Source organism: Entelurus aequoreus, linkage group LG25 (assembly GCF_033978785.1).
Source record: "Entelurus aequoreus isolate RoL-2023_Sb linkage group LG25, RoL_Eaeq_v1.1, whole genome shotgun sequence".
NCBI classification, from domain to species: Eukaryota; Metazoa; Chordata; class Actinopteri; order Syngnathiformes; family Syngnathidae; genus Entelurus; species Entelurus aequoreus.
This window is the reverse complement of record NC_084755.1, coordinates 9,029,393-9,101,481: the sequence shown is the minus strand read 5'-3', so window position 1 is coordinate 9,101,481 and position 72,089 is coordinate 9,029,393. Positions and strand designations below refer to the sequence as shown.

At 37.8% G+C, this 72,089-nt stretch overlaps 4 protein-coding genes and 1 long non-coding RNA gene across 6 annotated transcripts in view; 1 reads left to right on the top strand and 4 right to left on the bottom strand.

Annotated features, from left to right (window-relative positions):
• The window catches only part of cacng4b (calcium channel, voltage-dependent, gamma subunit 4b), a 54,975-nt gene extending 54,528 nt beyond the window's left edge, over positions 1-447 (bottom strand). Inside the window, exon 1 of the mRNA XM_062037326.1 lies at positions 1-447. This exon is cut by the window's left edge and continues 22 nt beyond it. Coding sequence (XP_061893310.1) covers positions 1-201 — 201 coding nt within the window. The 5' untranslated portion in view covers positions 202-447.
• A 9,888-nt stretch (positions 448-10,335) lies between these two features.
• On the top strand, positions 10,336-23,044 carry LOC133642899 (uncharacterized). Its single transcript, XM_062037314.1, has 2 exons — positions 10,336-10,675; positions 20,563-23,044. Exons 1-2 carry the CDS (start codon positions 10,484-10,486, stop codon positions 22,273-22,275), a joined length of 1,905 nt encoding a protein of 634 aa, XP_061893298.1. The 5' UTR covers positions 10,336-10,483; the 3' UTR covers positions 22,276-23,044.
• Positions 23,045-28,188: 5,144 nt separating this feature from the next.
• On the bottom strand, positions 28,189-35,977 carry aimp2 (aminoacyl tRNA synthetase complex interacting multifunctional protein 2). 2 transcript variants are annotated; one of them, XM_062037271.1, is made up of 4 exons: positions 35,731-35,977; positions 33,460-33,675; positions 29,701-29,935; positions 28,189-28,878 (listed from the first exon to the last, which is right to left on the bottom strand). In XM_062037271.1, exons 1-4 carry the CDS (start codon positions 35,851-35,853, stop codon positions 28,490-28,492), a joined length of 963 nt encoding a protein of 320 aa, XP_061893255.1. In that variant the 5' UTR covers positions 35,854-35,977; the 3' UTR covers positions 28,189-28,489. The 2 variants fall into 2 exon arrangements, with proteins under 2 accessions (XP_061893255.1, XP_061893256.1); XM_062037272.1 differs by having other exon boundaries at positions 35,845-35,953.
• Positions 35,978-37,288: 1,311 nt separating this feature from the next.
• LOC133642258 (uncharacterized) lies at positions 37,289-39,305 on the bottom strand. Its single transcript, XR_009824487.1, has 6 exons — positions 38,382-39,305; positions 38,034-38,104; positions 37,850-37,920; positions 37,696-37,766; positions 37,512-37,582; positions 37,289-37,424 (listed from the first exon to the last, which is right to left on the bottom strand). It is a non-coding gene; the product is annotated as an uncharacterized LOC133642258 (long non-coding RNA).
• A 19,418-nt stretch (positions 39,306-58,723) lies between these two features.
• pvalb8 (parvalbumin 8) lies at positions 58,724-59,997 on the bottom strand. The gene is made up of 5 exons (XM_062036863.1): positions 59,868-59,997; positions 59,602-59,672; positions 59,114-59,246; positions 58,926-59,035; positions 58,724-58,846 (listed from the first exon to the last, which is right to left on the bottom strand). Exons 2-5 carry the CDS (start codon positions 59,660-59,662, stop codon positions 58,821-58,823), a joined length of 330 nt encoding a protein of 109 aa, XP_061892847.1. The 5' UTR covers positions 59,663-59,672; positions 59,868-59,997; the 3' UTR covers positions 58,724-58,820.
• Between the last annotated feature and the right edge of the window lie 12,092 nt (positions 59,998-72,089).

Sequence of the window (72,089 nt, the reverse complement as noted above, 5' to 3'; positions counted from 1 at the left end):
CAGTCCGGAGTGCGTCAGGTCGCCCTTTTTGCTCCGCGGCTGCGGCTGCGTGTCGTCCGCGGTGCTGTTGGTGGCGTTGCAGATGTACGCCCGCGAGTAGAGCCAGTAGTCCGTCCCGATGGCGATGCTCATCAGGCTGAAGGCGGCGAAAGCCCCCACGGTGGCCAGCAGCGTCTGAACCCCACGCTCACACCAAGCCATGCTTCTTCATGCTCCACGCCGCCACTAAGTCCCCACGGGTCACACACACGCACACACACACACACACACACACTAATAACACCAAACCGTGCGCGTCAGGGCCATGCTGGTCCTACTTGTTGATGGCGCGCACTTTCATTAAACCACGGAGCTGCGCAAAGACTTCCATAAATTACGCGTGGGGTCTGTTCCTAACACGCACACACACACGCACGCGCACACACACACGCAAAACTAACTCCTAAAGCATCCTCAACACCTGGTGCTGCAAGAGTGGTCGTGCGCGCAGAGAGCCACGACTCCAGTGGGCTGAGAAACGAGACCCCACCCTCATCAAATCCACCCAATGGAGGCGAGGTGCCGCGTAAAGCAATCAGCGGCATCCACGGCCACGGAAAGTCTCTTTTGCAACAATCTTCCTGCTTTCTGCACCTTTAAGAAGTCTGCTGCAGTCTTGCATTGATTTTATAGGAATATAATTACATATTACATAGAAATTACTTATTGTTTTCTACATCAAAATGCATCTACTTATTGTGTGAATGCACCAAAACATTCACACATATAGTTTTCTACACCAAAATGTATCTATTTATTATTGTGTGAATGATCCAAAGCATTCACACATATGGTTTTCTACACCAAAATCAATCTATTTGTTGTGTGAATGCTCCAAAGCATTCACACAATAAACAATGGTTTTCTACACCAAAATTCATCTATTTATTATTATTGTGTGAATGCTCCAAAGCATTCACACAATCATATGGTTTTCTATACCAAAAATTAATCTATTTATTGTGTGAATGCTACAAAGCATTCACACAATAATATGGTTTTCTACACCAAAATTAATCTATTTATTGTGTGAATGCTCCAAAGCATTCACACATATGGTTTTCTACACCAAAATTAATCTATTTATTATTATTGTGTGAATGCTCCATATGGTATTCTACATTCACACATATGGTTTTCTACACCAAAATGCATCAATTTATTATTGTGTGAATGCTCCAAAGCATTCACACAATAATATGGTTTTCTAAACCAAAAATTAATGTATTTATTGTGTGAATGCTCCAAAGCATTCACACAATAATATGGTTTTATACATCAAAATTAATCTATTTATTTTGTGAATGCTCCAAAGCATTCACACATATGGTTTTCTACACCAAAATTAATCTATTTATTATTATGGTGTGAATGCTCCAAAGTATTCACACATATGGTTTTCTACACCAAAATTCATCTATTTATTATTATGGTGTGAATGCTCCAAAGCATTCACACAATAATATGGTTTTCTACACCAAAAATTAATCTATTTATTGTGTGAATGCTCCAAAGCATTCACACAATAATATGGTTTTATACAGCAAAATGAATCTATTTATTGTGTGAATGCTCTAAAACATTCACACATATGGTTTTCTACACCAAAATTAATGTATTTATTGTGTGAATGCTCCAAAGCATTCACACATATGGTTTTCTACACCAAAACTAATATATTTATTATTGTGTGAATGCTCCAAAGCATTCACACAATAAACAATTGTTTTCTACACCAAAATTCATCTATTTATTATTATGGTGTGAATGCTCCAAAGCATTCACACAATAATATGGTTTTCTACACCAAAAATTCATCTATTTATTGTGTGAATGCTCCAAAGCATTCACACAATAATATGGTTTTATACAGCAAAATTAATCTATTTATTATGTGAATGCTCCAAAGCATTCACAAATATGGTTTTCTACACCAAAATTAATTTATTAATTATTGTGTGAATGCTCCAAAGCATTCACACATATGGTTTTCTACACCAAAATTAATCTATTTATTATTATTGTGTGAATGCTCCATATGGTATTGTACATTCACACATATGGTTTTCTACACCAAAATTAATCAATTTATTATTGTGTGAATGCTCCAAAGCATTCATACATATGGTTTTCTACACCAAAATGCATCTATTTATTATTATTGTGTGAATGCTCTATGTGGTATTCTACATTCACACACATGGTTTTCTACACCAAAATGTATCTATTTATTATTGTGTGAATGCTCCAAAGCATTCACACAATAAACAATGGTTTTCTACACCAAAATTCATCTATTTATTATTATTGTGTGAATGCTTTGGAGCATTCACACAATAATTTGGTTTTCTACATCAAAAATTCATCTATTTATTGTGTGAATGCTCCAAAGCATTCACACAATAATATGGTTTTATACAGCAAAATTAATCTATTTATTATGTGAATGCTCCAAAGCCTTCACACATATGGTTTTCTACACCAAAATTAATTAATTTATTATTGTGTGAATGCTCCAAAGCATTCACACATATGGTTTTCTACACCAAAATTCATATATTTATTATTATTGTGTGAATGCTCCATATGGTATTCTACATTCACACATATGTTTTTTTACACCAAAATTAATCTGGTTATTGTGTGAATGTACCAAAGCATTCACACATATGGTTTTCTACACCAAAATGAATCTATTTATTATTATTGTGTGAATGCTCCATATGGTATTCTACATTCACACATATGGTTTTCTACACCAAAATTAATCAATGTATTATTGTGTGAATGCTCCAAAGCATTCACACAATAATATGGTTTTATACATCAAAATTAATCTATTTATTTTGTGAATGCTCCAAAGCATTCACACATATGGTTTTCTACACCAAAATTAATCTATTTATTATTATGGTGTGAATGCTCCAAAGTATTCACACATATGGTTTTCTACACCAAAATTCATCTATTTATTATTATGGTGTGAATGCTCCAAAGCATTCACACAATAATATGGTTTTCTACACCAAAAATTAATCTATTTATTGTGTGAATGCTCCAAAGCATTCACACAATAATATGGTTTTATACAGCAAAATGAATCTATTTATTGTGTGAATGCTCTAAAACATTCACACATATGGTTTTCTACACCAAAATTAATGTATTTATTGTGTGAATGCTCCAAAGCATTCACACATATGGTTTTCTACACCAAAACTAATATATTTATTATTGTGTGAATGCTCCAAAGCATTCACACAATAAACAATTGTTTTCTACACCAAAATTCATCTATTTATTATTATGGTGTGAATGCTCCAAAGCATTCACACAATAATATGGTTTTCTACACCAAAAATTAATCTATTTATTGTGTGAATGCTCCAAAGCATTCACACAATAATATGGTTTTATACAGCAAAATTAATCTATTTATTATGTGAATGCTCCAAAGCATTCACACATATGGTTTTCTACACCAAAATTAATGTATTTATTATTGTGTGAATGCTCCAAAGCATTCACACATATGGTTTTCTACACCAAAATTCATATATTTATTATTATTGTGTGAATGCTCCATATGGTATTCTACATTCACACATATGGTTTTCTACACCAAAATTAATCTATTTATTATTATTGTGTGAATGCTCCATATGGTATTCTACATTCACACATATGGTTTTCTACACCAAAATTAATCTATTTATTATTATTGTGTGAATGCTCCATATGGTATTCTACATTCACACATATGGTTTTCTAAACCAAAAATTAATGTATTTATTGTGTGAATGCTCCAAAGCATTCACACAATAATATGGTTTTCTACACCAAAATTAATCTATGTATTATTGTGTGAATGCTCCAAAGCATTCACACATATGGTTTTCTACACCAAAATTAATATATTTATTATTATTGTGTGAATGCTCCATATGGTATTCTACATTCACACATATGGTTTTCTACACCAAAATGCATCAATTTATAATTGTGTGAATGCTCCAAAGCATTCACACAATAATATGGTTTTCTACACCAAAAATTAATGTATTTATTGTGTGAATGCTCCAAAGCATTCACACAATAATATGGTTTTCTACACCAAAATTAATCTATGTATTATTGTGTGAATGCTCCAAAGCATTCACACATATGGTTTTCTACACCAAAATTAATATATTTATTATTATTGTGTGAATGCTCCATATGGTATTCTACATTCACACATATGGTTTTCTACACCAAAATGCATCAATTTATTATTGTGTGAATGCTCCAAAGCATTCACACAATAATATGGTTTTCTAAACCAAAAATTAATGTATTTATTGTGTGAATGCTCCAAAGCATTCACACAATAATATGGTTTTCTACACCAAAATTAATCTATGTATTATTATTGTGTGAATGCTCCATATGGTATTCTACATTCACACATATGGTTTTCTACACCAACATGCATCTATTTATTGTGTGAATGTACCAAAGCATTCACACATATGGTTTTCTACCATATGGAGCATTCACACAATGATAATAAAAATATTAATTTTGGTGTATTCTACATTCACACATATGGTTTTCTACACCAAAATGCATCTATTTATTGTGTGAATGTACCAAAGCATTCACACATATGGTTTTCTACACCAAAATTAATCTATTTATTATTATTGTGTGAATGCTCCATATGGTATTCTACATTCACACATATGGTTTTCTACACCAAAATGCATCTATTTATTGTGTGAATGTACCAAAGCATTCACACATATGGTTTTCTACACCAAAATGCATCTATTTATTATTATTGTGTGAATGCTCTATGTGGTATTCTACATCCACACATATGGTTTTCTACACCAAAATTAATTTATTTATTATTGTGTGAATGCTCTAAAGCATTCACACATATGGTTTTCTACAGCGAAATTAATCTATTTATTGTGTGAATGCTCCAAAGCATTCACACAATAAACAATGGTTTTCTACACCATAATTCATATATTTATTATTATTGTGTGAATGCTCCATATGATATTCTACATTCACACATATGGTTTTCTACACCAAAAGTCATCTATTTATTGTGTGAATGCTCCAAAACATTCACACATATGGTTTTCTACATAAAAATGCATCTATTTATTATTATTGTGTGAATGCTTGAAATCATTCACACGTATGTTTTTTCTACATTCACACATATGGTTTTCTACAACAAAATTCATCTATTTATTATTGTGTGAATGCTTCAAATCATTCACACGTATGGTTTTCTACAAAAAAATCCATCTATTTATTATTGTGTGAATGCTCCGAAGCATTCATATGGTTTTCTACATTCGCACATATGGTTTTCCACAACAAAATCCATCTATGTATTATTGTGTGAATGCCCCCAAAGCATGTTTCTTGCTTTAAATTGCTGTTTTTGGCCCGGGGCCCGGTGACATATCTTTACTTTGGCCCTTGGAGGCAAAACGTTTGGGCACACCTGCTTATTGGGTGTCATAATGTTGAAAAAAAAGAACTTATTTAGACCGTCGTAAACAATTTATTATGCTCTAACAATGATAATGTTTGATTTTTGATGAATGATTCCTACTTTTGCGGGAATTCATTTATTGCCATCATAATAATAATAATAGATTGTATGTGTAAAAAAGCACTTTACATTGAGCAAACAACCTCAAAGTGCTACAGTGTATTGAAAAAATAAAAATAAAAATAAAAATAAAATAAAATAAATAATAATAATAAAAAGATAATAAAAAATAAAAATTAAATAAAAAATAGAACAGCCTAATAGTATATAGTATTATGTATAATTATATTGCTTTTTATACACAGATCTATATGGAAATAATTGGAGATATACTTTTATATATTTATTACCTCATGATTGCATTAATCATGTACACACTTAGATTATTCATGCATTTTTATTTTATTTTTACCGTTAAGGCTCTTTTACCTTAACCGTTACACGTTCAGTGATCAGATCAATACTAAAACGAGTCAGGCGACTCCAACAGTGGAAAATGTTACTTTAAAATACAATCAGGAAGAACGTCAGATAAAAAACAATGACCAAGTTTTGTGCAAATAAAGGACATGCATTCAGGTAAAATGCTCAAACATGTTCCTGGATGAAATGCTGACAATAAAATGGCATTTGTTCACAAATATAGGCGTCTTTTCATAAGCTAATTTCAATTATGCAAGTGAGTAATTTACCTGTGATTAATCATAATTAACCCAAATACCAAAATGTGATTAATCTGATTAAAAATGTACCATTTGACAGCCCCAATTTTATTGTATTGTATTGTAGTACTTGCAATTTACAATTAATTATATTCATATTTTTAATAGTGTTATTGTTTACTAAGTACAGACAATGTTTTCCATCTCCTTTGATGTTAAGTATAGTCAATCAATTAATTTAAAGTTTATTTATATAGCCCTGAAACACAAGTGTCTCAAGGGCTGCACAAGCCACAACGACGTATGCGCACGAGATACATGTCTAAAAACAAAAACAAATAAAATTAATTACTTAATTAATTACTTTTTTTTTTTTTAATAACTTTATAAAAAGAGATACATGTCTAAAAAAAATTTTAAAAAAAATAAAAAAATTGTAATTTAAAAAACAATTTTTTCCCCCATGTCCCTTTAGGGGCTCCGTAGAAAACAATCTGAAGTTTTCTTTATTTTTTTTTGTTTTAATGCCATGATTTTTAATAGTCCAGTAAGACAAATAAAACAATCTGAAGTTGTCTTTATTTTTTAGTTTTAATGCCATGATTTTTAATAGTCCAGTAAAACAAAGAATTAATCTGAAGTTGTCTTTATTTTTTAGTTTTAATGCCATGATTTTTAATAGTCCAGTAAGACAAAAAAAAAACAATCTGAATTTTTCTTTACTTTTTAGTTTTTATGCCATGATTTTTAATAGTCCTGTAAGACAAAGAAAACAATCTGAATTTTTCTTTATTTTTTTAATTTAATGCCATGATTTTTAATAGTCCAGTAAGATAAAGAAAACTACGGAGCCCCTAAAGGGACATGGGGGGAAAAAAATGTTTATAATTTTTTTTTTTTTTTAGACTTAGAAAGTTTTTTGTGCGCACAAGAAACTTTTTATAAAGTTATAAAAATTAAAAATTAAAATTGTATAATTTGTTGTTTTGTTTTTTAGACATATATCTCGTGCGTTTTTGTTTTTTTATAACTTTATAAAAAGTTTCTCGTGCGCACGAGATACATGTCTAAAAAAATAAATTAAAAATTATAAAAACATTTTTTTTCCCCATGTCCCTTTAGGGGCTCTGTAGAAAACAATCTGAAGTTTTATTTATTTTTTTTTGTTTTAATGCCATGATTTTTAATAGTCCAGTAAGACAAATAAAACAATCTGAAGTTGTCTTTATTTTTTAGTTTTAATGCCATGATTTTTAATAGTCCAGTAAAACAAAGAATTAATCTGAAGTTGTCTTTATTTTTTAGTTTTAATGCCATGATTTTTAATAGTCCAGTAAGACAAAAAAAACAATCTGAATTTTTCTTTACTTTTTAGTTTTAATGCCATGATTTTTAATAGTCCAGTAAGACAAAGAAAACAATCTGAATTTTTCTTTATTTTTTTAATTTAATGCCATGATTTTTAATAGTCCAGTAAGACAAAGAAAACAATCTGAATTTTTCTTTATTTTTTTAATTTAATGCCATGATTTTTAATAGTCCAGTAAGATAAAGAAAACTACGGAGCCCCTAAACGTACATTATAATTTTTTATTTTTTTTAGACTTAGAAAGTTTTTCGTGCGCATGAGAAACTTTTTATAAAGTTATAAAAATTAAAAAATAAAATTTTATAATTTGTTGTTTTGTTTTTTAGACATGTATCTCGTGCGTTTTTGTTTTTTTATAACTTTATAAAAAGTTTATCGTGCGCACGAGATACATCTCTAAAAAAATGAATTAAAAATTATAAAAACAATTTTTTTCCCCCATGTCCCTTTAGGGGCTCCGTAGAAAACAATCTGAAGTTTTCTTTATTTTTTTTTGTTTTAATGCCATGATTTTTAATAGTCCAGTAAGACAAAGAAAACAATATGAAGTTGTCTTTATTTTTTAGTTTTAATGCCATGATTTTTAATAGTCCAGTAAGACAAAGAAAACAATCTGAATTTTTATTTTTTTTTTTAATTTAATGCCATGATTTTTAATAGTCCAGTAAGACAAAGAAAACAATCTGAATTTTTCTTTATTTTTTTAATTTAATGCCATGATTTTTAATAATCCAGTAAGATAAAGAAAACTACGGAGCCCCTAAAGGGACATGGGGGAAAAAAATGTTTATAATTTTTTTTTTTTTTTTAGACATAGAAAGTTTTTCGTGCGCACAAGAAACTTTTTATAAAGTTATAAAAATTAAAAAATTAAATTTTATAATTTGTTGTTTTGTTTTTTAGACATGTATCTCGTGCGTTTTTGTTTTTTTATAACTTTATAAAAAGTTTCTCGTGCGCACGAGCTACATGTCTAAAAAAATTAATTAAAAATTATAAAAACAATTTTTTTCCCCCATGTCCCTTTAGGGGCTCCGTAGAAAACAATCTGAAGTTTTCTTTATTTTTTTTTGTTTTAATGCCATGATTTTTAATAGTCCAGTAAGACAAAGAAAACAATCTGAAGTTGTCTTTATTTTTTTGTTTTAATGCCATGATTTTTAATAGTCCAGTAAGACAAAAAAAAACAATCTGAATTTTTCTTTACTTTTTAGTTTTAATGCCATGATTTTTAATAGTCCAGTAAGACAAAGAAAACAATCTGAATTTTTCTTTATTTTTTTAATTTAATGCCATGATTTTTAATAGTCCAGTAAGATAAAGAAAACTACGGAGCCCCTAAAGGGACATGGGGGGAAAAAAGTGTTTATAATTTTTTTTTTTTTTTAGACTTAGAAAGTTTTTCGTGCGCATGAGAAACTTTTTATAAAGTTATAAAAATTAAAAAATAAAATTTTATAATTTGTTGTTTTGTTTTTTAGACATGTATCTCGTGCGTTTTTGTTTTTTTATAACTTTATAAAAAGTTTCTCGTGCGCACGAGATACATGTCTAAAAAAATAATTTAAAAATTATAAAAACAATTTTTTCCCCCATGTCCCTTTAGGGGCTCCGTAGAAAACAATCTGAAGTTTTCTTTATTTTTTTTTGTTTTAATGCCATGATTTTTAATAGTCCAGTAAGACAAAGAAAACAATCTGAAGTTGTCTTTATTTTTTAGTTTTAATGCCATGATTTTTAATAGTCCAGTAAAACAAAGATATAATCTGAAGTTGTCTTTATTTTTTAGTTTTAATGCCATGATTTTTAATAGTCCAGTAAGACAAAAAAAAACAATCTGAATTTTTCTTTACTTTTTAGTTTTTATGCCATGATTTTTAATAGTCCAGTAAGACAAAGAAAACAATCTGAATTTTTCTTTATTTTTTTAATTTAATGCCATGATTTTTAATAGTCCAGTAAGACAAAGAAAACAATCTGAATTTTTCTTTATTTTTTTAATTTAATGCCATGATTTTTAATAGTCCAGTAAGATAAAGAAAACTACGGAGCCCCTAAAGGGACATGGGGGGAAAAAAATGTTTATAATTTTTTTTTTTTTTTAGACTTAGAAAGTTTTTCGTGCGCACAAGAAACTTTTTATAAAGTTATAAAAATTTAAAAATAAAATTTTATAATTTGTTGTTTAGTTTTTTAGACATGTATCTCGTGCGTTTTTGTTTTTTTATAACTTTATAAAAAGTTTCTCGTGCGCACGAGAGACATGTCTAAAAAAATAAATTAAAAATTAGAAAAACAATTTTTTCCCCCATGTCCCTTTAGGGGCTCCGTAGAAAACTATCTGAAGTTCTTTATTTTTTTTGTTTTAATGCCATGATTTTTAATAGTCCAGTAAGACAAAGAAAACAATCTGAATTTTGCTTTATTTTTTAGTTTTAATGCCATGATTTTTAATAGTCCGGCCCGCGTGTGCACACATTTTCCTCCATGAGCTAAAATGATTTTGACACTCCTGCTTTAAAATGTTTTGTTGAAATAAATTGGTACTCGTTTCCAAAAAAAAATCATAGAAAAGTGTGACAATTTGTTTGTCCAGCAGGTGTCGCCAACTCACTGCGGTGGCTTCGGAAAAGAACCGCGCCTGCGCAGTGGCGCCACATAGGTCTTTCAACGCGCGCATGCGCATTTCAATTCTGTGACGTCACCCAACAAAGGCCAGCCCCCTTTTTCTTCCTCCATGAGGATTTGGCCTCCACCGTCGTTACTTTTACGTGTAATCGCGATTACTTAAAATTGGATTACGACCCGCAGCGTCCTTCCAGGTCATTTTAGCGGATATTCAGGCTCCGTCCGATGGACGCCTCGCAAAATGAAAGCTGCGGGGAGACTAAGTCGGCCATGCACACTTGGCGTTATCGCCACCATTTCACGTACAAGGCAGATCAAGGGAAGAATATCATCGTGCAATGTAATCTGTGTCTGCCGCGGGTCAACCTGCTGTCCACCTCCAAGACGTCCACCTCCAACCTCAAGAAGCATTTGGACGTGAGTCAAAGTCCGTTTTTTTTTTGGTCAACTTTGCAACTCGGCGTGTGTTGAAGACGGACTATTGTAGGGCGTTGTGAGGAAACTACACGAATCTGCACGCAGAGGCGTAAACAATGAGGTTAACAAGGGGGTGGGGGCACATATGTATCTTTATATATATATAACTTTTTTTTTTTTTAAACAAAGTTCTGCTCCTGGAGTAATTTTTGTGTGTGTGGCACAACTTTTGCCACAATTTAAAATGTCTAATAGCTATTTACTTGTTTTTGTAGCCATTGACTTTACATTACAATTAGAGATGTCCGATAATGGCTTTTTTGCCGATATTGTCCAACTCTTAACTACCGATACCGATATATACAGTCGTGGAATTAACACATCAATATGCCTAATTTTGTTGTGATGCATTAAACATTGTTTAATGCATCACAACAATGTCCGATAATGGCTTTTTGCCGATATCCCGATATTGTCCAACTCTTTAATTACCGATACCGATATACAGGGGCGCCGCTAGGGATTTTGGGCCCCCTGAAAAGAATCTTTACAGGGCCCCCAACACAGCGGCAACATTATAATTTCATCATCATTAGGGGCCTCTCTGGGCCCCCCTCCATCATGGGCCCCTAGAATCCGTCTCCTTTACCCCCCCCTTTTCGGCACCCCTGCCGATATATTATATATAGATTTAGGGGCGGCATGGCGTAGTGCAGGGGTCACCAACGCGGTGCCCGCGGGCACCAGGTAGCCCGTAAGGACCAGATGAGTAGCCCGCTGGCCTGTTCTAAAAATAGCTCAAATAGCAGCACTTACCAGTGAGCTGCCTCTATTTTTTAAATTTTATTTATTTACTAGCAAGCAGGTCTCGCTTTGCTCGACATTTTTAATTATAAGAGAGACAAAACTCAATAGAATTTGAAAATCCAAGAAAATATTTTAAAGACTTGGTCTTCACTTGTTTAAATAAATTCATTCATTTTTTTACTTTGCTTCTTATAACTTTCAGAAAGACAATTTTAGAGAAAAAAATACAACCTTAAAAATGATTTTAGGATTTTTAAACACATATACCTTTTTACCTTTTAGATTCCTTCCTCTTCTTTCCTGACAATTTAAATCAATGTTCAAGTAAAAAAAATTGTTTTATTGTAAAGAATAATAAATACATTTTAATTTAATTCTTCATTTTAGTTTCTGTTTTTTCGACGAAGAATATTTATGAAATGTTTTTCAAAAAGATTCAAATAAGCTAGTTTTTCTCTTTTTTTTTTCGGTTGAATTTTAAAGAGTCGAAATTGAAGATAAACTATGTTTCAAAATGTAATTGTCATTTTTTTGTGTGTTTTCTCCTCTTTTAAACCGTTCAATTAAGTGTAAATATCATTAATTATTAATAATAACATAGAGTTAAAGGTAAATTGAGCAAATTGGCCATTTCTGGCAATTTATTTAAGTGTGTATCAAACTGGTAGCCCTTCGCATTAATCAGTACCCAAGAAGTAGCTCTTGGTTTCAAAAAGGTTGGTGACCCCTGGCGTAATGGGTAGAGTGCCCGTGTCAGAAACCTGAGGGTTGCAGGTTCGCTCCCCGCCTCTTACCATGCCGTTGTGTCCTTGGGCAGGACACTTCACCCTTGCCCCCGGTGCCACTCACACCGGTGAATGAATGTTGAATGAATGATAGGTGGTGGTCGGAGGGGCCGTAGGCGCAAATTGGCAGCCTCGCTTCCGTCAGTCTACCCCAGGGCAGCTGTGGCTACGAAAGTAGCTTACCACCACCAGGTGTGAATGAATGATGGGTTTTTAACATGTAAAGCGACTTTGGGTACTTAGAAAAGCGCTATATAAATCCCAGGTATTATTATTATATATACAGTCGTGGAATTAACACATTATTATGCCTAATTTGGACAACCAGGTATGGTGAAGATGAGGTACTTTTAAAAGAAAATTAATAAAATAAGATAAATAAATTAAAAACATTTTCTTGAATAAAAAGAAAGTAAAACAATATAAAAACAGTTACATAGAAACTAGTAATTAATGAAAATGAGTACAATTAACTGTTAAAGGTTAGTACTATTAGTGGACCAGCAGCACGCACAATCATGTGTGCTTACGGACTGTATCCCTTGCAGACTGTATTGATATATATTGATATATAATGTAGGAACCAGAATATTAATAACAACCCTTTTGTGTGAATGAGTGTAAATGGGGGGAGGGAGGTTTTTTGGTTTGGTGCACTAACTGTAAGTGTATCTTGTGTTTTTTATGTTGATTTAGTTAAAAAACGATACCGATAAAAAACAAAACGATACCGATAATTTCCGATATTACATTTTAAAGCATTTATCGGCCAATATTATCGGACATATCTATTATTTACTTATTTTGTAGCCATTGACTTTACATCACAATCTTAATTTTAGCATGAATACCGTATTTTCCGCACCATAAGCCGCCCCGTGTTGTAAGCCGCACCTTCAATGAATGGCATATTTCAAAACTTTGTTTACCTATTAGCCGCCCCGTGTTATTAGCCGCACCTACGCTACGCTAAAGGGAATGTCAACAAAAACAGTCAGATAGGTCAGTCAAACTTTAATAATATATCACAAACCAGCGTTCTAACAACGCTGTTCACTCCCAAAATGTAATGTGCAAATGTGCAATCACAAAAATAGTAACACTCAAAATAGTGCAGAGCAATAGCAACATCAATAACTCAACGTTGCTCATACGTTAGTGTCACACAACACACAAAATAAACATTTAAAGCTCACTTTCTGAAGTTATTACTCATCCACAAATCCCTCGAATTCTTCTTCTTCGGTGTGCTTCACTTGTTTTTTGACACCATCTGTGATGTGGACGCACATGCAGTCATAGTCATAACTTCCTCATTCCCTGTGGTGCGAATATTCACCGTACGTGTTCCCGTTGTATCCACAGTGCGGTTCACATGAAGATCAAAAGTCAGTGGAACCTTGTACGCGTGTCTCTTAGTAGGAGACATTTTGTGGTCTTTACAGAAACACACAAATGAAATGAAACGTAATATCCGCGCGCTTCTTCTTCTACGGGGGCGGGTGCTCACCTTGGCGGTTGCTTACAGTAGAAGAAGAAGCGCTTCCTCTTCTATGGAGGCGGTTGCTTACCGTAGAAGAAGAAGCGCTTCCTCTTCTACGGGGAAAAAAGATGGCGGCTGTTTACCGTAGTTGCGAGACCTAAACTTTATGAAAATAAATATGAATATTAATCCATATATAAGGCGCACCGGGTTATTAGCCGCACTGTCAGCGTTTGAGAAAAATTTTGTTTTTTAGGTGCGGCTTATGGTGCGGAAAATACGGTAATTATATTTTGTCTTATTTTTTATTTAAACATGATACAATTGTGAAAATAAATAGTCATGTGGCGGTAAAATTACACTCTGCATTTGACCCACCCACACCCTAGTAGATGAGGAGAGCAGTGGCGGTGACGCTCGGGGAATTTAGTTTTTGGTGGTTCAACCCCCAATTCCGACCCCTTGGCGCGGCGTGCCAAGCAAAGGGTGGCTATTTTGAAGAAACTAGAATATAAAACAGGCCCGGCCCTAACCAATCTGGCGCTCTAGGCAAGATTTTAGGTGCCCCCCCCCACATCGGCAGTGAAGTGTATATACTCACAAGAAGCCGAATAGCTTTGTCTTTGACCTTTTTTTTTACTTAAAGAAAGCAAATTAACAATCAGAATAGTTAACAAGATACAAAAAATATGAATGAATAAATGAATACAAAAAATAAAAAATGAATATATGAAATACAATACTTTTTACATACATAAACAAAATAAAACGTGTCAACAAGTTGCTTAAAATAAATTAAAAATACAATATAAATAAGGCACTGCACAAAACAAGATATCAAACCAACGAATCATGTAACATTAGCTTAATGCTAAAAAGCCAGGTTACTATCACATTCTGTAACAAACCAATCAATCAATCAAACGAGTATGACTTTAACAACTATATTACAAAAAAAGGGGATCCTACAGAGTTCTCTATTTGTGCTTTTTAATATTGCATTAACTATAATGACTTACAAATTACTGTACACCAGGGAGTACTGTAATTACCTAACGTTACATTCTTATTTTCCATAACAACTTAGCCCCCTCCACAATATTAACCCGACGTTAAAACAGAACTAGCTATTTGTTGATTAGCAATTGCCGAATCATGTAACATTAGCTTAATGCTAAAAAGCCAAGTTACTATCACATTCTGTAACAGACAAATAATTTCATGTAGGCTAACGTTACCTACCTGCTACCTCTGTCTTTTTCTCGTTTCTCCTCTTCTTTTCTCTTTTTTCTTCCCTGGGCACCTGACAGTTTTGGCCGTTTTGACATCTTGTGTTGATTTTTTGATGTGGTGACGTCCAAAAGGAGTCATGATACGGGAAGGGAGGGGGCCTACCGTGCGGGGGGAGGGGGGTGGGCGTAAGGTTGTAACAAATAATATTTCTATTAAATAGGCTTTACTTTGCATTTAAATTAACGTGGGATTATTTTTTGTATTTAAAAATAATAGTACCAACTTTTTTTTTTTTTTTTTCCCTCCAACATTAGTGGCACTGGTGTGGCGCCTCCTGATGGGCGGCGCCCTTAGCATTTGCCTATACGGCCTATGCCACGGGACGGCCCTGATATAAAACATGTTTTCAGTTATTTCACCTTTTTTTTTTGTTAACTACCGTATTTTTCGGACTATAAGTCGCAGTTTTTTTTCATAGTTTGGCCGGGGGTGCGACTTATACTCAGGAGCGACTTATGTGTGAAATTATTAACACATAAGCGTAAAATATCGAATAATATTATTTAGCTCATTCCCGAAAGAGACTAGACGTATAAGATTTCATGGGATTTAGCGATTAGGAGTGACAGATTGTTTGGTAAACGTATAGCATGTTCTATATGTTATAGTTATTTGAATGACTCTTACCATAATATGTTACGTTAACATACCAGGCACGTTCTCAGTTGGTTATTTATGCCTCATATAACGTACACTTATTCAGCCTGTTGTTCACTATTCTTTATTTATTTTAAATTGCCTTTCTAATGTTTATTCTTGGTGTTGGGTTTTATCAAATACATTTCCCCAAAAAATGCGACTTATACTCCAGTGCGACTTATATATGTTTTTTTCCTTCTTTATAATGCATTTTCGGCCGGTGCGACTTATACTCCAGTGCGACTTATACTCCGAAAAATACGGTACATAACTCCACGTGTGTTCAGTCATAGTTGTGATGCCTTCAGGGACAATCTACAATGTAAATAGTCATGAAAATAAAGAAATAGGTGTCCAAACGTTTGGCCTTTACTGTACATACCTTAGTTTAGGACAGGTCTGGGCAATTATTTTGACTTGGGGGGGCCACATTTAGAGAAAAAAATGTGTCTAGGGGCCGGTATATCTATTTTTAGGAACACTAATACAAAACCTCACAATAATGTCTGATTGAATGCTAAAAACGTTATGACAGACCGCCTTAAAAAACGTAATGGAATTTTACATTTTTCTATGAAGGATAAAACACTGAATATTGACAACATATGAACGTCACACCCCCTTTCGATCGACATATTTTACAATCAACTGAAACGCAACAAAAATGCAAGAAACAGTGAAATATGAACGCGAAGGGTACAAAACAAACCCACCTACAATCTGATACGTCTGATATATCACTAAGCTTTAGAACTTTGTTGTGAAAATCTCCTTCCGCGTCTGTGGAAACGCTTCCCGCCCACACTGCTTGGTGCCTCGTCTGAGCTGCTGTGACGTCGATTACCATAGTAACTAATTAGATTACCATAGTAACTAATTAGATTATCATAGTAACTAATTAGATTACCATAGTAACTAATTAGATTTTCATAGTAACTAATTAGATTACCATAGTAATGGGTATATCAGCCATAAGTGCAGATTCCAAGCATTGAAAGACTTAGTATAGTTGAAGACTTCCGGTCATTAGAAAACATGACTGCACATCATAATGGCAGCTACACTTTCCATCTTAAACATCTAAAAAAATATATTTGGGAATGTCCGGCGGGCCAGATTGAAAAGCTTAACGGGCCGCATGTGGCCCCCGGGCCTTAATTTGCCCAGGTCTGGTTTAGGATGTCTTATCAAGTCAAATTAACTAGCTGCATGGACAGATAATTTAACTTTTTTTTTTTTTTTTCATTTTATTCATTTATTTCAGGCAATGACAAAAGGTACAAAGTTGACAACGCATAATATACATTAATATAGTGCAAAATAAAATAATTAAATTAAAATAAAATACCCCTAAAATTACTAGTTTAGTATTTTTACCTAAAATCTCATCTTTTATATCACTTTGACATCTCTTTTTATTTTGCAGTGCGCTTCCTGTAATGGGAAGACTAAATAATTCATCGTACTGGTTTTTGGCAAACTATTGCATATGCGCAGACTTAATTCCAAAAGCCAGACCAAATCCAAATATTTGGTGCGTATGTGAGTTTTTTTAAATAAAAATGAAGCAGAGTTATCTTGCGAGAGGACAGTTTTTATTAAAACTACCCAAAAGGGTGGACTTTTTCCCTCTGTGACATGAAAGGTATGTGATCAACAGAGTAAAGAGCTACTATCAGTGTAGAGTGATGCTTCTCATCCCAAATTGTAAACTATTGTAACCGAGGGTCTGGTAAGATGAGGCAGAAACTCTCTTTTTCCTACCATTCACCTTTCCGCCTTTGAACAATAACAGCGCTGTGCGTCACATCCAAAATAATTATCTCAGAAAAATGGCTTACACTTGTGTTAAACGTTGAATAATGTTCCTATTAATTACAGTAAAAGTATTGGGATCAGTGGTAATTACTGCACGCCTCGCCAAGATTTAATGTGTCTAACAGGGGTGTCAAACGTACGGCCCGCGGGTCACAAAAAATAATTCATGAAGTTTGGTTCTTTTATGAATTTATTATGGGTCTACTGAAAATGTGAGCAAATGTGCTGGGTCAAAAGTATACATACAGCAATGTTAATATTTGCTTACATGTCCCTTGGCAAGTTTCACTGCAAGAAGGCGCTTTTGGTAGCCATCCACAAGCTTCTGCTTGAATTTTGGACCACTCCTCTTGACAAAATTGGTGCAGTTCAGCTAAATTTGTTGGGTTTTCTGACATGGACTTGTTTCTTCAGCATTGTCCACACATATAAGTCAGGACTTTGAGAGGGCCATTCTAAAACCTTAATTGTAGCCTGATTTAGCCATTCCTTTACCACAGGGGTGTCCAACCAGGGTCATTTTTTAACAGCCCCACGGCACATTTTAAAAATACGATTGGAAAAAAACAAAAAACATTAAAAGTGGTATTTAAAGAGCAAACAAGTGAAATGTAAGAAGAACATATAGCAATGTTTACTGTAATCACACTAAGCTGCCATGCAGGCTGTTTCTTTCTTTAAAAAATAATAATGAATTAAAATCAAAGTCATTATGAATTATTGACCTATTCAAGGCTCCAATTACGTCACATTAAATATTTTTGAGATATTTTTTTGGGGAAAATGTTGCATATTTTGCGTTTGCCATGTAAAAAAACATGATGTTTTTTTTAAAGAAGGGCCTAAAACGAACAAACAAAAAACATCAACAATAAAACTTATAATTGACTGATAGATCTGAAGTTGATCTCGAGATTATTGTGTTAAAACAGTGTAAACAGTAAAAAAAAAATGTATAATTTATTTTTTAACACTTTAATGAGTAAGACCCTTTTGGATCCCCTACAATTTTAGTGTGATTAGTTTTTAAGTGTCATTGCTCAAAAAATAATAATGAATTAAAATCAATGGTGTTATGAGTTATTGACCTTTTTAAGGCTCCAATTATTATATAATCTCAAATATCCCACTTAAAAATTTTATTGGGTGAAAATATAGGATATTTTGTGTTTTTTTCATTAAAAAAAGGGTTTTCTTTGACAAAAAGAGCATACAGTTTAAATCTTTAAAAAATGTTGTATTGACAGATGGACCTAATGTTGATCTAGAGCAGGGGTCACCAACCTTTTTGAAACCAAGAGCTACTTCTTGGGTACTGATTAATGCGAAGGGCTACCAGTTTGATACACACTTAAATAAATTGCCAGAAATAGCCAATTTTGCTTAATTTACCTTTAACTCTGTTATTATTAATAATTAATGATATTTGCACTTAATTGAACGGTTTAAAAGAGGAGAAAACACGAAAAAATGACAATTGAATTTTGAAACATAGTTTATCTTCAATTTCGACTCTTTAAAATTCAAAATTCAACCGAAAAAAAGAAGAGAAAAACTAGCTAATTCGAATCTTTTTGAAAAAATTTAAAAAATAATTTATGGAACATTATTAGTAATTTTTCCTGATTAAGATTAATTTTAGAATTTTGATGACATGTTTTAAATGGGTTAAAATCCAATCTACACTTTTTTAGAATATATAACAAATTGGACCAAGCTATATTTCTAACAAAGACAAATCATTATTTCTTCTAGATTTTCCAGAACAAAAATTTTAAAATAAATTCAAAAGACTTTGAAATAAGATTTAAATTTGATTCTACAGATTTTCTAGATTTGCCAGAATAATTTTTTTGAATTTTAATCATAATAAGTTTGAAGAAATATTTCACAAATATTATTCGTCAAAAAAACAGAAGCTAAAATGAAGAATTAAATTAAAATTCATGTATTATTCTTTACAATAAAAAAAATAAATTTACTTGAACATTGATTTAAATTGTCAGGAAAAAAGAGGAAGGAATTTAAAAGGTAAAAAGGTATATGTGTTTAAAAATCCTAAAATCATTTTTAAGGTTGTATTTTTCTCTAAAATTGTCTTTCTGAATGTTATAAGAAGCAAAATAAAAAAATGAATGAATTTATTTAAACAAGTGAAGACCAAGTCTTTAAAATATTTTCTTGGATTTTCAAATTCTATTTGAGTTTTGTCTCTCTTAGAATTAAAAATGTCGGGCAAAGCGAGACCAGCTTGCTAGTAAATAAATACAATTTAAAAAATAGAGGCAGCTCACTGGTGAGCTATTTTCAGAACAGGCCAGCGGGCTACTCATCTGGTCCTTACGGGCTACCTGGTGCCCGCGGGCACCGCGTTGGTGACCCCTGATCTAGAGATTTAAAAACTTGAATAGTAACACAAATAATAATACTGAATAATGACACATTGGGGTCCCCGGGATCAAGCCTGAGTGGAAGCCTAAATGTATATTTTTTATACATATATTGTATTGGTTTTTAAAATAAAAATATCAAAATGGCCCCTACTAGCTTTGATTTTTCAATGTGCGGCCCTCAGTGGAAAAAGTTTGGACACCCCTGCTTTACCACTTTTGATGTGTGTTTGGAGTCATTGTCCTGTTGGAACACCCAATTGCGCCCAAGACCCAACCTCCGGGCTGATGATTTTAGCTTGTCCTGAAGAATTTGGAGGTAATCCTCCTTTTTCATTGTCCCATTTACTCTCTGTAAAGCACCAGTTCCATTGGCAGCAAAACAGGCCAAGAGCATAATACTACCACCACCATGCTTGACAGTAGGGTGGTGTTCCTGGGATTAAAGGCCTCACCTTTTCTCCTCTAAACATATTGCTGGGTATTGTGGCCAAACAGCAACATTGTTTCATCTGACATCACATGGACAAAGATAAGACCTTCTGGAGGAAAGTTCTGTGGTCGGATGAAACAAAAAGTTTGCTGTTTGGCCACAATACCCAGTATGTAGTCACGTTGGTGTACAAAATGTTACTATGTCAACAAATAGTAAAAAGGCTGCATGTTTTTCAGAGGACGCATTTAGGCTGTGAGGCCAGGCCAGATGCCAAAAGAGGACGGAGGCGGGAGGAGTACAACGGCGAGGACAGTCGACAGGGTCAACTGAAACGGCTCAAAGCGGAGATCATCTCCAATTGCATGAACCAAGCCAAGATCGACCAGCTCATCTTCAACTACATCGTGGAGGACTGTCAGTCATTTCACGTGCTGGAGCAGCCGGGTTTCCAGAAGCTCATCGCCGGCTTAACCGAGGGTCTCAGGTCCATGGACAGGATCACGTTGTTCGCCAAGGTGGACCTGAGTTTCTCCAAGATGCGCGTGGAGCTGATGGCCAAACTGGCCACAGTCCAGTACGTGTGCACGACGGCGGACGTGTGGAGCGCCAACAACGGCAGCTTCTTCGGCATGACGTGCCACTGGATCGACAGAGACTCGCTGGAGAGGAAGTCTGCGGCTCTGGGCTTCGCCAGACTGCAGGGTAGGTTGACGCACGACAGCCTGGCGGGGAAGATCCACGACATCCACTCGGCGTACAACGTTGAAAGTAAAGTCCAGACCACCGTGACCGACAACGCCAGCCCCTTCGTCAACGTCTTCAAGGAGTTTGCGGTGGACAGCACGGACAGCGACGACGACATCGGCATGTTTGACAACGTGAGCGCCGTCTTGGAAGCGGAGCCGGAGCAGGATATGCTCCTGTTCCTGCCCACGGTGCAACGCTGCGCGTCACACACTTTGGAGCAGATAGTCACCGAGGACTTTTGGCAGGCCGTGTCACAAGGACCCATGTGCCATCTTTACTACAGCACCATGTCCAAGGCCTACTCCATTTGGAGACAATGCCACCATCTCCAAGTCGGCATGGAGGCGGCGGAGGAGATCAAGAAGATGCCGCTGTTCGTTCCGTCGGTCGTACGCTGGAACGTGGAGTACTCCGCCCTGCAGAAGATCGTCTCCCTCACAGAGCGAGAGCTGACGGAGCTCTCGGCGCGCTTGGACGTCACGCGGCTGCAGCCCGAGGAGATGGACTTCCTCAAAGAGTACGTCACCGTCTTCCACCCGCTGGCGTTTGCGCTGGAGCTTTTCCAGGCGGAGCAGAAGTGCTACTTGGGCCTCGTCATCCCGACCGTGCTCAGTCTGAAGAACAAGCTCAACGAGCACAAGGACGCCGCAAAGTACTTTGGCGACGTCATCGGCGCCATGGTGACCGCCATCAACGTGAGGTTCAGGGAGTTGTTCTCCAGCAGCGAGGCCAAGTTTGCCACGGCGACCACCCCTCAGTTCCGCCTGTGGTGGCTGGCCGCCTCCGAGAGGGAGGAGATGTGCTCCCAGCTCGCCACGATGGCGTCCCTGGTGGAGCCCGCCGACGTGGCCGAGACCAACCCCTGCCGCAACGTGTCCACCATCGAAACGGAGGACGATTTTTTCAGCTACGGCTCGGCGAAAAATTCCTCGCACAACCAGGAACGGGGCGTTACGGAGGAGATCCGCTCGTACGTGGAAGGAACGGGGAAGAGCTTGGAGTGCCTGCAAGACTTCCCAAGGGTGAAGCAGCTCTTCCTCAAGTACAACACCACGCTGCCGTCCACGGCGCCCGTCCAGAGGCTCTTCAGCCAGAAAGGCAACCTGGTTACCCTGCAAAGGAACTTTTTAACCGACGACTACTTTGAACGCATCCAGCTGCTCAGATACAACATTAACCTGTGCCCTTTGCTCAATGAATGATAGTAACCTTACTTCCATGTTTAACTGACAATCAGGGCAAATGTGACTTTATAAGGACTCTTTTTGGTAGCTACCAGGTTTTGTCTTTTGAGTTAATTAATTTTTTTCTACAACTGTAGAATCAGAATTCACCTCATGTATGTCTTTTGTATAATGCATTAAGAGTTTGAAAAGAGCTTTTATGTTTGTTTTGTTTTACCCATTTGGGAAGTACTACTGCTGGTGCACACATCTTGCCACTCCCTCATTCATTTTTAGATCAAACTACACGGAATATATACATTGAGTATGTAAGAAATAACCATACAAACACAACAGGTATTTACCATAAACTGAATTCAAATTAAATGTCCCTGTGCGGTATTTATCCATTTACTACCGCTTATCCGAGATCTCCCGAGCCACTTCGTCCAGCTCCTCCCGGGGGATCCAGAGGTGTTCCCAAACCAGCCGGGAGACAGTCTTCCCAACGTGTCCTGGGTCTTCCCCGTGGCCTCCTACAGGTCAGACGTGACCTAAACACCTCCAGAGGGAGGCGTTCGGGTGGCATTTTGACCAGATGCCCGAACCACCTCATCTGGCTCCTCTCCATGTGGAGGAGCAGCGGCTTTACTTTGAGCTTCTCACCCTATCTCTAAGGGAGAGCCCCGCCACCCGGCGGAGGAAACTCATTTCGGCCGTTTGTACCCGTGATCTTGTCCTTTCGGTCATAACCCAAAGCTCATGACCATAGGTGAGGATGGGAACGTAGATCGACCGGTAAATTGAGAGCTTTGCCTTCCGGCTCAGCTCCTTCTTCACCACAAAGGATCGATACAGCGTCCGCATTACTGAAGACGCCGCACCGATCCGCCTGTCAATCTCACGATCCACTCTTCCGAACAAGACTCCGAGGTACTGACCCAAAGCTTATGACCGTAGGTGAGGATGGGAACGTAGATCGACCGGTAAATTGAGAGCTTTGCCTTCCGGCTCAGCTCCTTCTTCACCACAACGGATCGATACAGCGCCCGCATTACTGAAGACGCCGCACCGATCTGCCTGTCGATCTCACGATCCACTCTTCCCTCACTTGTGAACAAGACTCCGAGGTACTGACCCAAAGCTTGACCGTAGGTGAGGATGGGAACGTAGATCGACCGGTAAATTGAGAGCTTAGCCTTCCGGCTTAGCTCCTTCTTCACCACAACGGAACGATACAGCGTCCGCATTACTGAAGACACCGCACCGATCCGCCTGTCGATCTCACCATCCACTCTTCCCTCACTCGTGAACAAGACTCCGAGGTACTGACCCAAAGCTCATGACCGTAGGTGAGGATGGGAACGTAGATCGACCGGTAAATTGAGAGCTTTGCCTTCCGGCTCAGCTCCTTCTTCACCACAACGGATCGATACAGCGTCCGCATTACTGAAGACGCCGCACCGATCCGCCTGTCGATCTCACGATCCACTCTTCCCCCACTCGTGAACAAGACTCCGAGGTACTGACCCAAAGCTTATGACCGTAGGTGAGGATAGGAACGTAGATCGACCGGTAAATTGAGAGCTTTGCCTTCCGGCTCAGCTCATTCTTCACCACAACGGATCGATACAACGTTCGCATTACTGAAGACGCCGCACCGATCCGCCTGTCGATCTCACGATCCACTCTTCCCTCACTTGTGAACAAGACTCCGAGGTACTGACCCAAAGCTTGACCGTAGGTGAGGATGGGAACGTAGATCGACCGGTAAATTGAGAGCTTAGCCTTCCGGCTTAGCTCCTTCTTCACCACAACGGATCGATACAGCGTCCGCATTACTGAAGACACCGCACCGATCCGCCTGTCGATCTCACCATCCACTCTTCCCTCACTCGTGAACAAGACTCCGAGGTACTGACCCAAAGCTCATGACCGTAGGTGAGGATGGGAACGTAGATCGACCGGTAAATTGAGAGCTTTGCCTTCCGGCTCAGCTCCTTCTTCACCACAACGGATCGATACAGCGTCCGCATTACTGAAGACGCCGCACCGATCCGCCTGTCGATCTCACGATCCACTCTTCCCCCACTCGTGAACAAGACTCCGAGGTACTGACCCAAAGCTTATGACCGTAGGTGAGATAGGAACGTAGATCGACCGGTAAATTGAGAGCTTTGCCTTCCGGCTCAGCTCCTTCTTCACCACAAAGGATCGATACAGCGTCCGCATTACTGAAGACGCCGCACCGATCCGCCTGTCGATCTCACGATCCACTCTTCCCTCACTCGTGAACAAAACTCTGAGGTACTTGAACTCCTCCACATGGGGCAAGATCTCTTCCCCAACTCGGAGATGGGACTCCACCCTTTTCCGGGCGAGAACCATGGACTCGGACTTGGAGGCGCTGATTGTCATCCCGGTCGCTTCACACTCTGCTGCGAACCGATCCAGTGAGAGATGAAGGTCCTGACCAGATGAAGCCATCAGGACCACATCATCAGCAAAAAGCAGAGACCTAATCCTGCAGCCACCAAACCGGATCCCCTCAACGCCCTGACTGCACCTAGAAATTCTGTCCATAAAAGTTATGAACAGAATCTGTGACAAAGGGCAACCTTGGCGGAGTCCAACCCTCACTGGAAACGTGTCATTTAGAGATGTCTCAATCCCGATCACAGGAGTGTATTATTATATATATATATATAGGGTTGCGTATCGAGTATCGATTGGAACCGGGACTAACTTTCCGATTCTCCCGGAATCGTTCAAAAGTTTAAATTTCGATTCCTAGTTTCGATACCCAGTCCGCCGACCGGAAAAAATAATTAAGTCCGCCGACCGGAAAAAGAAGCCGCTAAACACCAACGAAGAAGCGCCCACCGCCGGAAGTGTTAGCATAGCCGAGCCTATGTAGCCGAGCGAGTCAGTCAAGCATGGATAGCGGGCGTCGGCGGTCGAAGTGTGGCTTTATTTTACTAAAAAAAATGAAATATCGGCGAAATGTAACACGTGCGACAGGACTGTTTCGTGCTTAGGAGGGTGCACGTCGAACATGATGAAGCACCTCCGAGTACAAATAAATGCGTGTCCCGTCTTCGACGCGCTGCGCCGACCGTCCTCCTGTGCCTCTTCCTCTGGCTTTGACGCCCAGCCTGGCACCTCGGTGACTGCATTGCAGTCCGAATCCGGTAAGTAAAACAATATATATGCAATAAATAATGTGTTTTGCGCCAATGTCGAGGCAGCTAACAAATTAGCCCGCGTATTTTTTCATAGACAATTAACAACCTGCTAGCCAGGCTCCGCGATGTGCTCAGCGTACTCCGTTCACCGTAGCGGCAATGGGGAAGATGTCGGTGCCACAGACGGAAGAGTGCCACAGAAAGGTCACTGCACACATAGTCAAAAGACTGCATCCCTTTTCAGAGGTGGAATCTCCCAACATTTAGGTTAGTTAAGCAATAACGTTAGAGCTAAGCTAATTGATACTGGGCTAAACAGTAACAGCAACATTACATGTTTGTTTATGTTTGCAGGGATATGGTGAAAACTCTCAACCCAAAATACATACCACCTTCCAGGGACTACCTGTCAAACACATTGATCCCGGCATGGTACAAGAAGAATCGAGAATCGTCAGGAATCGGAATCGAAACAAAGAATCGGAATCGTTCGAATTCAAACGATACCCAACCCTATATATATATATACATGCCTTTTTTAACTCATCGCCAATAGGCTGTTGCGCCCAGCTGATTTTTACCGAAGCTGTGTCCCAGTGGCTTAAGATTGTACTATTCTGAAAAATTCCGCTCCGGGAAACAAAATTACATTCCTGGATTCCTTGTTACACACGTGCAGGAGTTGCATGAATTAAAGTTAAAGTACCACTGATTGTCACACACACACTAGGTGTGGTGAAATTACCCTCTGCATTTGACCCATCCCCTTGTTCCACCCCCTGGAAGGTGAGGGGAGCTGATATATCACTAAGTTTTAGAACTTTGTTGTAAAAATCTCCTTCCGCGTCTGTCCCTGACACCCACATTTCTGGCTGGCTGCTATGGAAACACTGTGGAAACGCTCCCCACCCACACTGCTTGGTGCCTCGTCTGAGCTGCTGTGACTTAGATCACCATAGTAACTAATTATAGATTACCATAGTAACTAGTATATCATGCAAAAGCGCAGATCCCAACCATTGAAATACTTTGTATAGTTCAAGACTTACGGTCATTTGAAAACATCATAATGGCAGCTACACTTTCCATCTTAAAGATCTAAAAAAAATTTGAGAATGTCTTAATTTGCCCAGGTCTGAGCTAAAGTGATAGTGAGCGCAGGTCGCAAAAACGGTGATACTTGCCAATTTTGAGTTGATACTTCAGTCTGAGAATCCTTTGATTAGATCACGCTATGAAAACGTATCATTACTGAGTTTTGTGAGGAAATAATTACCGTTGTTAAACTTATTTTGTTGTGTTATCTCACAGACTATCAAATCAAAATGTCCCAGTTCCAAAAGCAGGCATTTAAAACGTCTTCTGATTCACAATAATACTACCAAATTCTACAATTATTAAGATAAGCTTTATAAAAATGTATTATTGTGTTTACTGTAGTGCAGTGTTTCTTAACCTTGTTGGAGGTACCGAACCTCACCAGTTTCAAATACACACTCACCGAACCCTTCTTTAATGATAAATAAAATGTTTAGTTTTTTTTCAAATTCAAGACAAAGTTATGTTTTTTTTTACCGGTGCACAAAATGAAGCGTGCATGAACATCACCTCGTTCAAAGAACAAAACCACATGTTAGAACAGGGGTCGGGAACCTTTTTGGCTGAGAGCCATGAAAGCCAAATATTTTCAAATGTATTTCCGTGAGAACACTTCCTCTAACTCCCAGTACGAATAGCGTAGAGACATGAAACAAAAACCTGACTTAGAGCTAGATTTCATACACTGACATCCTTTAGCAAAAATCAACAGGAAGTTGGCAATCACCCCTTCAAAACAAAAGTTTCATAAAAACACTCATTTTTGCCTCTTTCAGCTGTAATTTGACCCCCTTAAAATACTTCAAAACTCACCAAACTTTTTACACACATCAGGACTGGCGGAAATTGCGATCTAATAAAAAAACCGAACCCCAAAACTCAAAATTGCGCTCTAGCGCCCCCTAGGAATAAAACACAGACAAAACTGCTCCTCGGAGGAAAACAGACAAAACTGCTTGTAACTTCCAGTAGGAACGTCTTAGAGACATGAAACAAAAACGTCTATGTAGGTCTCACTTAGACCTACATTTCATAGATTGACATCCTTCAGCAACTAGGACTAGCACCAGCCAAGATGCAGACCCGACCAATGCTGCTTGCAGCTTTAATTTAAAATGTATTTCCGTGAGAGCCATATAATATTTTTTAACACTGAATACAACTGAATGCGTGCATTTTTAATAAAGACCAACATGTTTAGAGTATGATAAGTCTCTTATTCTTTTTAATAACATTGTTATTCTGAAGATAACCAATAATAAATAAAATACTTCTTACCGTTAATGCAACTTCTGGTGCTGCATGGTTTTGCTGATGGCTTTGTAGTCTGGTTGATACGTGGTTATTTTTAACACTGTGATTACCAGCGTAATTATTCATTACTTATCAAATTCAGCAAATTTCAGCTATGATTTATCTGAGAGCCAGATGCAGTCATCAAAAGAGCCACAGGTTCCCTACCCCTGTGTTAGAAGCTAAACTGATAATGAGCGCAGGTCTCAAAAACGGTGATACTAGCCAATTTTGAGTTGATACTTCACTCTGAGAATCCTTTGATTAGATCACGCTATAAAAACTTATCATTACTGAGTTTTTTGAGGAAATAATTACCATTGCTAAACTTATTTTGTTGTGTTATCTCACAGACTATAACATCAAAATGTCCCAGTTCCAAAAGCTTGACCCCAAGTGGATGTTTTAATGATTTCCAAAAAAACACAGGTACAAAGTATTACTCCTGATAACTAGTAATACTGTGACCACAAACATTTCATAGGCACAAAGTGGGTGAAAGGTGTCCTCTCGTGCTTCCTCCTTTGGAGAATCTGGTGTGTAGAAAAGCAGCGTGGCAGAAGGTGAACCGCCTTAGAGTGACTATATGTTTAAGGAGGGAAGCACGGGAAGATGTCCCTGACACATCTGGCAGATTTCTACATCCTTTCTCACTTTGCTATCTTAGCCTACCGGGGTCACTGCAGGAGTACCTTAGCGGGGCCAAAGTAGCCCAGGTTCTCGCAAGACTTGAGCCACCGCTGGACGTTAGCGGGGGCCGAGGAAGCGGCGCCGCTGTGCAGCACGCAGCAGTAGCAGGCCATGTCGGCCAGGGAGACCTCCCGCCCCGCAAGCCACGGGCCGCGGCCCAGGGCGGAGTTGAGGGCGCGCAGGACGGCGGCGCGCTCCTTGGCGCTGCCTTCCGCCAGCTGCAGGAAGGCCGTGTCCACCCAGCTGTCCACCAGTGTGGCGAGGGCGGGATCGGCCGGGTGGGGAGTGAGCAGCTTGGAGAGGAAGCGCGCCACGTTGGCCTCGCCCTCGATGGGGCACATGTTCTGGATGCTGAACTTCATCTGCACTTTGGGCACTGGAAGAGAAACATCATGAATGGTCTTAACTAAAAAACTTCATTTTCATGACTAACTTGACCTTATTTTTGGAAAATGTGTATTTTGAAAAAGGTACTTTCTAATCCACAGGAGTCCAACTCAAGGCCCGGGATCGCCACATCATATTATTCGGCCCTCGAAAGCCTGGAAATAATATGAGTAATTAAAGTACACTATATTGCCAAAAGTATTTGGCCACCCATCCAAATGATCAGAATCAGGTGTCCTAATCACTTTAAAGCACTTAGGCATGAAGACTGATTCTACAAAAACTTGTGAAAGAATGGGCCGCTCTCTCAAGGTCCATTAAGACATGGAGTCTGGTGTGAATGAACTTGACTGGCCTGCACAGAGTCCTGACCTGAACACCTTTGGGATGAATTAGAACGGAGACTGAGAGCCAGGCCTTATCGACCAACATCAGTGTGTGACCTCACCAATGCGCTTTTGGAAGAATGGTGGAAAATTCCTATAAACACACTCCGCAACCTTGTGGACAGCCTTATCAGAAGAGTTGAACCTGCAATGGCTGCAAAAGGTGGACCCACATCATATTGAACCCTATGGGTTAGGAATGGGATGGCACTTCAAGTTCATATGTGAGTCAAGGTGGATGGCCAAATATAAGCAAATATAAACTATGGCAATATAGTGTGCATGCAGGACTCTGGTTACAAATAACTACCCCCCCTGCTGGCTACTACGTGCAGTGAAACCTGCTATACCTTTACTGCTTCAACACGCAGCTGCTGTACAATTAAACCTATGCTAGGAATATCATGTCTCCAACTGTGACGTACCGTCTTTCCAAATGAGGGTGAAGCCCAGCTGGAAGAGGCGGCGGGCGTAGCTGTCCGGATGACGCGGGCCGAGGCAGGACAAGAGCTGTGGCGGCACGCCGCTGACTGAAGAGTGGACGTGCACGGCGGACAGCACCCGATAACGCTTACACAGCAGGTTGTGCAGAACCAGGAGGGTCAGTGGGGGCTGTTCTGGGTTGGCGTTGATGACGATGTCGTGGAGAGCGCCAAGATCCTAGTGGGAATGATGGCGAGAGAAAATTTGGGGTAAGTACATAACCATTGTTTAAAAGCACAGGGGTCAAACTCAAGGCCCGCCATCTCATTTAAAGCGGCCCGCAAAAGCCTTCAAATAATACGAGTCAATAAAGCATTTTATAATTTACTACCGTATTTTTCGGAGTATAAGTCGCACCTGCCGAAAATGCACAATAAAGGAGGAAAAAATATATACAGTGTTTCCCACACATTCATTTATTTGTGGCGGCCCGCCGCGAAAGAATTACATCCGCCACGAATCAAATAAAATAAAAACTTTTTCTTTTTTTTGTCCTTTCCAGCTTCTCAGGCAAATCATATAGTTGATGTACCGTATTTTCCGCACCATAAGCCGCACCTAAAAACCACAATTTTTGTCAAAAGCAGACAGTGCGGCTAATAACCCGGTGCGCCTTATATATGGATTAATATTCATATTTATTTTCATAAGGTTTAGGTCTCGCAACTACGGTAAACAGCCGCCATCTTTTTTCCCCGAAAAAAGAGGAAGCGCTTCTTCTTCTACGGTAAGCAACCGCCCCCATAGAAGAGGAAGCGCTTCTTCTTCTACTGTAAGCAACCGCCAAGGTGAGCACCCGCCCCCGTAGAAGAAGAAGCTCGCGGATATTTAATTTCATTTGTGTGTTTCTGTAAAGACAAAAAAATGTCTCCTCCTAAGAGACACGCGTACAAGGTTCCACTGACTTTTGATATTCATGTGAACCGCACTGTGGATACAACGGGAACACGTACGGTGAATATTCGCACCACAGGGAATGAGAAGTCGTCCTACTGTGGTTCTAGCTTGCCATGCTAACGGCCAGAAACTTCCGCCCACGATGATATTCAAAAGGAAGACCTTGCCAAAAGAGAACTTTCCAGCCGGCGTCATCATAAAAGATAACTCGAAGGGATGGATGGATGAAGAAAAGATGAGCGAGTGGTTGATAGACGTTTACGCGAAGACACCGGGTGACTTTTTTCACGCAGCGCCGTCCCTGTTGATCTACAACTGCATGCGCGTCCACATCATCGATGGTGTCAAAAAACAAGTGAAGCACACCGAAGAAGAATAATTCGAGGGATTTGTGGATGAGTAATAACTTAAGAAAGTAAGCTTTAAATGTTTATTTTGTGTGTTGTGTGACACTAATGTATGAGCAACGTTGAGTTATTGATGTTGCTATTGCTCTGCACTATTTTGAGTGTTACTATTTTTGTGATTGCACATTTGCACATTACATTTTGGGAGTGAACGGAGTTGTTAGAACGCTGGTTTGTAATATATTATTAAAGTTTGACTGACCTATCTGACTGTTTTGTTGACATTCCCTTTAGCGTAGCGTAGGTGCGGCTAATAGCACGGGGCGGCTAATAGGTAAACAAAGTTTTGAAATATGCCGTTCATTAAACGTGCGGCTAATAACACGGGGCGCCTTATGGTGCGGAAAATACGGTAGATGCCCATATAGGCTGTTCACATTTACTTTACAAAAGAGAAGTGTAAGATACTTCTCTTGTTGCCTTATTTGTATTTGACCACTACTGTTTTCTGTTTATTTGTTACTGACTGTGGCAGGACACCTCTGCCTCTGTTTCACTTTATGTTGCTGGTAAATAATATGGTTGTAGTAGTAGGCTAAAGTTAAATGATTTAGTATGCACTAATTAAAGGGGCAGAGCTTTAAGAGACATTTTAGCTTTTATATTTTATAAGATAAATTTTTTGTAAGAACCACAATTAATAAATATATTTCAGTGAATAACTTATTGTTCAAATCTGTATATAAATATGTACATAAAGTGTTGTAATTATATTGTAAAATGGATGGACGTTTAAAACAAAACTGTTATTATTAATTAGTAAGTATACATTTTTTTAGCCTTTTTAGAGAAAATCATATCATTGTAGTACATTATGCAAATTACTCGATGATGTCATGGTGACCACGCCCATAGCCACGCCCCCACCGCCACAGGTGTCTTGGCAGTTTATGGGAAACACTGTTACCGCTTATTCCCTTTGGGGTCACGGGGGCGCTGGAGCCTATCTCAGCTACAATCGATTTCTGAAAAAATACCCGCTTTTCCCAATCTTTTCTGAAATTCCCCGTTGAAATCGATGGGACATTTTTCAAAGATCCACAATCCCCACATTTTTCATCTGATTCAAACCATTCCAACGTTCAAACTATTCTTACATTCACACTACATTCTGTCAGCGTTTCAGTTCAACTTCAGCATCGGAGCATTCACACACAATTCCTTTAGGAATGGCCTCATCTAGTAGAAATTAATACTCTAAATAATTATAAAGAAAACACAATTCCCCTCTAGAGATAATCCATAAAAACATAGATTTTGCCAATTTCCTATAAATATTATAAGTATCTTTTATAATTACTATTTTTTGTACCGTATTTTTCTGAGTATAAGTCGCACTGGCCGAAAATGCATAATAAAGAAGGAAAAAAACGTACATAAGTCGCACTGGAGTATAAGTCGCATTTTTGGGGGAAATGTATTTGATAAAAGCCAACACCAAGAATAGACATTTGAAAGGCAATTTAAAATGTCTAAAGAATAGTGAACAACAGGCTGAATAAGTGTACGTTATATGAGGCATAAATAACCAACTGAGAACGTGCCTGGTATGTTAACATAACATATTATGGTAAGAGTCATTCAAATAACTATAACATATAGAACATGCTATACGTTTACCAAACAATCTGTCACTCCTAATCGCTAAATCCCATGAAATCTTATACATCTAGTCTCTTACGTGAATGAGCTAAATAATATTATTTGATATTTTACGCTGATGTGTTAATAATTTCACACGTAAATCGCTCCTGAGTATAAGTCGCACCCCCGGCCAAACTATGAAAAAAAACTGCAACTTATAGTCCGAAAAATACGGTATGTATAATATGGCATATTTTATTATTTATGTTCACCTACCTACTGTAATGTACTTGTGTCTAGTTCATTTTGTGCCAATGACATGCGTATGAGTGCTTATTTTAAACATACTTTTAAAGATATTTCTACCCTATATTAAGTAATGAATGTGTCAAAGCAAAAACAAGCCCGTTTATGTTGCTTCCTTATTGGCTAAAAAGCGCTTGTCAACCAGCAAATGTGTTTACTGCAATGTTGTGGACTTACATTTTATTACATGAAATGCTGAAGTGAAAAAGCTACATTTTATTACACAAAATGCTGAAGTGGAAGGGGCACCTTTGAACAGCTACATGGTACAGTCCAGTAAATAGGCGAGGTATGTAATCAACAATAATGACTTAATTGTGCTGACGCTCGAAACTACCAGGAAGTGTGGAGCAATAAAAGTATGATACACACCTTCTTTTATATGCATCTACAATGTTTTAGTACACTTACGAATACTGTTATTGTGCTAATATGCATTAGTCAAAAAGCCGGAACAAAGCCATTCCGGTTACTATGACCTTTTCCAGACGCTAGCATTATTCCTACCTTCCCTAATAGCTTGTCCAGGTCAGCTGCCCCTTGGAAGGCTGTTGAGCTCTGGCAGGAGAGGCTGCTGCTGACTGTGAGGTCCATGTCAGCATCCGGCGTGGTCACGGTCTTCGCCAGGCCCTCTACGGCCGCCTTTAGTTCGTACAGTTTTCGCATGATCTCATCTTGTCGGGCCTCCAGAGCTTGGACTGCCGGATCTAGTATGTCCCCATTCTGCAAAGACAGTGATTGATCAGTGCGGTCATACAAAACCCAAAACCAGTGAAGTTGGCACGTCGTGTAAATGGTAAATAAAAACAGAATATAATGATTTGCAAATCCTTTTCAACTTATATTCAATTGAATAGACTGCAAAGACAAGATATTTAATGTTCGAACTTTGTTATTTTTTGCAAATATTAGCTCATTTGGAATTTCATGCCTGCAACAAGTTTCAAAAAAGCTGGCACAAGTGGCAAAAAAACGGAGAGAGTTGAGGAATGCTCATCAAACACTTATTTGGAGTATCCCACAGGTGAACAGGCTAATTGGGAACAGGTGGGTGCCATGATTGGGTATAAAAGGGGTGATGGACGGATGGGCAGCGCCTGGAGAGCTGCAGCCTGCCCCCGTGGCCCCCACTCCCTCCCCTCTGTTGCAAGTCTCAAGATGTTGTAATATGTATGTGTTTTTTCCCACTCCAGACTGGGCCCCCCGTAGGAGCCCATTCTAGATTGTAATATTTTTACTCATCCTCCCCCAGCGTTTACCTTTTTCCTATCTTCCTTGTGGCGACCCATCAGCGTTCCTGTTCTGTAACCCTGTACACTGTTTGTTTGTTTGTTTAATCTGTAAGTTTTGTTGTGGTTGTGGCTTCTCCGTGGTCGGTCCTAAGCTCTGGAACACACTGCGCCTCCATGTTCCAACTGCTACCGCAGCGCAGTGTTTTAAAGTCTCGTCTTAAGACCCACTCTTATCCTCTGGCTTCTAACACTACGTGAGTTGTGTGGTCCTCCGTGTTTTTACATTTTTTATTTCTATTTACCGTATTTTTCTGAGTATAAATCGCTCCGGAGTATAAGTCGCATCAGCCGAAAATGCATAATAAAGAAGGAAAAAAAACATATATAAGTCGCACTGGAGTATAAGTCGCATTTTTTGGGGAAATGTATTTGATAAAAGCCAACACCAAGAATAGACATTTGAAAGGCAATTTAAAAAAAAAAAGAATAGTGAACAACAGGCTGAATAAGTGTACGTTATATGAGGCATAAATAACCAACTGAGAACGTGCCTGGTATGTTAACGTAACATATTATGGTAAGAGTCATTCAAATAACTATAACATATAGAACATGCTATACGTTTACCAAACAATCTGTCACTCCTAATCGCTAAATCCCATGAAATCTTAAACGTCTAGTCTCTTACGTGAATGAGTTAAATAATATTATTTGATATTTTACGCTAATGTGTTAATAATTTCACACATAAGTCGCTCCTGAGTATAAGTTGCACCCCCGGCCAAACTATGAAAAAAACTGTGACTTATAGTCCGAAAAATAAGCTACTGTTTTAATTGGTTTTACCCTTTAAAATGGGTTTTAAATATTTATTTTTATTCAGTTATTGCCGGAGCTAAGGATAGTATTTGAATCTTGTTTTTAATATTTTAGTGCAGCACTTTGGAAACATTTTTTGATGTTTAAATGTGCTATATAAATAAAGTGGATTGGACTGTGTACTTGTGCAATGAACAACAATAAAGACCTACCTGAAGTATTTTTTAAAACTAGTCCTTGGTTTGTTTACTGGCATGCTCACTCGTCCTTTTTTATATATATATAATATGCTTTTTTTTAATATCCTTTATCAAACAGTTTCTCTTTCGTTTTTGACAAAGCATTGCGTCAGCACACAGTCAGTGAAACAGAGCTCACATGAATTGATTAACGTGGACCCCGACTTAAACAAGTTGAAAAACTTATTCGGGTGTTACCATTTAGTGGTCAATTGTACGGAATATGTACTGAACTGTGCAATCTACTAATACATTTTCAATAATAAAAAAAAAAAACAGAGCTCACAGGCTAGCTTAGCCTAGCTAGCTTAGCCTAGCTCGCTAGCTTGCTGATACCATCCACGTTGCGAGAAGTAGACATTTACTCCGCAATAAGTTCATATACAGTCGCCCTGACAGCACACATACAATGATATATTTAAAAAAAAAAAAATACTAAATTGAGGGTGAAATGTATTATCTGGTGAATGAATGACTAAACGTTTTACCTGCAGCGCGTGCTCGTGTGTGCAGCTGTTGCCCGGCCGCGCGTGCACGCTGGGTAAGGTGTACATGCAGGTGGGCAAATCGACCTTGGCGTCACCCCCGCAGATTGGCTTTACCTGGTACATGTTGCTGACTTTTTTTTTGCAACCTCCCCCCCCAAAAAATAAAATCCACGTCACAGGAATGGAGCAGCAGTTATGTTGACAGCCAGCAGCAGCCGACACACCGGAATGGACAGAGCGGCCCGCGTGACGTCATATCCGGTTAAAACAATAAAAGCAGCGTTTTGGAACGCAATTTTTTTGTTTTTGAAATACAATAAATATACGTCTATGATTATTTATTTGGATTGAATTCACTTAAATCAAATTAATACATTGTGGAAAAATATATTTTTAATTTTTCAGATTCGTCGTCATTTTATTGTGGGATTGTTTGAAAGAAATGAATACAAATACCACATGTCAAACGGCTGTAGTGTGTGTGAATAAAGGGAGGATAACATTAGTTTTTTGTGCATTTATGTACATGTTTTGGTCATTATTATTTATTTGATTATATGTAGATGTTGCATATTATAAATAAAGGTTTATTAAAAATAAAAATAAAATTATGTTGACAGCCAGAAGCAGCCGGAAAAGACGGAGCGGCGCACGTGACGTCATATCCGATTAAAACAATAAAAGCAGCGTTTTGAAACGCAATTTTTTTGTTTTTGAAATACAATAAATATAAGTGTATAATTTTTTTTACCAGCTTGAATTAGCGTAAATTAAATGTAAACATTGTGAAAAATATATACATTTTCAGATTTGTCGTCATTTTATTGTGTGATTGTCTGAAACAAATAAATACAAATACCACATGTCGAACGGCTGTAGTGTGTGTGAATAAAGGGAGGATAACATTTGGTTTTTTTGCCTTTAAAAAATAATTAGAACTTTACTTTAAAACGCTTTCTATCTGTAACAGCCAAAAAGCTGTGAAAACTATGATGCTGTGCTCCAAATGTGGATTATTCACGGAACATGTGTGAGCCTACAGCTTTACACTTTGTTACACACACACACACATATATATATATATATATATATATATATATATATATATATATATATATATATATATATATATATATATATATATATATATATATATATATATATATATATATATATATATATATATATATATATATATCAGTGGAGGCTGGTGACTTCCAGAATTGAGGAGGCCATTTTTTTCCGCTTGCTCACTTCACTCGCGATGGAATGTTCCCTGTTCTCTTATCTGTCTTTGTGCTGGCCAAAGGCATACTATTTGGAGTGTAAGCTACAGTCAGAAAGTTCTTGCTGATGCAATTCATTGTGCAGAGCTTAGCCTTGTGCCTTCCTGAAGAAATTACATTGCTGTAAGTCTATGAGCCTGCCTGATAATTAAGCTGAGAAATGACATTTGGATGTTATATAAACGCCAAGTGAACATGTGTAAAAGGCAGGAATTTTAATTATGTAGTTAAAAACAATTTTGTTTAGCTTACATTTTTCATTCTTCTACAGCTTCAACATGTAATCACCAATTTAATCAAGTTTAGCATATAAAAAAGATAAGATAACACTTTCTTTATCATATGTAGTTTTATTCAATATATTTAATATAAAATATGTAAAAATATGGTTCCAGTTGGCTTTATCTGCTGAGAAACACAGACAAAATGGAGTGTTATTACTACTGAGAACTAGTGGTGTAACACTGGTAGAGACATCTAATTAGTTCAACTCACATCTGGTTTAGCTGAGGGGCGGCATGCTCTCTCCTGGACTCCACTCCACAGGTTGGTGCTGGCTTCATTTACTGAGAAATACAGGACATGAAATTTTGTGTTATTACTACTGAGAACTAGTGGTGTAACACTGCTATTACTACTGAGAACTAGTGGTATAACACTGGTAGAGATTTCAACCCACCTCTGGTTTAGCTGAGGGGCGAGGGGCTCTCTCCACAACTCCACTCTACGGGTTGCAGCTGGCTTCATCTACTGAGAGACATGAAATGGAGTGTTATTACTACTGAGAACTAGTGGTGTAACACTGGTAGAGACATCTAATTAGTTCAACTCACATCTGGTTTAGCTGAGGGGCGGCATGCTCTCTCCTGGACTCCACTCCACAGGTTGGTGCTGGCTTCATTTACTGAGAAATACAGGACATGAAATTTTGTGTTATTACTACTGAGAACTAGTGGTGTAACACTGCTATTACTACTGAGAACTAGTGGTATAACACTGGTAGAGATTTCAACCCACCTCTGGTTTAGCTGAGGGGCGAGGGGCTCTCTCCACAACTCCACTCTACGGGTTGCAGCTGGCTTCATCTACTGAGAGACATGAAATGGAGTGTTATTACTACTGAGAACTAGTGGTGTAACACTGGTAGAGACATCTAATTAGTTCAACTCACATCTGGTTTAGCTGAGGGGCGGCATGCTCTCTCCTGGACTCCACTCCACAGGTTGGTGCTGGCTTCATTTACTGAGAAATACAGGACATGAAATTTTGTGTTATTACTACTGAGAACTAGTGGTGTAACACTGCTATTACTACTGAGAACTAGTGGTATAACACTGGTAGAGATTTCAACCGCTTACCGCTTACCGCCGGCTCGAGTCACACGACTCATCTTGACTTCTGGAGTTGGTCGGCCAGCAGATTTTATCTTCACTTTTGAAGCATGGTCTAAAGTATGGAATGGCTGGGACAACAAATAGTCGACTAGATTTTCTTTCCCATCCCATGGCCTGCATCTAGGTTGAACTCCATCCTCCTCTTCCACTGGATTCGGACCCAAGCCACCACCACAAGCACCTGTTCCATGTACATTTTCCTCTCTCACATCCATTTTGCCTGGCTAATCTAGGCTTGCTCGAACACACACAGCTAACTGGATGGAAAACAATGAGCTAAACTTCAACTGTAAAAATGTCCAAACTACAGAGATAAATGTCAATGAGCGATTAGCAGCAGCAGCTTTTGCTTTCGAAATCTGTCTCAGAGATGTTGTCAACTCAAGGAGAAATGCCTAGAGTGAAGGGTTTAACGTTAACGCATATCTATCTCCAGCCCAAGATCTCAAATTGCGCCAGAATCTCGCCGATTTCCGAGGTCGTTTTAAGCAAAAGTATTTGGCTATATGAGCTATAAACTTCACGGATGATAGCCAGGGGTGTTCTCTAAATTTCCTGAAAAGCACAAGTTGATAGGACACTCGTAGCCACTATGGCGAGTGTTTGTTTGACTGGAGTGGCTGGCGAATTCTCAAAATGGCTTCTGTGTTGATTAGGAAAGGAAAGGATTGATTCCAAATGAACCAGTAGCATGTGATTGGACGAACAAAATGTCAATCTTTCAGCCCTGGACACAATGCATGGTGAGGCCAGGCCTCCGTTGCCCACCCATTTTCAGTGATCTGGCCAATCACATATTGGCATGAAAAAGCATGCATTACATTGACTTCTATGAGAAGCTAATTTCCTAGGGGAGGCCTGGCCTCCCTTAATACAAACTGATAGGGAAATCTGGCCTGTTGCTTTACAATTGCAATATTGGGTTTTAGCCATGGGAACATTTAGATTTATGAACAAAACTAAAATAATATGAATATAAAAAATAAAAAATATGTTTTTTGTTAAAATAAATAAATAAAATAAATATATTTATTGTTTTTTTTAAATCTCTCTCTTCTCTCAAATTATTGGGGAGGCCAGGCCTCCTCCACCTCTATGGAGGAGCCTCCACTGATATATATATATATATATATATATATATATATATATATATATATATATATATATATATATATATATATATATATATATATATATATATATATATATATATATATATATATATATATATATATATATATATATATATATATATATATATATATATATATATATATATATATATATATAACTGTATATATATATATATATATATATATATATATATATATATATATATATATATATATATATATATATATATATATATATATATATATATATATATATATATATATATATATATATATATATATATATATATATATATATAACTCTTTCTGTACATGTTTTGATCATTATTATTTATTTGATTATATGTAAATGTTGCAAATTATAAATAAAGGTTTATTAAAAAAATAAATAAAAAAAGTTATGTTGACAGCCAGCAGCAGCAGACACACCGGAAAAGACGGAGCGGCCCACGTGACGTCATATCCGATTAAAACAATAAAAGCAGGGTTTTGGAACGCTATTTTTTTGTTTTTGAAATACAGTAAATATAAGTGTATATTATAGTGTGTATTATAAATACGAAACAGTAAAACAAAAACTCCAGTCCAAAAAAAATGCGGGATGGGACTTTCAAAAAAGAAAAGTTTTATTGAACGCTCAATGTAAGTCTTTGTAGCGGCTAGCTCCGGGGTGTTAGCCAATGACTTTAGCTGGGGGGGGGGGACTTCCGGAGAGAGATAGGGAAGTGACGTCGTAAAGGGTTCCAGTATTGCCGGGAAAAGAGGGAAGACGCACATTAGAGTTGTTGTGTGTGGTTGAATCGCATCTTATGCAATAAAGACAAGACAAACAAAGAAGTTGTATGAGCCTACATTCCTGGATTATTACAATATAATAGTGCATAAATCAATGACTATTCCAACCAGGAGTGTGTTGTAAATACGCCAGAGGGCGCTAGAGCTTAATGTTTGTCATTGACAAGAAGTACCTACTAGGGGTCTAAAAGTCTTTATTAATTGCTTTGTTTGATGACAGTTTTTAATTTAAAAAAAAAAAAGTATTCTTTCATATTTCAATTGTATGCCAATCGTATTTGCATATGACAGATTATTGATAAATATGGTGTAAGAAAACACACTATAACATAATATTATCCAATCTGTGGGACGTGACAGACTACAGGGGTGTGGGGGTCTAATGTAAACAATCAGTCACACTTTTTTTTAGCAGACATAATTGTCACACGTAGCTCATTTTTCTCACAATTAACTCACTTTTCTCACATTTAGCGCATTTTCATCACATCTAAGTTCAAACTAAATGTTGAGTCTAAATGTCTTGTCTAAATCTTAAATCTGAATATAAATGTTAAATCTAAATCTAAAGGTTAAACCTAAATCTAAATGTTAAATCTAAATGTTAACTCTAAATCCATCCATCCATTCATTTTCTACCGCTTGTCCCGCTCGGGGTAGCGGGGGGTGCTGGAGCCTACCTCAGCTGCATTCAGGTGGAAGGCGGGGTACACCCTGGACAAGTCGCCACCTCATCACAGGGCCAACACAGATAGACGGACAATCCAAATGTTAAACCTAAATCTTAATTCGACACTTAAATGTTGAATCTAAATCTAAATGTCAAATCTAAATGTTAAATCTATATGTTGAATCTGAATCTAAAGGTTAAATCAAAAATGTAAATCTAAATCTAAATGTTGAATCTGAATATAAAGGTTAACTCTAAATCCAAATGTTAAATCTAAATCTAAAGGTTAACTCTAAATCCAAATGTTAAATCTAAATCTTAATTTGACACTTAAATGTTGAATCTAAATCTAAATGTTGAATCTGAATCTAAATGTTAAATCTAAATGTTAAATCTAAATGTTGAATCTAAATCTAAAGGTTAACTCTTAATCCAAATGTTAAATCTAAATCTTAATTCGACACTCAAATGTTTAATCTAAATCTAAATGTTAAATCTAAATGTTGAATCTAAATCTAAATGTTAAATCTAAATGTTGAATCTAAATCTAAATGTTGAATCTAAATCTAAAGGTTAACTCTAAATCGAAATGTTAAATCTAAAGCTTAATTTGACACTTAAATGTTGACTCTAAATCTAAATGTTGAATCTGAATCTAAATGTTGAATCTAAATGTTGAATCTAAATCTAAATGTTGAATTGAAATCTAAAGGTTAACTCTAAATCCAAATGTTAAATCTAAATCTTAATTCAACACTTAAATGTTGAATCTAAATCTAAATGTCAAATCTAAATGTTAAATCTAAATGTTAAATTTAAATGTGGATTCTGAATCTAAATGTTGAATCTAAATCTAAAGGTTAACTCTAAATCCAAATGTTAAATCTAAATCTTAATTTGACACTTAAATGTTGACTCTAAATCAACATAAATCAACATCTAAATGTTGACTCTGAATCTAAATGTTAAATCTAAATGTTCAATCTGAATCTAAATGTTAAATCTAAATGTTGAATGTAAATCTAAATGTTGAATCTAAATCTACAGTAAATGTTGAATCTAAATCTAAATGTTAACTCTAAATCCAAATATTAAATCTAAAGCTTAATTCGACACTTAAATGTTGAATCTAAATCTAAATGTTAAATCTAAATGTTGAATCTGAATCTAAATGTTACATCTAAATGTTGAATCTAAATCTAAATGTTGAATCTAAATCTAAAGGTTAACTCTAAATCCAAATGTTAAATCTAAATGTTGAATCTAAATCTAAATGTTAAATGTAAATGTTGAATCTAAATCTATATGTTGAATCTACATCTAAATGTTAACTTTAAATCCAAATGTTAAATCTAAATGTTAAATCTAAATCCATATGTTGAATCTAAATCTAAATGTTAACTCTAAATCCAAATGTTAAATCTAAATGTTGAATCTAAATCTAAATGTTAACTCTAAATCCAAATGTTAAATCTAAATGTTGAATCTAAATCTAAATGTTAAGTGTAAACATTGAATCTGAATGTAAATGTTGAATCTGAATCCAAACTGTAAATATAAATGTTGAATCTGAATCCAAATGTTAAATCTAAATGTTAAATCTAAATCCATATGTTGAATCTAAATCTAAATGTTAACTCTAAATCCAAATGTTAAATTTAAATGTTGAATCTAAATCTAAATGTTAACTCTAAATCCAAATGTTAAATCTAAATGTTGAATCTAAATCTAAATGTTAAGTGTAAACATTGAATCTGAATGTAAATGTTGAATCTGAATCCAAACTGTAAATATAAATGTTGAATCTGAATCTAAATGTTAAATCTAAATGTTGAATCTAAATCTAAATGTTTACTCTAAATCCAAATGTTGAATCTAAATGTTGAATCGAAATCTAAATGTGAAATGTAAATGTTTAATCAGAATCTAAATGTTGAATCTGAATACAAACGTTAAATCTAAATGTTGAATCTGAATCAAAACGTTAAATCTAAATGTTTCATCTGAATCTAAATGTTAAATCTAAATGTTCAATCTAAATTTAAATGTTGAATCTATATTTAAATGTCAAATCTAAATGTTAAATCTAAATGTTGAATCTGAATCTAAATGTTAAATCTAAATGTTGAATCTGAATCTAAATGTTGAATCTAAATCTAAATTCTAAATCTAAATGTTAAATCTAAATGCTGATTCTGAATCTAAATATTAAATCTAAATGTCGAATCTAAATCTAAATGTCGAATCTAAATCTAAATGTCGAATCTAAATCAAAATGTTGAATATAAATTTTAATATTGAGTTGAATTTGAAATGTCGAGTCTAAGTGCTGAATCTTACATTTATATCTAAATCTTAAATGTAAATCTTAGATGTAAACATGAGCGTTAAATTTTAAATCAAACCCAAATGTTAAATCTCAATATACATGTTAAATGTATACATCTAAATGTTAAATCTCAACCTAAATCTAAATCCAAATCTTAAATGTAGATCTCTAAATGTGAGCGCTAACTGTTAAATCTAAACTTAAATGTGATTTAAAAAAATGAGTTTAATGTACTAAAAGAGTGTCAAAAGTTAGAAAAGTGTGCTAAAAGTGAGAAGTATATTTACTAGAAAAGTGTGGCTGAGTTTTAACATTCGGCACCCCATAGAGAGGTTGGTGTCACTCGTGTTGTCAATCAGAACTTTATTAGCGACGTCCTGCAGCCCGTAACGTCAACAAAGCAGCCGCAACATTTAAAGAGGCTAATGTTTCAATCACCAGCTGTGATTCTTTGACCCGATCAGAACACGGCAACACAACCCACCAGCAGGAAGCAATTTAAGAGGCCTGACTTGGTTCTGTTTCTACGTTGACGTGTCCCCCTTGTGGTCACCGCCTTTCCCCGCGTTGTGCTTTATTTATTTATCTTTCCGCCTGAGCTACATCTATGGGACATAATGCTGCCATGTGTAACTTGAGGGGGGCAGCTGAAACCTGACAGTGACGAGCGGGAGCCTAAATGATGCACGAACAAGGAATAATGAACTTTTTAAGGCTGTGAGAGGGCGGATGCAACTCTGGCCTTGTGGAGGCGGACCTTGTCTAGGGGTTGAGGTCGTGTCATGTCGGTTGTGGGTAATGAGCCAACTAACATTACATTGTTGTGAAGAAACACCGGTGCTTCAGGTTCATTAAATCACATAATAATGATAATAATAATAAAGCAGTGTTTCCCACACATTCATTTATTTGTGGCGGCCCGCCACGAAAGAATTACGTCCGCCACAAATTAAAAAAAAAAATATATATATATATTTTTATTTTTTTTATTTTTATTTTTATTTTTTTTATTTATTTTTTATTTTTTGGTCCTCTCCAGCTTCTCAGGCAAATCATATAGTTGATGTAGATGCCCATATCGGCTGTTCAGATTTACTTTACAAAAGAGAAGTGTAGGATACTTCTCTTGTTGCCTTATTTGTATTTGACTTTATTAAATGTATTTATATTAGAAACACAACATGTGTATATAACAAAGGGTGCAAAGTCTGCAGGCAGTAGGAAACACATGGTTAAGTGTAGGGAGTAAAACTGATGACAGTCTAAAGTTCAAGATTTTTGGAGCTCTTTGTTCAGTGGATCAGATGTTTGATGAAGCTCTGTGTCTATCTACCACCACTACTGTTTTCTGTTTATTTGTTACTGACTGTGGCAGGACACCTCTGCCTCTGTTTCACTTTATGTTGCTGGTAAATAACATGATTGTAGTAGTAGGCTCAAGTTAAATTATTTAGTATGCACTAATTAAAGGGGCAGAGCTTTATGAGACATTTTAGCTTTTATATTTTATAAGATATATTTTTTGTAAGAACCACAATTAATAAATATATTTCAGTGAATAACTTATTGTTAGAATCTGTATATAAATATGTACATAAAGTGTTGTAATTATATTTGAAAATGGATGGATGGATGGACGTTTAAAACAAAACTGTTATTATTAATTAATAAGTATACATTTTTTGAGCCTTTTTAGAGAAAATCATATCATTGTAGTAAATTATGCAAATTACTTGATGATGTCATGGTGACCACGCCCATATCCACGCCCCCACCGCCACAGGTATCTTGGCAGTTTATGGGAAACACTGTAAAGGTTCATTAAACATGTTTAAAACATCCATCACATAATAATAATAATAGGTTTTATTTGTAAAAAGTACTTTACATTGAACAAACAACCTCAAAGTGCTACAGTGCATTTAAAAAACAACAACACTAGAACCACAAATAGCTGCCCCCAACAAGTAAAATAAATAGTAAAACAATTAAAACTAGAACAGCTTAATAGCTACAACTAGCACACATATATCTAAAAAAAAAAAAAGGCTTTTTTAAAAAAGAAGGTGTGGAGGTTGCCCTCCAGTGGGTTCTTTGGACCACCACACACTGCCACCAGAGCCCGGATCAGGGGTACAAAGGTTTTGCTTTCCAGCAAGCTGTCTTTACTGCGTTTGTGTCCCTCTGTGTCTCTCTGGCTCCCACTCCAGCTCCAACTACGTGTCTCGTTTTTTATAGCTATATTAGTCTATTTATACCTGCATTGTCCTTTCCATCATTGTAACTGAGCTACTGTGTTGAACAATTTCCCTTGTGGATCATTAAAGTTTGTCTATGTCTAAGTCTAAGTCTAAGTCCCGGCTGCTGCTAATAAAGGCGACGGGTGATTAGATAACAAGGCCCACCCGGGCCATCCACTCACCTGTCGCTGTCTTCGAGTTTTATTATTCATAGTTTGCTTAACATTAATAGAATATTCTTATGTGCTATAAGTGACCAGACGTCCGAGATCAAAACTGGGAATATAATCCCATAGAAGGGGGAAAAAAAACGGTCAGCTATTTTTAAGTTGAAGAAACAATATGATTAAGTTATATATACATGCGTATATCCTACATAAACAATGTATGAATACATTAGATATCTATATATCTATATTTTTAAGGCTGTGACAGGGCGGATGCAACTACTGACCTTGTGGAGGCGGACCTTGTCAAGGGGTTGAGGTCGTGTCATGTCGGTTGTAGGTAATGAGCCAACTAACATTACATTGTTGTGAAGAAACACAGGTGCTTCATGTTCATTAAGCGTCTTTAAAACATCCATCACATAATAATGACAATAACAATAATAATAGATTTTATTTGTAAAAGCACTTTACATTGAACAAACAACCTCATTTAAAAAACAATGCTAGAACCACAAATAGCTGCCCCCGACAAGTAAAATAAATAGTAAAAAAAAAAATTAAAACTAGAACAGCTTAATAGCTAAAACTAGCATACATATATTTTTTTTAAAAAAAAGCTTTTTTAAAAAAGAAGGTGTGGAGGTTGCCCTCCAGTGGGTTCCTCGGACCACCACACACTGCCACGAGAGCCCGGATCAGGGGTACAACCATTTTTATTTTCATAAAAATGGTGCAAAGGTTTTGCTTTCCAGCAAGCTATCTTTTCTGCATTCGTGTCCCTCTGTGTCTCTCTGGCTCCCACTCCAGCTCCGACTACGTGTCTCGTCCCGGCTGCTGCTAATAAAGGCGACACTGTCAGGCTAGTCCCTGACAGTTTGGTTTTGTTTTAGTTTTTCCTCTGTGTTTGTCTTCATTTCCTGTCAACGCTTTTATTTTGGCTGTTTCCTGCTTGTCTCCCCGAGCGCTGTTTCCCCGCAGCTGCGGCTGATTGGCACCTGGCCACACCTGGTGTCAATCAGCCAGCTGCTATTTAAACCTGCCTTGCCCTCCAGTCTGTGCTGGAGTATTGTCATGAATACTTGTCGTCGTCATAACTACCTGTCCTTGACGCTGTCGTCATAGCGGTAAGCTGTTCCTTATAGCTATTTACAGTTTGCTGTCTCCTAGCTCTTTTGTTTCATGTTTTCCTGTTAGCTAGATCTTGTTAGCCATTAGCTGTTTCCAGTTTTTCTGTTTGCTGGATCCTGTTTCTCGTTTTCCAGTTTGGCTGTTCCTGCTTCCTGGTATGTGTTTTTTCCTAATTTCATGGACATTAAATAATGTTTTCCTGCACCAAGCCTGCCTTCTCTGCATCTTGGGGTTCGTCACCAACACCATGTGACAGACACACTGCAAAAAGTCAGTGTTCAAAAACAAGAAAAAAAACAAAACAAAAATTAGGGGTATTTTATTTGAACTAAGCAAAATTATCTGCCAACAGAACAAGAAAATTTGGCTTGTCAAGACTTTCCAAAACAAGTAAAATTAAAGCTGCAAGCAGCGATGGACGGGACCGACTTTGAGGGCTCATAAAATCTAAACCGAAGCAGACATTAAAACTCTTTCATCAACTTTTAATCAGAAGGGTTCAATCTATCTCCTGTGCTAATTTGAAGCCGACACGACAAACGCGCTCAGAGGAGATAATGTTTGAAAAAAGGTGACTGTTTTTAGTCAACTTTTGTTTTGAAGGGGAAATTGCAAACTTCTTGTTGATTTTTGCTGGGGGTTGTGAGTGAATGAAATCTAGGTCTAAGTGAGACCTACATAGAGGTTTTTGTTTCATGTCTCTATGACATTCCTACTGGGAGTTAGAGCGCAATTTTGAGTTTTGGGGTTTGGTTTTTTGATCAGATCGCAATTTTTGCCAGTCCTGATGTGTGTGTCCAATTTGGTGGGTTTTGAAGCATGTTAAGGGGGTCAAATTACAGCTCAAAGAGGCGGCGGAATAATAATAAAACGCTAGAAATACAATAGGGTCCTCTGTCCCAAAGGGACTCGGTCCCTAATTAGCTAATTTCAATGAACCCAAAAATACCTTTTTAAAATAAGTATATTCTCACTAATAACAACTGTACTACTATATGAGTACATATTTTCTATTGTTTCATTGAAAATAAAACAGCAAAGTCCATTTGGCTGTCATCTGTTTTAATTATGAGACACAACTGTGTCAAAAATCATGATTATTTTTTTTTACATGCTTGAAATAAGAAATGATTGCTTTAAAAAAGTAGTTTTATACTTGTGAGTGTTGATGACACAGCTTTGCAACAGTTGATATTCTAGTTTCAAGCATGTTTTACTCAATATAGGTCATCAAATCTCAGCAACAAGCTGTAATATCTTACTGAGATCATTTAGGACCAAAACCCTTAAAACAAGTAAAACATAACTAACATAAAATCTGCTTAGTGAGAAGAATTATCTTATCAGACAGAAAATAAGCAAATATCACCCTTATTTGAGATATTTCATCTTACTTAGATTTCAGTTTTTGCAGTGCAGGTGATTAGATAACAGGGCCCACCTGGGCCATCCACTCACCTGCCGCTGTCGTCGAGGCCGGTCCTTGCAAACCCCGTTCCGCGGCAGTCCCCCAGGCCACGCCCCCCCCCTCCACTTAAAGGTTTTTAAGCCTTTTTTTTAAAGTATTCACAGTCTGTGGTGCCCTGAGCTGGTCAGGGAGAGCGTTCCAACAAACTGGGAGCGGCGGAGCAGAACGCCCGGTCTCCCATAGTTCGGAGGTTGGAGGAGGTTAGCCTGTCCGGAGAGGGGGTGTCGTGTGGAGGGTTTGGGGGTGAGCAGTTCTTTGAGGTAGAGGGGGGCATTTCCATGGAGGCACTGGTGATTTAGTAGGGAGACTTTGTATTCCATCCTGAGTGGAACAGGAAATAATATTTAGAGTGGCTAAATAAATAAAATGCCTCCATCCATCCTGTAATCCATCATTTAATGCCATGTTAGTTAGTCCTGCTACGCCTTTAAACACCAACCACAATAGTTCGCCTCCATTATTTAGCAAGTCAAATCGAGTTTGCCAGCGTCTCTAATTGTGTTTTCTCACGTGGAAAATTCTGCAGTGCCTCACAACAATAGCTATTGACGCGTCTTACGCAACACCTCCCTGCTCACAGGTTTAATTAGCGCACACGCCCAGTGTTTGACAACACCCTTCAATAGTACATATGAGCAAAACTTTAGGTACACCCACACAATGTAACACGAGCCCAGGCGAGAGTATTCTGCCTATACATGGTTGATGTCATTTCCACATTATGCTTACCAATCGGTGCTTGCCAAGTTATTACACCAACTACACCAAAAGGGTATTACAACTGTATTGACAAATATTTTAAAAACATAATTAAAGGACATTTTTTAATTACGGTATAATATTACAAAATACAAAACCCAAAACCAGTGAAGTTGGCACGTTGTGTAAATGGTAAATAAAAACAGAATACAATGATTTGCAAATCCTTTTCAACTTATATTCAATTGAATAAACTACAAAGTCAAGATATTTAATGTTCCAACAGAGAAACATATTTTTTTTGTTGCAAATAATCATTAACTTAGAATTTAATGGCAGCAACACATTGCAAAAAAGTTCTTGCCACTGTGTTACATGGCCTTTCCTTTTAACAACACTCAGTAAACGTTTGGGAACTGGGGAGACCAACTTTTGAAGCTTTTCAGGTGGAATTCTTTCCCATTCTTGCTTGATGTGCAGTTTAAGTTGTTCAACAGTCCGGGGGTCTCCGTTGTGGTATTATAGGCTTCATATTGCGCCACAGGTCTGGACTACAGGCAGGCCAGTCTAGTACCCGCACTATTTTACTACGAAGCCACGCTGTTGTAACACGTGGCTTGGCATTGTCTTGCTGAAATAAGCAGGGGCGTCCATGATAACGTTGCTTGGATGGCAACATATGTTGCTCCAAAACCTGTATGTACACTACCGTCCAAAAGTTTGGGGTCACCCAAACAATTTTGTGGAATAGCCTTCATTTCTAAGAACAAGAATAGACTGTGGAGTTTCAGATGAAAGTTCTCTTTTTCTGGCCATTTTGAGCGTTTAATTGACCCCACAAATGTGATGCTCCAGAAACTCAATCTGCTCAAAGGAAGGGCAGTTTTGTAGCTTCTGTAACGAGCTAAACTGTTTTCAGATGTGTGAACATGATTGCACAAGGGTTTTCTAATCATCAATTAGCCTTCTGAGCCAATGAGCAAACACATTGTACCATTAGAACACTGGAGTGATAGTTTCTGGAAATGGGCCTCTATACACCTATGTAGATATTGCACCAAAAAACAGACATTTGCAGCTAGAATAGTCATTTACCACATTAGCAATGTATAGAGTGTATTTCTTTAAAGTTAAGACTAGTTTAAAGTTATCTTCATTGTAAAGTACAGTGCTTTTCCTTCAAAAATAAGGACATTTCAATGTGACCCCAAACTTTTGAACGGTAGTGTACCTTTCAGCATTAATGGTGCCTTCACAGATGTGTAAGTTACCCATGTCTTGGGCACTAATACACCCCCATACCATCACACATGCTGGATTTTCAACTTTGGGCCTGTAACAATCCGGATGGTTCTTTTCCTCTTTGGTCCGGAGGACACGACGTCCACAGTTTCCAAAAACAAATTGAAATGTGGACTCGTCAGACCACAGAACACGAGGCGAGCTCATTAAGCGAGGTACTCTATTTATATTTATTGTGTTGTTTACTGGCTAATTGTATTTGACTTCATTTTACTTTATATATTTAATTTAATGTGAATTAATCAAATTATTTTTGATGAGAATTGTTGTAATTAATAGGCAGCGTGGTGGAACACGGGTTAGTGTGCCTCACAGGAAGAAGGTCCTGGGTTCGATCCCTGGGCTCGGGGTTTGCATGTGTGGGTTTTACTTCATTTTTTAAATTACATTTATTTTTATTTAAAATGAGTTTTTATTCAATGTTTATGTCTAGAACTCCTATTTACAATATACATCATGTATGGCTATTAATATGTGCATGGCCTATCACTGATTAATGAAGGGAAGTAGCAGACATACAGTCGTGGTCATAAGTTTACATACACTTGTAAAGAACATAATGTCATGGCTGTATCGAGTTTCCAATCATTTCTATAACTCTTATATTTTTGTGATAGAGTGATTGGAGCACATACTTTTTGGTCACAAAAAACATTCATAAAGTTTGGTTCTTTTATGAATTTATTATGGGTCTACTGAAAATGTGAGCAAATCTGCTGGGTCAAAAGTATACATACAGCTAAATTTGTTGGTTTTCTGACATGGACTTGTTTCTTCAGCATTGTCCACACGTTTAAGTCAGGACTTTGGGAAGGCCATTCTAAAACCTTAATTCTAGCCTGATTTAGCCATTCCTTTACCACTTTTGACGTGTGTTTGGGGTCATTGTCCTGTTGGAACACCCAACTGCGCTCAAGACCCGACCTCCGGGCTGATGATTTTAGGTTGTCCTGAAGAATTTGGAGGTAATCCTCTTTTTTCATTGTCCCATTTACTCTCTGTAAAGCACCAGTTCCCTTGGCAACAAAACAGGCCCAGAGCATAATACTACCACCACCATGCTTGACGGTAGGAATGGTGTTCCTGGGATTAAAGGCCTCACCTTTTCTCCTCCAAACATATTGCTGGGTATTGTGGCCAAACATCTCAATTTTTGTTTCATCTGACATCACATGGACAAAGATAAGATCTTCGGGAGGAAAGTTCTGTGGTCAGATGAAACAAAAATTGAGCTGTTTGGCCACAATACCCAGCAATATGATTGGAGGAGAAAAGGTGAGGCCTTTAATCCCAGGAACACCATGCCTACCGTCAAGCATGGTGGTGGTAGTATTATGCTCTGGGCCTGTTTTGCTGCCAATGGAACTGGTGCTTTACAGAGAGTAAATGGGACCATGAAAAAGGAGGATTACCTCCAAATTCTTCAGGACAACCTAAAATCATCAGCCCGGAGGTTGGGTCTTGGGCGCAGTTGGGCGTTCCAACGGGACAATGACCCCAAACACACGTCAAAAGTGGTAAAGGAATGGCTAAATCAGGCTAGAATGAAGGTTTTAGAATGGCCTTCCCAAAGTCCTGACTTAAACGTGTGGACAATGCTGAAGAAACAAGTCCATGTCAGAAAACCAACACATTTAGCTGAACTGCACCAATTTTGTCAAGAGGAGTGGTCAAAAATTCAAGCAGAAGAAGTAAAACTTGCCAAGGGACATGTAAGCAAATATTAACATTGCTGTATGTATACTTTTGACCCAGCACATTTGCTCACATTTTCAGTAAACCCATAATAAATTCATAAAATAACCAAACTTTATGAATGTTTTTTTGTGACCAACAAGTATGTGCTCCAATCAACAACAAAAAAAGAGTTGTAGAAATGATTGGAAACTCAAGACAGCCATGACATTATGTTCTTTACAAGTGTATGTAAACTTTTGACCAGGACTGTACATACGGTATGGGCTACCCTTGAAGATGCACATTAAAGTTTCAAAGCAGCCTAATGAGTAAGGTGAGCCCGACACACCTTTTTTGATTTGACTTTTTGAGAAAACAATGCAGTGAAAGCATCAATTATTGATTATCTGAAGCAGATAATCAGGCATGTTAATCCCAAATGTCTTATTTTGACATAATTCCGCTATGTACAGTACAAGACACGTGAATTATTCCGTACTATTCAGTCAGTTGGTGTTGGCTCACATTTCCTTCATGTTTACCACTCGCTGCTCCGAGCCTGCAGGGGTCACACAACCATTGTTCCTCCCCCCAAAGGCTTCTCTTACCTGGAGGCTGGCTTCCACATCCTTGTCTCTTAATGCACATTAGACAGACGCGGTTATATTTTTATTTTCTTCTTCTTTATGCAAATGAATACCAAACTGTGACAATTTGTCGAGGTGTGAGGGATTGGCAACAGTACAAAACCAATAACCAGTGAAGTTGGCACGTTGTGTATATGGTAAATAAAAACAGAATACAAGGATTTGCAAATTCTCTTCAATTTATATTCAATGAATAATAATAATAGATTTTAATTGTAAAAAGCACTTTACATTGAGTAAACAAACTCAAAGTACTGCAGTGTATTAAAAAAAAAAAAGATAATTAAAAAAAAAGTATAATAAATAAAAATAAAAACTAGAACAGCCTAATAGCTAAAACTAGTATGCATACATCTAAAAAAAAAAAAAAAAAGGCTTTTTTAAAAGCATCCACAGTCTGTGGTGCCCTCAGGTGGTCAGGGAGAGCGTTCCACAGACTGGGAGCGGCAAAGCCGAAATCCCGGTCTCCCATTGTTCGTGGCTTTGTCCTCGGAGGTTGGAGGACGGGTATATATTTCCCCCGTTAGCCTATACGCCGACGTGTCATTGACCGGGCTAGCATGCTAAGCATTACACTAGGAGCAACGCACCATCACACTAAGCCTTCGTTGAAGGAACGTACTAGCTTTGTTAGACAAGATCATAGACTGTATTGGACAGTGTAGTTTACATAGGAAATGTCAATTTCCATTTATTACAAGTAGTAATAAAACGTAAATGCCTGACTTACCTATTAAGGAAGAAATTAGCAAGTTTGGCGCCAGATGAAAAAAATCTTCTCTTCCTTTTAATACAAATCCTTGTTTTGTTCCTGGCTTTGTCATGAATAAGTTGAGAATCGTAACGAGACCTTTTAGATGTATTAAAGTCTGACATTTTTAGTAACTTTACCAGTGGCAGTAGCTAGACGTAGATGGCGGTGCGTAACTGGCAACCCGGATGTGACACACTCACCGACTTTCTAATTGGTCAAACGGTGGAGGGCGGGACATCGAAATTCAAACCATAACAGGATTTCGGGGCTGTAAATCTAATTTTGAAATGAGCATATCCCGGCTAATGACTTCAGGGGCGGTACCTCTGGATTGGCAGACCGGGGTGGTTCCTCTCTATAAGAAGGGGAACCGGAGGGTGTGTTCCAACTATCGTGGGATCACACTCCTCAGCCTTCCCGGTAAGGTCTATTCAGGTGTACTGGAGAGGAGGCTACGCCGGATAGTCGAACCTTGGATTTGTGGTTTTCGTCCTGGTCGTGGAACTGTGGACCAGCTCTATACTCTCGGCAGGGTCTTTGAGGGTGCATGGGAGTTTGCCCAACCAGTCTACATGTGCTTTGTGGACTTGGAGAAGGCATTCGACGTGTCCCTCGGGAAGTCCTGTGGGGAGTGCTCAGAGAGTATGGGGTATCGGACTGTCTGATTGTGGCGGTCCGCTCCCTGTACGATCAGTGTCAGAGCTGGGTCCGCATTGCTGGCAGTAAGTCGAACACGTTTCTAGTGAGGGTTGAACTCCGCCAAGGCTGCCCTTTGTCACCGATTCTGTTCATAACTTTTATGGACAGAATTTCTAGGCGCAGTCAAGGTGTTGAGGGGATCCGGTTTGGTGGCTGCAGGATTAGGTCTCTGCTTTTTGCAGATGATGTGGTCCTGATGGCTTCATCTGGCCAGGATCTTCAGCTCTCACTGGATCGGTTCGCAGCTGAGTGTGAAGCGACTGGGATGAGAATCAGCACCTCCAAGTCCGAGTCCATGGTTCTCGCCCGGAAAAGGGTGGAGTGCCATCTTCGGGTTGGGGAGGAGACCCTGCCCCAAGTGGAGGAGTTCAAGTACCTCGGAGTCTTGTTCACGAGTGAGGGAAGAGTGGGTGGTGAGATCGACAGGCGGATCGGTGCGGCGTCTTCGGTAATGCGGACGCTGTATCGATCCGTTGTGGTGAAGAAGGAGCTGAGCCGCAAGGCAAAGCTCTCAATTTACCGGTCGATCTACGTTCCCATCCTCACCTATGGTCATGAGCTTTGGGTTATGACCGAAAGGACAAGATCATGGGTACAAGCGGCCGAAATGAGTTTCCTCCGCCGGGTGGCGGGGCTCTCCCTTAGAGATAGGGTGAGAAGCTCTGTCATCCGGGAGGAGCTCAAAGTAAAGCCGCTGCTCCTCCACATCGAGAGGAGCCAGATGAGGTGGTTCAGGCATCTGGTCAGGATGCCTCCCGAACGCCTCTCTAGGGAGGTGTTTAGGGCACGTCCGACCAGTAGGAGGCCACGGGGAAGACCCAGGACATGTTGGGAAGACTGTGTCTCCCGGCTGACCTGGGAACGCCTCGGGATCCCCCGGGAAGAGCTGGACGAAGTGGCTGGGGAGAGGGAAGACTTGGCTTCCCTGCTTAGGCTGCTGCCCCCGAGACCCGACCTCGGATAAGCGGAAGAAGATGGTTGGATGGATGGATGGATGGATGGATGATTTATTAATGCCTGTTGACATATCAGGGCCATTTAATGATGACTTGAGATGAAATTAGCAAGTTTGGCGTCAGATGAAAAAATCTTCTCCTTCAATCGTCCTTGTTTTGTTCCTGGCTTTGTCATGAATAAGTTGAGAATCGTAACGAGGCCTTTTAGGTGTACTAAGGTCTGACATGTTTAGTAACTTTACCAGTGGCAGTAGCCAGACGTAGATGGCGGTGCGTAGCTAGCAACTTGGATGTGATTCACTCACGACTTTCTAATTGGTCAAACAGTGGAGGGCGGGACATCGAAATTCAAACCATAACAAGATTTCGGGGCTGAACCACCATTATCAGTTATAGAGGTATTTGAAAAGAACATGATTTATTAATGCCTGTTGACATATCAGGGCTATTTAATGATGACTTGACATGAAATTCTTAGATCACAATAGAACCGTCCGTTCCCCCCCCATCCCAGAATCAAAAATGGTATCACCCGGCAAACCAGGAAGTGGCTCGCTCACTAACAGACAAAGAAACAAAATATATCCCTTAAATATTTCTTTACTTTGGTTGGACACATTTCCCATTTTCCTTTTGCTGTTTAAGAGACAACTGAACCCAGGAGCAAGAATGGTAAGTTCTTGTCATTTTACACGCCCTCTGTAAACTACTACACTAGGAATAACCTGCTAGCTAAACTAACAAACAGACGACTAGACAAACATGTATTAGTTAGCTAGTAGCTATGAATGTGCTTTTGCAGCATGTACGTTTCTTTTATCTTTGACAAATAACTTGTTTATATGTGTGTGTGTGTTTTTCTGACTTATATTTGAAGCAACCATAGATATAATTAGATACGTGGCACTGAAAGTGATGACGCTACGGCCATGTGGCTAATTGAAAATGAACCATTACTTGCGTATTCCTCCATTTATCGTTAATGTAAAACATGTGGCATTTTTACAGGTTTTTTTGGTCAAAAAAATCTTTTGTGGTCCCCTTTATTTAGAAAAGTATCTAAATAATTTTAGTACCGGTACCAAAATATTGGTATCGGGACAACACTACACTAAATTAGTAAACTTACCCTTGATTTTGATCGTATTCAATAATTATATTTAATGTACTTACAGTTCAACAGGATAAACTTTTTCAAATGGTATGAAACCATGTGTTTATCACAAAGATTATTATCAAGCCTTAGGTCAGGCTGATTAGAAAAATACATTCTAAACAAATAAACTGAAAAAAAGGACTTATGAAAAAACTACATACAATTACTCTGTACTAAATTAAATAAATACAATTATACATTATTGATAAATAGATAGATAGATAGTACTTTATTGATTCCTTCAGGAGCGTTCCCTCAGGAAAATTTAAATTAAAATTCCAGCAGCAGTGTACAGAGTTGAGATCAAATTTAAAAGTAAAAAGTAAGTAATGGGGGTATAAATGGAAACAAAATGGAAAAATATTTTATATTATATATACAGTATATATATGTATATTATATATATATATATATATATATATATATATATATATATATATATATATATATATATGTATATGTATGTATGCGTGTGTTTCTTAAATGAAAAATGTAAGCGCAAATGAAAAGACAGCTTCACCACTTTAGTAATAATTTTTGCACTTAAGAAACTTCTCTATTACTTTATCTCCAGCTTTCTTCTGGGTTTTTTGCGTATTCTCATGATTGCCACAAGTGGTGGAAAAGTGTACTTTACCGTTCAAAAGTTTATGTATGTTGTTCGATGGTTCACTTGGGTTTATTCACCAAGCTAAGGTCAGGTGTCATTTGATCTGGCCTAAGGTAGGACTCCAGTGGTCAGCAACATGACATCGAAACACCCTGTTGTTCAGCATTAGAGCTATACACTGCAAAAAGTCAGTGTTCAAAAACAAGAAAAAAAAATTACAAAAATTAGGGGTATTTTATTTGAACTAAGCAAAATTATCTGCCAATAGAACAAGAAAATGTGGCTTGTCAAGACTTTCCAAAACAAGTAAAATTAGCTAACCTCAATGAACCCAAAAATACCTTAAAATAAGTATATTCTCACTAATAACAAGTGCACTTTTCTTGGTAGAAAAAAAAGAGACCTTTTTGCTCAATATGTTGTAAAATATTCTTAAATTAAGTAAATGCTAGTGCCATTATCTTGACATAATGATATGCGCTCGGCATTACTTTTTTTGAAACCAGCAAACTTACACTAAAAACTAATTTATTGTTCTTAATGGAAAGGCAACAAGGCAACCGTTTGTTACTCTTGGGGTCTACTAGCCGCTCAGGCAAATCATATGGTCTAAAAATGCATTTTTCCATCGATAACATGACATCATCGCGCCAAGTGCGTGCTCTTTCAGTCAATTAGTGCGCATATACACAGCCCGGCCCCCCGGCCAACATTTTTTTAATTGTAATTTTGAGGAATTTATCTGAATGTGCATGAATTATTTCTGTTCAAAATTGTTTCAAATGTCAAATGTTTAAATATTAACTGTCAGTTTGCTGTACTGTGCCAACTGTACTACTATTTGAGTATGTATTTTCTATTGTTTCATTGAAAATAAAACAGCAAAGTCCACTTGGCTGTCATCTGTTTTAATTATGGGACACAATTGTGTCAAAATCATGATTTTTTTAATTCATACTTGAAATAAGAAATTATTACTTAAAAAAAGTAGTTTTATACTTGTGAGTGTTGATGACACAGCTTTGCAACAGTTGATGTTCTAGTGTCAAGCATGTTTTACTCAATATACACTACCGTTCAAAAGTTTGGGGTCACCCAAACAATTTTGTGGAATAGCCTTCATTTCTAAGAACAAGAATAGACTGTCGAGTTTCAGATGAAAGTTCTCTTTTTCTGGCCATTTTGAGCGTTTAATTGACCCCACAAATGTGATGCTCCAGAAACTCAATCTGCTCAAAGGAAGGTCAGTTTTGTAGCTTCTGTAACGAGCTAAACTGTTTTCAGATGTGTGAACATGATTGCACAAGGGTTTTCTAATCATCAATTAGCCTTCTGAGCCAATGAGCAAACACATTGTACCATTAGAACACTGGAGTGATAGTTGCTGGAAATGGGCCTCTATACACCCATGTAGATATTGCACCAAAAACCAGACATTTGCAGCTAGAATAGTCATTTACCACATTAGCAATGTATAGAGTGTATTTCTTTAAAGTTAAGACTAGTTTAAAGTTATCTTCATTGAAAAGTACAGTGCTTTTCCTTCAAAAATAAGGACATTTCAATGTGACCCCAAACTTTTGAACGGTAGTGTATGTCATCAAATCTCAGCAACAAGCTGTAATATCTTACTGAGGACCAAAACACTTAAAACAAGTAAAACACTCTATCATAAAATCTGCTTAGTGAGAAGAATTATCTTATCTGACCGAAAATAAGCAAATATCCCCCTTATTTGAGATATTTAATCTTACTTATATTTCAGTTTTTGCAGTGTACAAAGATGCACAATGGAAAGCAGTCAAGGTATTCAAGTTTTAATATTTTCATTGGTCCGTGTACAGTACGTTTATCCGATGACGTCTACGTTTCTTTGGGTGGTCGTTATAAGACAAAGGGAAGAAGGACACATGATGACAAGGTGGACTGGATGGAGACTAAAGGAAGCCCTTGAAGTCATGCACTATGGAACAGTGTTTAGGATTGTACCATCGCTTGGAACTCTGCGGAGAAAAAACAAGGCGTTATCAGAAAGACGGGTAAAACAAAATAAAAAATGTTAAAGCCAATGACACCATTTACCGTCTACTCCAATCCGCCCATCGCTGTCATCGTCGGCGGCATGCATGAAGGCCTTGGTCTCTGTGTCGGTCAGGACTCGGGCGCCCGGGGAAAACCTCTGAAGAAAAAACCTGGCGCAAACAACAAGCTTCAGTTCTCCGTTTTGCATCCGCAGAATTAGTCTCTTCGTTTCTGACGGTTTCACTCACTTCAGCTCCTCCTCCTCAATGTAACCGCTTCCGTCGTTGTCCAGGATGCCGAAGACCTTCTTCACGTCCTGGGGGCTCTTCTTGGTCATGCCGCAGACCTGGAAGAACTTCTTGGGGCAGAAGGAGTCTGGTGCTGAGATGGAATAAAACAGCCAGTGTCAGTAAGTTTGTTTTGTTTTTTCTTATACAATCTAAAGCACGTAAAACATTTCCCCGCCACAATAATAAACAAAAGTTATCTTTGAGAGCGCTTTAATGTGAAGTCATGCAGTCCCATGACCGATGTTTGTCTTGCCCCCAGGAGTGTGTACTTTTTACCGCAGCCAATATTTGTGCATCTTCAGGCATATGTGGTTCTTCCGGCACGTTGTATGAAGGAAAAATGCCGATTTTGTAGCATCCCTTGCTTGCAAACACACCCGCATTCACGCCGCCATGAAATAAAAACAGTCGCGGAAAGACAGCCATGACGAAGTGGAAGTTGATACCTTGGCAGTCCTTGATGGCGCTGGCGATGGCATCAGCAGAAAGGATAGACGACAGCGACATTGTTTTCTTTCTGCAGGTGCATGGGAACGATAAACGTTGAATAACGTTGTACACAGCGTCAATAGCGAGCCAGAGAGAGGACTTTTCATAAATAAGCACAAATATCATCTATAAAATATTCCATCCTTTACAGGATAAGTCTCATGTTAGTACTTACTTAGAAGTCCCAATTCAACCCCCCCCCCCCCAAAAAAGTGCAACTTACCAAGTCAGGAGGCTTGTGGGCCAGCAGGTAACGCGGTAGAGAGAGGAGTAAGGCTGAGTGGTGACTGCTGTTGGTCAAGGTACTTTATATAGGCCGGACTGCACTGACAATAAGCTTTGCTTGAGTTACCTGTCTGTGGATCAAATTCTAACAGGCAGCCCCGATCTAGTTTCTCAGCTACCTAATTAACCTTTACTATTTATAACGCCCACTGTCCAGAAGAGAGAAGGAAACCGTGGACATCTGTAACGCCCCACCCCTCGCCAATAGCAAATTACTTCAAAAGCACCTTCTGCAACTCCTCCCCGTTGTCATCCACACAGACACCTCCTCTTTCTCCGCCATCTCCCGGCTTGATGGTTACACCGGTTATAATATAACTGCAACATATTCTGCTTTTCGCTTCCTTTCTGCTGATTCCGATCACTTCAGCCTCACCTATAGCTCTTTTCATGGACATGTCATTCTACAGGTAACAGAGTCCCAACACTCGCATACATAACAATATGCACCTTTATGTACAAAACCCAAAACCGGTTGTGTAAATGGTAAATAAAAACAGAATGCAATGATTTGCAAATCCTTTTCAACTTATATTCAATTGAATAGACTGCAAAGACAAGATATTTAATGTTCAATCTGAGAAACACAATTTTTTTTTGCAAATAATCATTAATTTAGAATTTAATGGCAGCAACACATTGCAAAAAAGTTGGCATTTTTACCACTGTGTTACATGGCCTTTCCTTTGAACAACACTCAGTAAACGTTTGGGAACTGAGGAGACACATTTTTGAAGCTTTTCAGGAGGAATTATTTCCCATTCTTGCTTGATGTACAGCTTAAGTTGTTCAACAGTCGTATTTTACACTTCATAATGTGCCACATATTTTCAATGGGAGACAGGTCTGGACTACAGGCAGGCCAGTCTAGTACCCGCACTCTTTTACTATGAAGCCACGCTGTTGTAACATTTGGCTTGGCATTGTCTTGCTGAAATAAGCAGGGGCGTCCATGATAACAACATATGTTGCTCCAAAACCTGTATGTACCTTTCAGCATTAAAGGTGCCTTCACAGATGTGTAAGTTACCCATGCCTTGGTCACTAATACACCCCCATACCATCACAGATGCTGGCTTTTCAACTTTGCGCCTATAACAGTCCGGGTGGTTCTTTTCCTCTTTGGTCCGGAGGACACGGCGTCCACAGTTTCCAAAAACAATTTGAAATGTGGACTCGTCAGACCACAGAACACTTTTCCACTTTGCATCAGTCCAATTTAGACGAGCTCGGGCCCAGCGAAGCTGGCGGTGTTTCTGGGTGTTGTTGATAAATGGCTTTCGCTTGGCATAGTAGAGTTTTAACTTGCACTTACAGATGTAGCGACGAACTGTAGTTACTGACAGTGGTTTTCTGAAGTGTTCCTGAGCCCATGTGGTGATATCCTTTACACACTGATGTCGCTTATTGATGCAGTCCGCCTGAGAGATCGAAGGTCCGTAATATCATCGCTTACGTGCAGTGATTTCTCCAGATCTTCTGAACCTTTTGATGATATTACGGGCTGTAGATGGTGAAATCCCTAAATTCCTTGCAATAGCTGGTTGAGAAATGTTGTTCTTAAACTGTTGGACAATTTGCTCACGCATTTGTTGACAAAGTGGTGACCCTCGCCCCGTCCTTGTTTGTGAATGACTGAGTATTTCATGGAAGCTGCTTTTATACCCAATCATGGCACCCACCTGTTCCCAATTAGCCTGCTCACCTGTGGGATGTTCCAAATAAGTGTTTAAAGAGCATTCCTCAACTTTCTCAGTCTTTTTTGCACGGTCAGCAATCACAGGCATTGATGAAAGCTCAGCCATCGTAAACAACAAACTGAGTTGAAAAGTTATGAAAATTGCTAGCATGGCAATTAATATGAGCATTTAGATATAACTATCACTATGTGAATAGTGTGCAAGTGGGCATACATTTCCACACGTTTTGTTGGATAATTTTAAAGTATAGCTTACAATTCATTTAACAGGTATTTTATTTTATGTGAAATATTGCTTAAAAATGACACATGACTTACCATGAATTGATTAACGTGGACCCCGACTTAAACAAGTTGGAAAAACTTATTGGGGTGTTACCATTTAGTGGTCAATTGTACGGAATATGTACTGTACTGTGCAATCTACTAATAAAAGTCTCAATCAATCAAAACAGTCTTCTTAAGATTAGATTAGGTTCTATCGATTTGTGCCCGTTATCACCGAAAGTATATTTTGTCTAGATTTTAATCCGGCGGCATTTCTGGGTGTTGTTGATAAATGGCTTTCACTTTGCATAGTAGAGTTTCAACTTGCACTTACAGATGTACCGACGAACTGTAGTTACTAACAGTGGTTTTCTGAAGTGTTCCTGAGCCCATGTGGTGATATCCTTTACACACTGATGTCGCTTATTGATGCAGTCTGCCATGAATTGATTAACGTGGACCCCGACTTAAACAAGTTGAAAAACTTATTGGGGTGTTACCATTTAGTGGTCAATTGTACGGAATATGTACTGTACTGTGCAATCTACTAATACAAGTTTCAACCAATCAATCAATCAACCAATTGCAGCTTTTGAATTGATGACTCATACCTAGACCTCACTAAGGTAGGAGTTTCGGTCCATTCCTTGCTCAGAGTTCTCTGAGAATGTTCTGGAATCACTCCTAAGCTAAGACTCTATAATTTTTTAGGTTAAGTCAAGAGCTCTCTGAGGGGATTCTCCGAATCTTTAGGAATACGGGCCCTGTTTTATATCTCCGTACTAGGGTTGTACGGTATACCGGTATTAGTATAGTACCCCGATACTAATTAATCATAATCGATACTACACCGCCTCTGAAAAGTACCGGTCCAAACGCCATTGGTGGATCTACACCTAACATCCACCGTCATGATACCAAGTACAGTAGCGTATGTAGTCGATACTACCATGATTACGTCGATATTTTTTGGCATCACAACATCTTCTTTCGGTTTTTTTAAATGTATATTATGTTTATAAAGTCAGGAAATACGTCCCCGGACACATGAGGACTTTGAATATGACCAATGTATGATCCTGTAACTACTTGGTATCGGATCGATACCTAAATTTGTGGTATCATCCAAAACTAATGTAAAGTATCAAACAACAGAAGAATACGTGATTATTACATTTTAACAGAAGTGTAGATAGAACATGTTGAAAGAGAAAATAAGCAGATATTAGCAGTAAATGAACAAGTAGATTAATAATTCATTTTCTACCGCTTGTCCTTAATAATTTTGACAAAATAATAGAATGGAAAATGACACAATATGTTACTGCATATGTCAGCAGACTAAATTAGGAGTCTTTGTTTGCTTACTTACTAATAAAAGACAAGTTGTCTAGTATGTTCACTATTTTATTTAAGGACAAACTTGCAATAAGAAACATATGTTTAATGTACACTAAGATTTTTTGTTGAAATAAAGCCAAAAATGCCATTTTTTGTGGTCCCCTTTATTTAGAAAAGTATCTAAATAATTTTAGTACCGGTACTAAAATATTGGTATCGGGACAACACTACACTAAATTAGTAAAGTTACCCTTGATTTTGATTGTATTCAATAATTATATTTAATGTACTTACATTTCAACAGGATACACTTTTTCAAATGGTATGAAACCATGTGTTAATCACAAAGATTATTATCAAGGCTTAGGTCAGGCTGATTAGAAAAATAAATTCTAAACAAATATACTGAAAAAAAGGACTTATGAAAAAACTACATACAATTACGATTTTTTGTTAAAGTAAAGCCAATAATGCAATTTTTTGTGGTCCCCTTTATTTAGAAAAGTACCGAAAAGCCCGAAAAGTATCAAAATAATTTTGGTACTGGTACTGGTACCAGAATATTAGTATCGGGACAACACTACTCCATACAAAAGAAGCCTGGGTCAGATTTGATTGATTGATTGATTGATTGATTGATTGATTGATTGATTGAATGATTTGAAAACAATCGTAATTGCGCTGTTCACATTGACATAAAAAACTCTTATACAGGTCAGATATGGGCAACACAATTTGAAATGAGCCTAGGTTAGGTTGTATATTTCAACTTTGAGTTTAATCAGCTGTTTTGAGGTGATGCCGTCCTAAATAACACATGATAGCTGCTGATGGCAAGTCCGTTTGGTCGGTTTTGCTTTGTCAGCTCTGCTGATGTAAGGCATCAAAAAGTCACCCTCTGCTGTCAGTGATAATGCATAACGTAATGTCAGGGGACATCCGGGCATTTGGGTCATGGATTCATCGCAGCGATGGTGATATCATATACAGGTGTGGTCAAAAGTTGACATACACTTGTAAAGAACATAATGTCATGGCTGTCTTGAGTTTCCAATCATTTCTACAACTCTTATTATTTTGTGATAGAGTGATTGGAGCACATACTTGTTGGTCACAAAAAACATTCATGAAGTTTGGTTCTTTTATGAATTTATTATGGGTCTACTGAAAATGTGAGCAAATGTGCTGGGTCAAAAGTATACATACAGCAATGTTAATATTTGCTTAACACTGCAGAAGCTTGTGGATGGCTATCCACAAGCTTCTGCTTGAATTTTTGACCACTCCTCTTGACAAAATTGTTGCAGTTCAGCTAAATGTGTTGGTTTTCTGACATGGACTTGTTTCTTCAGCATTGTCCACACGTTTAAGTCAGGACTTTGGGAAGGCCATTCTAAAACCTTCATTCTAGCCTGATTTAGCCATTCCTTTACCACTTTTGACCATACTTGCCAACCTTGAGACCTCCGATACCGGGGGGTGGGGGGGCGTGGTTGGGGGTGTGGTTAAGAGGGGAATATATTTAAGATAGAATTCACCAACTCAAGTATTTCTTATATATATATATATATATATATATATATATATATATATATATATATATATATATATATATATATATATATATATATATATATATATATATATATATATATACATATATATATATATATATATATATATATATATGTATGTATATATATATATATATGTATATATATATATATATATATATATATATATATATATATATATATATATATATATATATATATATATGAAATACTTGAATTTCAGTGAATTCTAGCTATATATATATATATATATATATATATATATATATATATATATATATATATATATATATATATATATATATATATATATATATATATATATATATATATATATATTTTATTATACATATAAATAAAAGAAATACTTGAATTTCAGTGTTCTGGAGGCTATCCAGTAGATGGCAGTATTGTCCTGTTTAAGAGTGTCACAACATTGCTGTTGGGGACGGCGTGGCGAAGTTGGTAGAGTGGCCGGGCCAGCAATCGGAGGGTTGCTGGTTACTGGGGTTCAATCCCCACCTTCTACCATCCTAGTCACGTCCGTTGTGTCCTTGGGCAAGACACTTCACCCTTGCTCCTGATGGCTGCTGGTTAGCGCCTTGCATGGCAGCTCCCGCCATCAGTGTGTGAATGTGTGTGTGAATGGGTGAATGTGGAAATAGTGTCAAAGCGCTTTGAGTACCTTGAAGGTAGAAAAGCGCTATACAAGTATAACCCATTTATCATTTATTTATTTATCATTTACGGCAGACAAACTGCTTTACGGTAGACTAAACGTGACTGCTGTTGTTGTGTGTTGTTACCACGCTGGGAGGACGTTAATGAAACTGCCTAACAATAAACCCACATAAGAAACCAAGAACTCACCCTCGATCATTATACAGTTATGACGTCATTGGGCAGGCAAGCTGTTTATATTGTGGGAAAAGCGGACGTGAGAACAGGCTGTCCCCACTCAGTCTCAGGTCCGCATTGAGCTGGAGGGGGCGTGGCCTCCAGCTCCGGCTGAATACCGGGAGTTTGTCGGGAGAAAATCTCTGCCGGGAGGTTGTCGGGAGAGGCGCTGAATATCGGGATTCTCCTGCTAAAAACGGGAGGGTTGGCAAGTATTCTGTAAAGCACCAGTTCCATTGGCAGCAAAACAGGCCCAGAGCATAAATACTATCACCACCATGCTTGACGGTAGGCATGGTGTTCCTGGGATTAAAAGCCTCACATTTTCTCCTCCAAACATATTGCTGGGTATTGTGGCCAAACAGCTCACTTTTTGTTTCATCTGACCACAGAACTTTCCTCCAGAAGGCCTTATCTTTGTCCATGAGATGTGTGGAGGATGCATATATGTTTAAGAGTTATTTATTTTTACTTAGCCATGTTTAGAGTAGCTAGTACTTTTCATTTGTGTATTCTACCAGTCTCTCTTTGTCTTCAGATTGTCTGTTTAGTGTCTTAAACCATCAGGAATGTGAAACCAAACCCCCAAATCTTCCTTATCAATGTTGCGAGGGGGCGGGGCTTTCTTTGTGTGCAAGAAGTTGGCTTTTCCGTTTGAATGTCAGATCAACTAGAGTAGCCGATATGAATGTATTGGTTAAGATGATCACCTAAAGCTTTAGTAAAACTTGAAAATATTCCAATTCTGTCTTAATGGTCCTTCTTACTCAGCATATATGTCATCGAAAGAACTTGGGATTGACCAGTAACTTAGATTCCCTGGGAGGAAGAGCTGGTCTGATGCAACAGATGTCAGATGAAACAATGCTGGACAATGCTGAAGAAACAAGTCCATGTCAGGAAAACAACACATTTAGCTGAACTGCACCAATTTTGTGAAGAGGAGTGGTCAGAAATTCAAGCAGAAGCTTGTGGATGGCTACCAAAAGTGCCTTATTGCAGTGAAACTTGCCAAGGGACATGTAACTAAATATTAACATTGCTGTATGTATACTTTTGACCCAGCACATTTGCTCACATTTTCAGTAGACCCATAATAAATTCATAAAAGAACCAAACTTCATGAATGTTTTTTGTGACCAACAAGTATGTGCTCCAATCACTCTATCACAAAAAAATAAGAGTTGTAGAAATGATTGGAAACTCAAGACAGCCATGACATTATGTCCTTACTTTTGAGCACAGGAGGTAATTTGACTGAAATAAGGTTGAAATATATGCAGGTGTGCTGGGATGCTGCATTACCCAAATGTGTCAAATGCCGTCTGCAACCAGGCACTTCCTGGAAAGTAGCCAAAGGCAGCACTCTTTGCTCACACGCTGGCAGCAGCTGGCATGCGGCAGGTGAAGTCTGCACCAGTGGCATCATTACACCACTTTGAGCATTACTTAAAGCTTAAAGTTTTTCAACCACTGTGCCGCGGCACACTAGTGTGCCGTGAGATATTGTCTGGTGTGCCGTGGGAAATTATGCAACTTCACCTAATTTATCCCAAAAATATTTTTGGCAAATCAATAATTAGAATCTGCCAATAATGTGCCGTTGCTTAATGTCTGTGCTGCTTAAAACTCGGCAGGGTAACCGCGTAATACTCCATGTCAGTAGGTGGCAGCATTGCTTTGTAAAAGTCGGAATGTGTCGGGTGAGAGAGGATGGTTTGTTGTGATTAGAGATGTCCGATATTATCGGCCGATATATGCGTTAAAATGTAATATCGGAAATTATCGGTATCGGTTTTTTTATTATCTGTATCTGTTTTTTTTTATTTTATTTTTTGTAATTTTTTTTATTAAATCAACATAAAAAACACAAGATACACTTACAATTAGTGCACCAACCCAAAAAACCTCCCTCCCCCATTTACACTCATTCACACAAAAGGGTTGTTTCTTTCTGTTATTAATATTTTGGTTCCTACATTATATATCAATACAGTCTGCAAGGGATACAGTCCGTAAGCACACATGATTGTGCGTGCTGCTGGTCCACTAATAGTACTAACCTTTAACAGTTAATTTGACTAATTTTCATTCATTAATAGTTTCTATGTAACTGTTTTTATATTGTTCTACTTTCTTTTTTATTCAAGAAAATGTTTTTAATTTATTTATCATATTTTACTAATTTTTTTAAAAAGTACCTTATCTTCACCATACCTGGTTGTCCAAATTAGGCATAATAATGTGTTAATTCCACGACTGCATATATCGGTTGATATCGGTATCTGTTGATATCGGTATCGGTAATTAAAGAGTTGGACAATATCGGAATATCGGATATCGGCAAAAAGCCATTATCGGACATCCCTAGTTGTGATCCTGATATGCAGACCACAGTGGGAGGCAGGGTGCAGGTAAAAAGGGTATGTAATGCTTAAACCCAAAATGAACGAAAGAAAAAGGCTATGCAAAACAAAAGTCAAACTGAACTGGCTACAAAGTAAACTGAGACAGAATGCTGGACGACAGCAAAAACTTACGGTGTATACAAAGTACATCCGTACGTGACATGGCAATCAACAATGGCCACACAAAGAAGGATAGCAACAACGTAAATAGCCTTGCTTGCTAACACAAAGCAGGTGCGCGGAATAGCGCTCAAAGGAAGACATGAAGCCACTACAGGAAAACACCGGCAAAACAGGAAGGGCCACCAAAATAAGCAAGACAAGAACTAAAGCACTACACACAGGAAGACACCAACACACTCAAAATAAGACACGACGACTTGGTGGAGTTACATTTTTTAAAGTTTTCTGCTGGTGGTGTGCCTCCGGATTCTTTTTATGACAAAAATGTGCCTTGCCTCAAAAAAGGTAGAAAAACACTGACTTAAAGGTCCGTGGGGCTGACTATAAAATGATCGGTTACATTTGCAGGGTGGGGTGGTATGGAAAAAATATGCACCTTTTACTCCAGTCCTTTCTCTTGCAGTCTAATGAGTTGTAAACGTATCAAACAGTTCCAAATCTATGCACGGACAAATCTATTCATTCATTAAACATTCTTTCATGCCACACATGCCACACTTGCTCCTATATACGGAGGACCAAATCCGTCCCGGGAATGACAACATGCCGGCCAGGCCTGGCCCTAACCAATCTGGCGCCCTAGGCAAGATTTTAGGTGGCGCCCCCCCACATCGGCAGTGAAGTGTATATACTCACAAGAAACCGAATAGCTTTGTCTTTGACCTTTTTTTTACTTAAAGAAAGCAAATTAACATATTATATGAGAATGTTGTTGTGATTATCTTTAACCGAATCACAGCAGTGCTCAAATTAAAAAACAGCATTCCCTCTCATGTGATATTGCTTAATTAACATTAATGATGTGCACTTTAACAACTAGGCTTACAACTATACCTAATATATAAAGGGGTGGAAAAGTGACTATTACCTGCAGAGCAAACATTAGCTAACCAGAAGGCAATAACAATGTAAACAAAAAACACCTGCTTAAAAGATCTAATACAAATGTCCCTTAGGAATGTAAGTTGGGAGTACTGTAATTACTTAACGTTACATTATTATTTTCCATAACAACTTAGCCCCCTCCACAATATTAACCCGACGTTAAAACAGAACTAGCTATTAATTGATTAGTAATTGCCGAATCATGTAACATTAGCTTAATGCTAAAAAGCCAGGTTACTATCACATTCTGTAACAGACAAATAATTTCATGTAGGCTAACGTTACTCGTATACCTGCTACCTCTGTCTTGTTCTCGTTTCTCCTCCTCTTCTTTTCTATTTTTTCTTCCCTGGGCACCTGACAGTTTTGGCCATTTTGACATTTGTGGTGACGTCCAAAAATAGTCATGATACGGGAAGGGAGGGGGCGCACCGTGCGGGGGTGGCGTAATGTTGTAACAAATAATATTTCTATTAAATTGGCTTTACTTTGCATTTTAATTAACGTGGGATTATTTTTTGCATTTAGAAATAATAGTACTAACTTTTTTTTTTTTTTCCAACATTTGTGGCACTGGCGTGGCGCCCCCTGATGGACGGCGCCCTTAGCATTTGCCTATACGGCCTATGCCACGGGCCGGCCCTGATGCCGGCCCCCAGGTTCAATTCAAAACTTGGAAAACAAAAATTTTTGCAGCAAATTTATAAAAAACACTAAAGTGCTCCTTTTGTATAGGGAAACTTGGACCACATCGGTGTCACGATCCGTGGTCCGGATCATGATTTTGTATTTTCTGTTAGTTTTGGACTCCTGTAGTTCCTGTTTGTGACACCTGAGTTTGGTTTGGTTGCCATGGCTGCTTATTGTTTTCACCTGTCTCTGGTGTTCGGGACGCTCACCTGTCTCTAATCAGAGGCATTATTTAAGCCTGCCTTTGCCAGTCAGTCGGCCTGGCGTCATTGTTCGCCTCATGCCTTGCCACGTAAGTCTTGTTTATTTCATGCCACAGTTTCGTGAGTGTTCGATGTCCGTAGTTCCATGTTTCCTGCGCTAAGTTTTTGCCTTAGCTTCCGCACTTGCATTTGTTTTGTAAGTCGGATGATTTATCAAGATTAAATCATGTTCCTACCTGCAAGTCCTGTTCTGAGTCGCCCGTTTGCATCCCGGGAGAACAAACAGTAAGCTGCAACCCCGCCGTGACAATCGGCATATCCTTCCATTAACATTTCAACCTTGCTAGTGAAGTGAATTAATTAACTCAAATTATGTTTTGCATATGTTGAATGTTCATATTCATCTTGGAGAAAGCAAACAGTGATATTTCAGTTTGAGCACATAAATGGACAATGCTGAAGAAACAAGTCCATGTCAGAAAACCAACACATTTAGCTGAACTGCACCAATTTTGTCAAGAGGAGTGGTCAAAAATGCAAGCAGAAGCTTGTGGATGGCGCCTTATTGCAGTGAAACTTGCCAAGGGACATGTAAGCAAATATTAACATTGCTGTATGTATACTTTTGACCCAGCACATTTGCTCACATTTTCATAATAAATTCATAAAAGAACCAAACTTCATGAATGTTTTTTGTGACCAACAAGTATGTGCTCCAGTCACTCTATCACAAAAAAATAAGAGTTGTAGAAATGATTGGAAACTCAATACAGCCATGACATTATGTTCTTTACAAGTGTATGTAAACTTTTGACCACGACTACACTACCGTTCAAAAGTTTGGGGTCACCCAAACAATTTTGTGGAATAGCCTTCATTTCTAAGAACAAGAATAGACTGTGGAGTTTCAGATGAAAGTTCTCTTTTTCTGGCCATTTTGAGCGTTTAATTGACCCCACAAATGTGATGCTCCAGAAACTCAATCTGCTCAAAGGAAGGTCCGTTTTGTAGCTTCTGTAACGAGCTAAACTGTTTTCAGATGTGTGAACATGATTGCACAAGGGTTTTCTAATCATCAATTAGCCGTCTGAGCCAATGAGCAAACACATTGTACCATTAGAACACTGGAGTGATAGTTGCTGTAAATGGGCCTCTATACACCTATGTAGATATTGCACCAAAAACCAGACATTCGCAGCTAGAATAGTCATTTACCACATTAGCAATGTTTAGAGCAGGGGTCACCAACGCGGTGCCCGCGGGCACCAGGTAGCCCGTAAGGACCAGATGAGTAGCCCGCTGGCCTGTTCTAAAAATAGCTCAAATAGCAGCACTTACCAGTGAGCTGCCTCTATTTTTTTTAATTGTATTTATTTACTAGCAAGCTGGTCTCGCTTTGCTCGACATTTTTAATTCTAAGAGAGACAAAACTCAAATAGAATTTGAAAATCCAAGAAAATATTTTAAAACTTGGTCTTCACTAACCGACAAAGAAACAGGTAACAGATTTGGTGTCCAGTTCAAAGTGTGACATGATTTATTTACAAATGTGAGAGTTGACTTTTGTATTTTACATGAGTTATTATTTGTACAAACATGGTGCAAAGTAATTCATGGTTTGTTAAAAAATGTTAGTGGCTAGCTAGTTAAAATGGGATATTGTGATTTCACAAGACTGTCTTAGAAGTCATCATTTGAAAATGTTCAATTTGAAAAATGTGCACTTAGAGAAAATATAAAAATAAAGTGTTGCATATTGATATTTATCTGTTTCTATATATATTTATTGTGAGAAATCATTAAGCTGATCCGTGTTTCCACAAATATAAATATCATTAATTATTAATAATAACATAGAGTTAAAGGTAAATTGAGCAAATTGGCTATTTCTGGCAATTTATTTAAGTGTGTATCAAACTGGTAGCCCTTCGCATTAATCAGTACCCAAGAAGTAGCTCTTGGTTTCAAAATGGTTGGTGACCCCTGGTTTAGAGTGTTTTTCTTTAAAGTGAA

Excerpts from the sequence above, each read along its gene's own strand:
- aimp2 (XM_062037271.1), bottom strand. The coding sequence starts at position 35,853 with ATGTACCAGGTAAAGCCAATCTGCGGGGGTGACGCCAAGGTCGATTTG. Across the intron at positions 33,676-35,730 it reads CACACGAGCACGCGCTGCAG|AATGGGGACATACTAGATCC; the intron begins GTAAAACGTTTA and ends CTGTCTTTGCAG. Across the intron at positions 28,879-29,700 it reads CACCCTCATTTGGAAAGACG|TGCCCAAAGTGCAGATGAAG; the intron begins GTACGTCACAGT and ends TTTCTCTTCCAG.
- pvalb8 (XM_062036863.1), bottom strand. The coding sequence starts at position 59,662 with ATGTCGCTGTCGTCTATCCTTTCTGCTGATGCCATCGCCAGCGCCATC. Across the intron at positions 59,247-59,601 it reads CGCCATCAAGGACTGCCAAG|CACCAGACTCCTTCTGCCCC; the intron begins GTATCAACTTCC and ends ATTCCATCTCAG. Across the intron at positions 59,036-59,113 it reads ATTGAGGAGGAGGAGCTGAA|GTTTTTTCTTCAGAGGTTTT; the intron begins GTGAGTGAAACC and ends TGTTTGCGCCAG.
- LOC133642899 (XM_062037314.1), top strand. The coding sequence starts at position 10,484 with ATGGACGCCTCGCAAAATGAAAGCTGCGGGGAGACTAAGTCGGCCATG. Across the intron at positions 10,676-20,562 it reads ACCTCAAGAAGCATTTGGAC|AGGACGCATTTAGGCTGTGA; the intron begins GTGAGTCAAAGT and ends CATGTTTTTCAG.